At 46.8% G+C, this 70,712-nt stretch overlaps 3 protein-coding genes across 7 annotated transcripts; all 3 read left to right on the forward strand.

Annotated features, from left to right (window-relative positions):
- Nucleotides 1-680: 680 nt before the first annotated feature.
- irf2b (interferon regulatory factor 2b) lies at nucleotides 681-12,486 on the forward strand. Of its 5 annotated transcripts, XM_079744693.1 has the most exons (11): nucleotides 1,155-1,233; nucleotides 1,399-2,142; nucleotides 2,335-2,409; nucleotides 3,656-3,748; nucleotides 4,078-4,177; nucleotides 4,708-4,884; nucleotides 4,993-5,045; nucleotides 5,585-5,678; nucleotides 6,009-6,161; nucleotides 8,482-8,528; nucleotides 10,063-12,486. In XM_079744693.1, exons 3-11 carry the CDS (start codon nucleotides 2,377-2,379, stop codon nucleotides 10,315-10,317), a joined length of 1,005 nt encoding a protein of 334 aa, XP_079600819.1. In that variant the 5' UTR covers nucleotides 1,155-1,233; nucleotides 1,399-2,142; nucleotides 2,335-2,376; the 3' UTR covers nucleotides 10,318-12,486. The 5 variants fall into 5 exon arrangements, with proteins under 5 accessions (XP_079600820.1, XP_079600821.1, XP_079600817.1 ...); XM_079744694.1 differs by lacking the exons at nucleotides 1,155-1,233; nucleotides 1,399-2,142 and adding an exon at nucleotides 681-930; XM_079744691.1 differs by lacking the exon at nucleotides 1,399-2,142 and having other exon boundaries at nucleotides 1,024-1,233.
- A 2,323-nt stretch (nucleotides 12,487-14,809) lies between these two features.
- snx25 (sorting nexin 25) lies at nucleotides 14,810-34,441 on the forward strand. Its single transcript, XM_079745508.1, has 22 exons — nucleotides 14,810-14,949; nucleotides 15,230-15,911; nucleotides 16,446-16,530; nucleotides 18,827-19,043; nucleotides 22,678-22,850; nucleotides 23,804-23,990; nucleotides 24,382-24,452; nucleotides 24,833-25,023; nucleotides 25,901-26,032; nucleotides 26,337-26,486; nucleotides 26,974-27,099; nucleotides 27,261-27,425; nucleotides 27,833-27,964; nucleotides 28,321-28,461; nucleotides 28,863-28,976; nucleotides 29,208-29,285; nucleotides 29,661-29,744; nucleotides 30,296-30,413; nucleotides 30,869-30,935; nucleotides 32,006-32,187; nucleotides 33,133-33,233; nucleotides 33,385-34,441. The coding sequence occupies exons 2-22, from the start codon at nucleotides 15,540-15,542 to the stop codon at nucleotides 33,448-33,450; spliced, it is 2,952 nt and encodes a 983-aa protein (XP_079601634.1). The 5' UTR covers nucleotides 14,810-14,949; nucleotides 15,230-15,539; the 3' UTR covers nucleotides 33,451-34,441.
- A 477-nt stretch (nucleotides 34,442-34,918) lies between these two features.
- On the forward strand, nucleotides 34,919-55,936 carry LOC307081845 (centrosome and spindle pole associated protein 1-like). The gene is made up of 28 exons (XM_079745194.1): nucleotides 34,919-35,003; nucleotides 35,665-35,788; nucleotides 36,019-36,097; nucleotides 36,227-36,330; nucleotides 36,655-36,708; nucleotides 36,930-37,285; nucleotides 38,288-38,385; nucleotides 38,839-38,935; nucleotides 39,539-39,593; nucleotides 40,383-40,594; nucleotides 40,797-40,927; nucleotides 41,404-41,572; nucleotides 42,191-42,314; nucleotides 44,061-44,208; nucleotides 46,615-46,737; nucleotides 47,407-47,519; nucleotides 47,965-48,114; nucleotides 48,742-48,885; nucleotides 49,194-49,310; nucleotides 49,484-49,550; nucleotides 49,712-49,838; nucleotides 50,520-50,659; nucleotides 51,759-51,890; nucleotides 52,613-52,653; nucleotides 53,135-53,195; nucleotides 53,632-53,741; nucleotides 54,653-54,794; nucleotides 55,555-55,936. The coding sequence occupies exons 2-28, from the start codon at nucleotides 35,681-35,683 to the stop codon at nucleotides 55,776-55,778; spliced, it is 3,426 nt and encodes a 1,141-aa protein (XP_079601320.1). The 5' UTR covers nucleotides 34,919-35,003; nucleotides 35,665-35,680; the 3' UTR covers nucleotides 55,779-55,936.
- Nucleotides 55,937-70,712: the final 14,776 nt, after the last annotated feature.

Below are 70,712 nucleotides of genomic sequence, written 5' to 3' on the forward strand. Positions count from 1 at the left end.
CGGCGCATTTGGGGAAAGCTCAATGTGCGACTGGCACCATGGCTGAATTTCGGGAACGTCTTCAAACACTGTGTTTGGGGCCTACTAGTATCTTTATTAAAGCATCCATGAAGTAGCATGCCATGGGACCTTTAATAAGTAGTAAAAGAAATCTTGTTCAGAGGTACGGATAAAAAACATAAGGGTTATGAATGCATACAGTTGCTTGTACTCTGTGTCAAAACGACTCTATCAACCGCAAAGCAGGGCCCCAAAATTATCCTGCTTAGGGCTCCCAGGTGTACAGCCCTGCTTATCATACATGATACTCAAATATGACCCTTTACAGCTTGGTCGTTTCTAAAAGCGGCCACTAGATGGCGCGCTGTGCCCAGTTACCCAGCAGTAGTGAGTCAGCAAAAAAGAGTCTGAACTAACTCTTGAGTCAACATGGCAACATGTCTTCATACCACCTGACCTAATCTAAACATTGCCCTCCGTTAGAAAACCGTTTCTCGGCTTTCTTCTGTATGGTTTGGTGGGTCTCCAGCCCCACAGAAAGGTCGGTGGTTTCGTTTCAGCTGCAGAGGAGACGTGTTTCTATGTGGCAGTATTGAGGAAATGAAAACGAAATCGGGGCGGTTTGTTGTTCTCGTCCCGGGTGCCCAGCGCAGGCGCACCACGGACTTCCGCGAGCAGCAAATGGTCGCGCCGCTCGTGAGTCTCGGGGATTTCCAGCCCGAGCGTTGCAGCCGCCGAGCCTCGCTTTTGGTTTCGTTCTTCTGGAGATAAACATCATGGTTCCTTAAGACAATTCTTCTTAAATCAGAACTAATACAAACACTACAAACATTACGAACACTAGGAACAGCGACTCATCGACACTGTGTGCGACTCTGAGTGTGGAGCGGGACGAGGCGAGTGTGCAGATCTGCGGGGGGAACTTCACAGGTAGTGAACTCTTTATTTCCGCATGTTTGTGCCGAGCGCTGGCACAAGCGAAACTGTGTTTCTTTATCTATTTTCACTTTTGCTTGGCTTGAAGAGGAAGATGCGCCGAGACAGGAAAAGCGGACGGTTAACTCTTTAGTGATAAATGCTGAACCAGTGGTAATGGTTCTCCGCTCCATGTGATCGAAATCTTCTGGTCGTTCTCCGAGGAACTGACCTCAAACCTAGAGAATAAAAATGTCGATAGTTGTTGGTTCGGATACATTGGCTGCAGACTGCGCCGACAGTGAGGCTGTACTGCAGGTACTGTACGGTTTATTCTCGTTGATCCGTTAAAAACCTTCATTTACTTCATGCAACATACTGAACTTTAAGTGGTTGATGTATGGTATGTTTTAACTTGATATATTGGGGTTTTAACCGTGCTCGCTGAACCTCTTGGACTGAAACATAAGCTACGTCTCCCAGTCCCAACAGATCGACCACAAATAACCCGACATGTCAACGGATTTGATACTATGAACCAGAACCACACCGCGCAGTGTGCTGGGATGTTAGTGCACCGTGTAGGGAGTGTCTATAGGTTTCTGCAGACGGACTTCGCTCACACAGGGGCCAACTCCGATTGTGACTTTTATTTGTGAGCAATTACACACACACACACACCCACACACACACGTGTGCACACTGATCTATGATAAAAGCAAATAAACATGAACTTCAGGTGTGTGTGTGTGTGTGTGTGTGTGTGTGTAGGTTTGTTGTTAGATGTATTATAACCCCATAGCCAGTCAGGTTCCTTTTAATGTCCAGAAGAAGATACGGTGCTGGGTTTATATTTAACGATTTTATTTATTTTGGCAAGGTACCAATGACTTAGACCATCAATAAGTCTAATGTGATTAGGATAAGCCACTAATTTCATTGGTGGTCCGCAGTCATAACGCCGTTTGTAGTGCAGTAATAACTGAATGCTATAACCTTTTTGTGTGTCAATGTTCCCACAAGTGCAATCTCATGCTGTAAGGACATTGGGATTCTGGTAATGGTGGTACAAGAGTCTGCAGCTATCAGATGATATGAAGCTGTCATGACGCCGTCATATGATGCAATAATACTATACCAACCTGGTAGTTCCATGCTCGTAGCAATGACATTACGTTTGATAGAGGCTGGAGCAACGCCCAGTGTCTGCAAGGATTCTGGTGACTAGTTAAGTTCTAATATTGTATTGCATACAATATGTGCTGATTTCAATGGTGATCTGCGTTTTTAGAAAGGCAGTTTATTCCCTTTGCTTGTGAGATGGCTCTGCACTTTTAATCACATCATTCTTAAACCATTACCTACCAAAATATAATATTAAAGAAATCACTTTGGTGTGCTGGGTATTTTGATATGCAGGGCTATTGTGATACTGCCACTCAGGATGGGAAGTCACACACCATGAGTTATAATCAGGAAGAGAGTTACGGTGAGGTAAGCATTCTACCAGCCCGTCACTGTTGTTACCATGGTAGAAAGCACTGCCACTTAAAGCCTCAGGAATCAAGTTATTATGTGAAACCAATCTTTAAACGAAAGCTGTAGGAAATGAGCATTAGGTGGTTGAATTAATGGTGTACAGTTTTCACCCCTGTCAAGGTTAATGCATCATGTTCAACCCTCTTCTCTCCAATACAACACAAAAAACATTTCTATGTGTTGGGATATTGAGATAAAAAAATAACCCTAACCCTATAAAAATAGAATATGTATTAAGAGCGCCACCCTGGAATTAGGGGGAGGAGCTGATTTCAAAATATTTTAATGAATTAATTGAAACTCATTAGTATGGAAAGAAAACCAAATCTAATGAGATCCATGCAGATTGATATCTCTGTTACATGTTGAAAGTACTATAGATGAGTAGGAGCCTGGGCCAAGATGGTCCCCCTAGCACCATGTGGTCCTGAGTTTCAATCATCTCTGGCACCACAGTTGTCATGACGTCATTGGCATTTTCTTAGGTATCATTTTCTCTGGAACTTGATATAAATGTCTATGTCCAAGAACGTTCAATCTGTTTAATTCCGTTCAGTTGTATCTGGATAGCCCTTATCACAGGTACAGTCTCAAAGGTCTCTACAGGCCGTATATTATTACCCAACCCCCATTTACCTTAGCAAGAAAAAAACTCCCTTTATCAATATGGAAGGAATCCTAGAACCCAACAGCTGTATGCTGTGATGGTTGATTCCTTGATTTTTGCCCCATACAATTTGATAACCTTTTGTCTTCAAGACCAGTGTTATTGATGGCTCGAAAATGATGGGCATGTAATCAGAATGCACCGCATACATGGTGGATCTCTTCTCCACTGGTGCAATAAGATGATTTGGTAGCCGTTTGATTCATGGTTTCCCTGACCCTGCATATGTATTTGTACTTAAGTTTTAATTTCAAAGACCACGCTAGTTGAATTAGGAAAAACAACAGTTCTAGCCTAATCCTTGGTTAAATATATTAAATACATAGATTAATCAAGCAAAATATCATGAGGTGTTGCTATTAAAATACTATAGTTATTAAAGTATATCAAGAACATAGAGAAAGTTTGATACACTTTGTACACTATCTTCCTAATATTCACAGAATGGGTAAATTATTGGGATGTCATTTCTGTGTGTGTGTGTGTGTGTGTGTGTGTGTGTGTGTGTGTGTGTGTGTGTTTGTGTGTGTGTAGGATACCATGCCGGTAGAGAGGATGCGAATGCGACCGTGGTTGGAAGAGCAGATAAATTCCTGTCTGATTCCAGGACTCAAATGGGTCAACAAGGTGAGCACTCACACTCACTTACTATCATACACTAAGGGGGGTTGCACTGTAGGGCGAGTGGAAAATGTATGGAGAACAATGCTGTCAGCATTACCTGGCTATTTACTACAACCACTGATCGTCTTCTAGTTCTGCTTTATCCTCACCAACTGAAGACACAGGCATTTTCACACAAGTTCTGACAAGTTCTGATCGTCCTCTTGTCCATTAGTTTTCATTGACATTATCTTAATGTGTCTTGTTCAAAGGCCATGTGAGCATTCTGATGCTTATCTCATCACTGGTTGGAGAGTTGGGTCGTCAACGTGTGTGTGATTCATTTATTTCAGGAAAAGAAAATCTTCCAGATCCCATGGATGCACGCGGCGCGCCATGGCTGGGATCTGCAGAAAGACGCTCCGCTCTTCATGAAGTGGGCCATACACACCGGTAAGGGACAGGGCCCACAGTACTTGCCCATGTGCCAATAGTATTAGCCCACAGTACTTGCCCATGTGCCTACAGTACAACCCCATGTGCCAATAGTACTAGCCCACATTACTAGCACATGTGCCCACAGTACTAGCCCATGTGCCCACGGGACTAGCTACAAGCCATTGTCTTCTAGCCCATGTAACCACAGTACTAGATGAGTACTTGACAAGCCCATGTGCCCACAGTACTACTCCAAGTGCCCACAGTCAGTGAATACACAGCTTGCCGGGCACTACCTGTTCACGTAAAGGTTACCACACCATCCAAAAGATCCACAGAATATGACAGAATCAGTGAGAATGTAAATGGAGAAGACCTACCGTTCATGCTATATAAATAAGGGTGATGGCTGAGCTTAGTAGCTAGCCAGGTGTGTAGTTAGTGTGAGTTGATAGCTAGGTGTTTGCCAACCTATGCACTAGCACAGATTAAGAGATGAACTGTGTGTGTGTGCGTGTCTGTGCGTGTGTGCGTGCGCGTGTCAGGTAAGTACCAGCAAGGCGTGGACCGCCCGGACCCCAAGACGTGGAAGGCCAACTTCCGCTGTGCGGTGAACAGCCTGCCGGACATGGAAGAGGTGAAGGACAAGAGCATCAAGAAGGGCACCAACGCCTTCAGGGTCTACAAGATGCTCTCCTCATCGGAGAGGAGCACCAAGAAAGGTGGGCGGGGTCACCAGGCCTCCAAACCTCCACTTCACCAGGAGGTTTGCTGTATTCTGTTGGTTTCTGAACTCCGTGTGTGCTTGTCGTGTGTGTTTGACTAAATAGGAAAGAAGAAGAAGGATGGGAAAACCAAGGCTGCTAAAGAAGGTGACTTCAAGGTAAACATTAACAGGTCTTTTTTGGTTGTAATACAATTCATTCGATCTCTGCGGAGGAAATGTGGTAATGCGTGACCATTGAACACAAATCCTGGTCCAATGAAATTGAAGGTTTAACTTTTCCGGGGGTTGCAGACGTTTTCTCTCCAATACGCGTACAGGGTGCAGTACTCCCGGCTTCGCCCAGTAGCTAGTGCGGGTTGGCTGTTAACCGGAAGGTTGCTAGTTCGATTCCCCGGCTACTCCTTGCTGAGTGCCTAGGTGTCCCTGAGCAAGACACCTCACTCTAACTGCTCCTGACAAGCTAGCTGGCGCCTACATGGTCGATTCTGCCGTCGGTGTGTCAATGTGTGCATTAACCGTTGTCAGTCACTTTGGATAAACGCGTCTGATAAATGGCCAAATGTAAATGTACTCTCTATGTTAGAAAACAGCAGAGGCCGACTGCTCCCCTTTCAAATTAAAAGTGCGCCACTGATCTTTACTATTACCCTAAACCCCTGGTTGACGTCCTGGTGATACTGAGTCCTTCGTCACAGGCCGAGGACGAGGGAGAGGAGGCCATGATGGCCGCGGACATCAAGGAGGAAGTCTGTGAGGAAGAGGATGGCAGAGAGCTGGACGGCAACCTGGGTGAGGAGGAAACTCTGGTTCAGACCCCAGTTATGGTCCAGAGAGGCACGTTTTCACCGGGGAAACGCTCTGGGAGGACTAGGAAGGCCTGTTGCCCTAAGTTATTTTGACCTATTCTCTCACACCACTTTGTTACATGGCTACGGTTCATGTGCACATTAAAATACAACCTAGGTGTAATTGGTCAAAAAGGTTTGGCCAATGGGATGAAGGAAATGGAAGAGATTGCTTTCTATGGTTGAATATGACGATTGTATTGGTTACTGCAACGTATGAATTGAGTGCTTGATCGGTGCACTAACTGGCCTCACGGCCCATGACCGCTCGCAGGTGTCCACTATCCGATAGGCGAGCACCTGATCACCAGCGAGCAGCTGCCATTCGTCTGCCAGACAATCGAGGTGACCACTGAGAACGAAGAGCAGATGGTCAGCTCCTCACACCCCTACCCTCTCCAGATCTCTCCCGTGTCTTCATACTGTGGTGAGACCCCCCATACACACACACACACGCATATATATGTGTATACACATGTTATTATTGATATTTTTATAATGTAGAAAAAGACATAGGCCTAGACTTTTACTCGCTATACTAGGGATTCACTTCTTTGGAGTTTACTTAGTTAGCCTATGATGGATACAGTGGATTGATTTACACTTGTCTACACTCTTGGCCCGAAAGTGAGACTACTTAAAAAACGTTTGTAAGAGTGGAATAAAAATAACTTCTTAAAATGTTCAGTCATCTCCCTGTGTCAACTTGATTTTGAACAATATGAGATGAAAAGAAATAGGTTCCGGGATGAAAGTTTGAAAGTTTTCTCTAAATTAATGTTTTATTTAGCAGCCGTCATAAATGGCTGAAATTTCTCTTTTAATGATCGAATAATGTTACCACAGTTTTAAGAATTTGGGTTCCCTTTTAAGGAAATGAAAGGTTCTTGTTAATGAGGAAGGAAATTGCAGTTAAAGGCGACATATCATACCACCAGGTGTGAGTGTGATTAGCCATTACAAGCTGTTTTCAAAATGTGCAGCATTGTGACATCATAGGTGGGCGTGTACACCATATAGATGTGTGACGGATAGATGAGCAGTGTTTGCTAGTCTACTGGGTAGGCTGGTAGACTGATCTATCCAGCACACATCTAGATAGACACGCCCACCTGGGATGTCACAATGCTGGACATTTTCAAACCTGCTTGTAATGGCTAATCACACTCACACCTGGTGGTATGATATGTCCCCTTTAAGAACATTTTAGGAACTATTTTAAAAGTTATTGTTTAAGAATTATCTTTAAGAGACTATAATAGCTTTAAAAGTATCACAAAGTGGGCATGAGTCGTAACCATGGGGATAACAAGGCCCCCCTCCTTTTCAGAATTTTCAGTCCTTATATATGTAAGGGATAATGTTTAGAACGCCGGTCATTATCGGGAAGATAAGCCCAGACAGCCCTGAAGGGGCTTATTTTCGATAATGACCGGCGACGTTCTATACATTATCCCGCTTATTACACGGCTACTTGCCAAAATGAAAAAATAACTTCACATGGTGTGTCCTTTTAAAATGTATTTGTTACCAGCATTCGTAGTGTTGATCGGCAGAGAAATAATCTGCCAAAGACGTTGACGTCGCTTAGCAACAGAAGACGCTGGGGTTGACAAGTTACCGGACTACTTGCAGAGTGATACCAAAGACATCATTAGAGGCAAAAAAATCCTTTGTTTTCCTTGACAGCGGTCAATTATACTTAGCAACGGTGAATTATCAAACATAGTTCACCGCCGGAAGTTGTGAAGGGCCCATGCAAGTGAACGGAGCATTTCACGGCATTGAGAAGACCCGTGTCATAAGTTTTTATATCATAGGGTTCGACTTTCAGCAGAAATGGCGGGTTCACTTATTTTAACATACCTTTTGTGAGTCTGATAATAACAAACAAGAGTTTTTCATGTTTTTTGGTCTTCAAAGCAATTAGTTTCTTTGGTAAGTGATATTTGATGTGTTGTGGGGTGTTTTTGGTTGTGTAACACTCTTGTAACACTGGTTCATTGCTTTTTTTCCGGGGCCTCGGAACACAAAATAGGTTGCAGAACCAAACGATAGATATGACAAACTTTAAGATGGATAGGGGCCTATAATAATTCTACATTGTCCTTTTATTGTCCCCATCGTCACTGCATGTTATCTTTCAAATGATCATGCATAACTCGGGTAGGTGATTTATGAGCAGAGAGTGATATCATTCTTAAGAGGGGTGATAGCTACAGTTAAATGGATCACTGATACCGAAAATGCATTTCGAACAAAGTGCAACTCCACAAGCCCAAGCATAACCTATAGACGCCATGGGTTATAAAGTCGTATTTATCTTATCTTATTATTCATATCATTCAACCAAAGGTTTGCTAATCCACAAGGATTGTTTGTTGCTTATTTTTTAATACCTTTGAACATTCAGCTCATTTAACTGTTAATAAAAACGTATTTCACTTTGTTGTCTCTGTAATAACAACACACTGTTTACTCTTTGACTGTGCTTCTGTACTTCCACTTATCCTCTCCTGCCCTCCCTCCCTCCCTCCCTCCCTCCCTCCCTCCCTCCCGCCTTCAGTATAAACACTCTGCTGTCCTCAGACTGGTCTTTCCAGCAGATCCGGCTCTGTTGCGTTTTAATGCAAATGTTACACAATCCCACAAACAGTCCTCATGTCCACCTTCCTCTTTTTGAAGCACAACTGTTTTTTGTTTTTTTGGGTTTCTGGTTTTCAAAAACTGTTTCTCTTTGTCTACAGACAGTGACACAGATAGCTTGAACAGTGAGACAGAAGATGCAGGAGAGGTGAGACTCATGCACACACATTCACATGCAGGCAGGCAGGCAGACAAACACGCTGGAGAGAGACAGAGTGAAAGAGAGCTGGATGAATCATTAACTGACGTGATCCACAGATATAAACAGGTCTTGACCTGTTTAAGGCTATGCCCGGTGTGTGTGTGTGTGTGTGTGTGTGTGTGTGTGTGTGTGTGTGTGTGTGTGTGTGTGTGTGTGTGTGTGTGTGTGTGTGTGTGTGTGTATTGGAGTAAATGGACGCGTACACGGCATCCTGTTGTGGAGAAAGATAAAGGAGGAGGGGCTTTCCACAAACTGTAAATCATTAACATTCTGATATCTCTCTCTCTCACTCTCACTCTTACTCTCTCTCAATTTGATTGATGTCCTCGTTCCAGTTTCTGCATTTTGATCTCTCACTGTTTACACCCTTCCCCATAAATTGATTACATTTGAACAGCCAGGCTAAGGAAATTCACCACAGCCATATAAATATTAGTCTTTTTTCGGCTGCACTGCATTCAACTTTGCAAACATGCTTAAAGAAGGGTTTTCAAGCACTGGGTGGGTGGCAACACTGAACAGTTTGAGATGTAGCTGACCCAATGGCTGGGTCTTAATTAAGATGAGCCTCCTAGTTAGGTTGTGAATTAGTAGGAAACATAACTAGGTACTTGGAGTGAGAAAAAATGTAAATGTGGCAACAGATTCTTTCTTGGTAGGTGTAGGATATCCCGTAATTAAATCCAACAATTTAACCGTTTCCATAAAAGCGTTATAAATAAACAGCTAGCATAGTGACTTTGAAGTCAGCTCCAATGTGACCTATTTTCCACGGAGGTAAGGCTTTCCACTTTGAACAAGAGTAGGTCCCTTTCAAGAAGGCTTTCTTAATAGTGATCAAGAGGACAGGAAGCCTCCTCACCATTGAGACACCGCCATTGTTTTGAAATTGGACTTGTTGTTTGCCTCAGGGCGGTATGACAGAGACTAATTATATGTGCTGCAAGTATCAAACAGGCTTGTCCTGTTATTCCCAGGTAGTGAACCTTGGCTTGGGTTAGAGGCTGACCTTACCTTTCACTGCTTTCAGTTAGGGCTGAACGATTTGGGGAAATAATTGAATTGCGATTATTTCGACCAATACCTATTTAGTACACGATTTTTCTGTTTAAAGTTCCTTTCACTAAACAATTAATGAATCATTCTGTGTATGAACACAACATTGGAAGCAGTCAACACATAAGCTGCTCTCTTTCCCTTAGACCAGGCCTATGTGTTAAGATGAATTGATGCATGAATTGATATTATGACCTATTTATTTAACTATTGATTTGTAAAAGAAAGTTAAATAGTAATCTAACTGATCTCAGTAACAATAACAAAATTTAAAAAAACAAAAAATAATACATTATTTTTATTTGTTTATTATCGCAGCCTTTGCGATTTGCAAAACGCGTTCTAGTGCATGGCAACGTCGGTGTGAATTAGATTATGAGTAGACCACCCCGGTCCGGATGTGAACTGTTCTCTCGACCCCCAGGGCGCGAGCGGCGCCTGGATGCGGAATTACAGCACGTCCATCCTCCGGATGCCGTCTGGCCCCCTGCCCGGCATGTCCAGCTTCATGGCCAACAAGCCCAACCTGCGCATCACGACCATCCAGGACCCCAACCCGCTCATCAGTTACCGCGCCGACAAATGGACCACGCGCTACGTCAAGTCGAAGCCCGGGACCACCGGGCACGAGGTGCGCGCCAGCGTCATCATGAAGACCTCCGACGTCAACTCCTCTTGACCTCTGACCTGTGCACAAGGCCGTCTTAGGTTTAAATGCTGCATAGGGAGGATGTCGACACGTCCGTTGTCATGGTTGTTGTTTTTGTTGACACATCATTGGCGGTTGGGACGGAGGTTTATAGAGGCCTCGGGGCCCGATGGGATCTCAGGGCCCTGCTCTGCGACCGCGTCGGGCCGCTTTGACAAAGACAAAGGGGTGGGTTTCTAACATGGGACTGAATGCAATATTCTACGTGAACTCAGATGTCGGCTGGCAAATCAGCTCTGCCGTCGCTGACATGCATCAAAGAATCGCAGGGATCTTTTTTCTTTTTCTTTTTTTTAATGGTAACTAATTTCAGAAAAAGCCAAATATGTACCCATGTAGTAGGAAAGCCTCCTTCTTCCTGTCCGTCGGTTGGGCCTTCCCCAGAGGTGGCAGAGCGTGGAGTGTTCACACTGAGACCTGGATGAACGTAAATAAACAAGCCAACAGGCAGGCGGACCCGCGGACTTATCGGTCGTGACCTTGTGGTCACTTCTTATCTCCCTCTCCTCCTTGCTTGCTATACAGTGTGTAGAAATATATGTGTCTTTTCAGATGCTTTTGCACAGCTCTTTGTGTGTGTGTGTGTGTGTGTGTGTGTGTGTGTGTGTGTGCATATAGGAAATCGACTAGACAAGCCTTATAGATGATTTGTGCCTTCAAAAATGTTGGTGCCTGTTTTCCTGAGGCACATTTATTGTGACTCCTGCACATGCTAGGTCATACAAAAAAAAAAAACGTAGTTGGAGTGGCAGAAATAGCAGAGAGGGTCCTTTGTGGCTAACTGGAAGGATGGAGATGACAATAATTCCATTACTAGTGAGTATCATTGAATGATAATAGGTTTGTTGCTTGAATGCCGGTTGTGATGTGTAAAGGACAGGACAGAGGTATACCTAAACTGCAAGCCTGTTTTTGTAAATAGCGTGGATATGTGTTGGTAGCTGTGTTGTGCAGCTGATACACTAGATTACACTGTATTCTGCTGTACCCACTGGTTAACCACTTTTTATTTTAATCCCAAGCCCAAAAAAGAAACTTTTGAAATGTCTCCCCCCTTAAAAAGCAAGAACGGAGATTCTATATGATGAGATCGTATAAGGTAATGTTTCATAGTGATACAAGAGAAGGAAAATGGAAATTATTGAATTTGCAGTCTTGTGTGCAAAATCGTATATGAAGACACTTTCCAGAGGGTAATATATGGGACAATGTGGTATTGATTACAAATTAAGTGTTTTAATCAGATTAAGACCAGCTTTGAAAAACTTCTCAATGTATTGTTTGCTTTTTATTTTCAACTTTAAAAGCATATTATGTACTTTTGTTACTTGACGTCAGACCGGATAAATGGGAAATTGATAACACTTTTATGAAGTGGTATATTTATATGGACCGTCCCATATGTTTTCAATCAGTGTTTTTCCAAATTGTACTATAGTTTCTAAATATTTCAGATATAATACAATTTAATAATTGATTTATTTACCCCCCCCCCCCCCCCCTTTTATGAATATCTTCCTCCTATTTGCTTGTCGATGTCTGTTCAATTTGTGAATGAATCTAGGTCTGTCAGATAAACGGCCAAAGTGCACTTAAACCCTGAGCCCCTTCTGCATAGATGTGTAATAAAGGGAAGTCCTTGTGAACCTGAAAAATGAACAGAGAGAAACATTGAATGTGACTTGATCAATTGTAATTCTATTTCCTTCAACCTAGATGAAAGTCCATCATCATACCATATGTTTTTAGATCGGCTTATGCTCGCCTGCTGATACTTTGCACCATGAATGTTCAATGTATCTTTGTTCAATCTAAATTATATGTATTGTCCAAAAGGTTTTAAGATTGCACACCACAAAATCTCCCATGTGTTAGAGTAGAGGGCCCCTCTCTCTGGACCCTTCTTCTTTCAATGTTTTTATCAAGAGAAATTATAGAATTTTACCGCAAGTTCCTCGATGACCAGTGTGCGTGAGGCCTCAGTTGCGAATCACTGCCGTTTTGAAACTGTCACTTGTATGGCCAGCAAGAGGCTTTCACACACCACTGGCTCTGACTGGTTAAAATCCGCCCTACAGTGTGGATTCTATCATATCTGTGGATCAACTACTAAATCACAATAAAGGACTTTTATTTATTCTTTTGTTGGTTTTATTGTGAAGTGGGTGAAAATTTTATGGTTTGGGAGTTGGGATTGATACATTCAGACGGCCGAAAAGGGACAGTGATCAATCTATAGATGTTATGTACATTTTGCCCACAAGAAAGAACAGAATAAGTATTTGTTGTTCCTATGATGAAAATGTGCAGAGTAAACTTGTATAAGGCCTTTAGAAACACTTTACTCAATATTGACCTGATGGCAGATGAATGCAAAGGATGATATTTTATTAATTAGAAATACAAATTAGTTAATTACGCTTAAATATTGTTCAGTTTCAACAGTCAAAAACATCTTGACGAAATGAAGATGGGTATGTTTCTCAAACACACAATCCGGGAAATGGCGGCATGCCTTGCACAGTGCTCGGGCTGAGATGCTGCGGTCTGGCTGACACCTTCAAGGTATTTTTTATTCAACAACGGTTGCACCGCAGATGACTGGTCTGCCACTTCACCCCAGCGTTCATAACCTCAAAAAAACCCGTCTTTCAGTTTCAGTTGCTGTTCTCAGTTCTGAGCCTTCCTGTTTGTCTCTGGGCCTTAAGCAAATAGCTGACTGGTTGCCTTGACAACGGTTTACCACAGATGCCATTAGTCAGAAACGAACTATCTGTAGGACTAAAACTAACTTTTTTTGTACTTTTCACTTCTCTCATCTACTTTCGCCTCATCTGGCTATTCTCTTATCTACTTTCGCCTCATCTACTTTTGCTTCCTTTCTTTTCTTAATAGTCTCTCCTCAGATGAATGTTTTAATGCTGCATTTGCACCACCATGCCATGTCCAAATTATGAAAACAACAATTAGCATAATACCAATGGGGTTTTTATACTATTATACGATTTATTAAAGAGAGATACAATGTAATATAAATAAATTAATAAACACAAAATGTAAACAGGGAGAACAAACCAATAACATGAAGCTATATCTACCTTAATTAACTGATTAAAAAAGTTATTTAACAAATTGCTTTAACAAGAAGACCAAATCAAGGAAGGGTTTCAGTTGCCTAAATCGCCTTGGCGTGCGTGCCGTTACACCGCGACCCCTGGCGGGGAAGAAGGGGGGGGGGGGGGCCCATGAGAATAAAAATAAATAAATAATAATAATAAAAAACATTATTTTGAATTTTGTACCACCCTCTAGTGGTAGGAGCCGCACACTGCCACCAGGCCACGTCTCCCCCCCTCAACAATCTCCCCCCACCCAACAATCTCTCCCCCCCCCCAGCCTTTATATGCCCTGGATTACACATATGTTGTTTGTGGATTTAAATGATCATTTTTCATTCAAAGAAAACTAAAAAAAATTGCGAAGAGGCTTGATAATGTTAGGTTTTGTGTGAGGCCGCTTTGTGAACTACAGCTCTTCGCTGCTCTCGAAGCTAATGATATACGTCACCACCCGCACTTGGAACTCCGGTACAGACATGGCGATCTCTCTGCTCCACTTCACCGCTTTTATCCAAAGGGAGGATAAAAGCATCGAAAGTCGGGGCATGTGGAGAGTTTCAGTTATGCTGATGGGGAGATTGTCGGTCTTGTCCATGCCAGTCGCAGGGAGCGTGACGTGTAGTCTTTCTCATTGTGTTTTCGCTACAGCCTTTAACTGAACAATTGCACAATAAACGGTCAAACTCTTATGAAAAATTATCATTTAAATCCACAAACAACATATGTGTAATCCAGGGCATATAAAGACTGGGACCAGAAGATAATTACTTTCTCTCCATTGAAACCCATTCATATCTTTCGATCTCATAGGTCCCATGGGCTTTACCGGAAGGGGCGTGACTTCGCCACTCTATACAGGGCCCAGAATTTGGTGCTACGGCCCTGTGTGTTATATATATAATATAATAATATAATAATAATAATAATGATATATATATTAGTCTATAATATATATTATAATATATATGGGCTATATAAATAAATATATATATACACACATATATATATATATATATATATATATATATATATATATATATATATATATATAGTTCACAATAACTAATACACGAAACCAGTAAACCAGGTGGTTCCATCAACACAACGTTTGTCAGGGAAATAAAATAAAACGTACATTTGTTCGTTGAGGTGCATTGTATTTACAGATGGGCGGGGTGTGCTCCTAATCCCTGGTATGTGTTATTAGATTAAAACAAACGCCGCCCTGTCGGATGGCTGTAGTCCATAAAACAGGCGCAGCACATGCCGCTACCGGTGCCGCTGATTGGCTGTCAGCGTTAGACAGTCGGTAAGATTTATCAGTCAGCTGAAGGCTGACACAACAACAATGTAGAGAGAGACGGCTTTCTGACAGACTGTTGCTGTTTCACTCATTCATAGACTGGCAGAAACAAATAAAGCAGTTGTGTTTAAAACAGGAACGGGAGAACGCTTGTTGTCCCGGGACCTCGTTTAAAGAGTGGTAAGTGTGTGAATATATATGAGCAGCGGCCGATGATGCCTCGGTTGCTTAGCAATAAGCTAGCTCCTTGGTGTGATAGCGTTCCGGCGGTCGCAGCCGATTGGCGACCACGGTCCTCACTCACACGGAGTCTCCTCACCCCTCACTATCTTCTATTTTAACACACATCGATACGATCAGGATCAAGCTAAGGCTAACAACAGATGCTAGCCTTTTCCAAGCCTCTCCTAGATTGTTAGCAACCGTCGCCAAGTAACCCCTCTGTTCGGCTGTCTCCAAGGTGACGGGGGTTGGAGCGGCTCTTGCGTCCCGTGGAGATCCACGGCCCCCCGGTGCTGGCCCTGAGGTCTAGACCTGTGCTTTCTGAAGCATCGCACGGTGCGCACCGGCCGGACCGTGAGAGGAGGCGGGAGAGGAGGCGCTGCGCGGCGGTCAGGAGATGTGTGAGCGGGGATGCCTCTCAACAGGACCAGCTGGGTAGTCGAGGGTCTACTACACGACTATAAACGCAATACCTCCATCCCTGGACTCACCTCCCCACCTTTTAACCGAACTACAAGTGACACATATATGGATGGTGGCTACGCACTATGCCCACCTCCTCGGCAACCCCTGCACCGCTGGCCGGAGGGAGGACCGGTAACGACCCCAGAGTAGCCGGGCAGCCCATGTCTGCTGCTCCGGCGTCTGCCTCGTCCTCTCCTCCGTCCATCAGCTCCTCGTTCCGGTTCGTCCCGGCTTTCGCTCTCGGCTTAGCGGCAGCGGTGGCCTTTCAGCTCGCCTGGGGAGGCCTGTCGCTGACCGCCTTCTTCTTAAAGCTCTTCCTCTACGTGTCTTTCGCCCTGCTGTGCTTCTTGGCGGGCAGCTTCGTCCTCTTGGTGAGGAAGAGTCCCCCGAAGGTCAGCAGCTTTCGGAGCAGGAGGCAGTCAGCCGCGCTGGTGGATTTCTTCAACAAGCTCATGGTAAGAGACTGGATATTGCACCTTTCAGCCTTAGACTATAATAACAAGGGACCACTGTGTGTGTGTGTACCAGACGATTACAGATGGATCACACCTGGTCCCAATTAACTTAATCCATCTAACACCAGGTTGTGGATCTGTGGTTGTTTGGTTGGGCCCACTCCATGACATTAAGTCATCCGCTCAATGTGGTTGAAGGGACAGACATCACCAGACAAGAACTTATTTTGTTGATCCTGCAAATGTCTCTAAAGTGGCTTTGTCTGGCTATCACTTCAGCTAGATTTCCCTCCCTGACGTTTCCTCTGCACCCTCCACCACTAGCCCCAGGGTTTTGTGTATTCTTGTATTATAAATGAGATTTAGTCATGCTGCTGGATTTATAAACACATGCTTGCATACACACACACTCGCACACATACAGAATGAAAATTCAATATTTTACGTTTTCATGGACAGCCACGTTGTACTTCTCTGCTTTGACTGAAGACAGGGTTGACAGTGTTCCATCCTGACAGTTGTTTTGGCTTCCAGGCTCGTTTTTCGGTGCCGGTGCAAGAGTCGATGCAGAACCGGAGGGTGGTGATCTCACACAACGTGGACAAGGCCCTGAAAGAAGGTGAAACCTAAATCCTCTCCTGTTATAAATGCTCACCTGTAGATCTTTGAGTTTCAATATGGGCAGCTCTTTACCTGATATCACTCTTGAACTGTAGGACAGCCATTATTAATATTGGACAATATTTGACATCTGAATAATATTATTTATATTCATATCTAATGTTATTTATTTTGTTTACATGTGAGAACTTTATCATGGCAGAATTTAAGGAGACATTATGGGGTATAACCTTGTAATGCATTGATTCTCTGTTGAATGAAAATGTAAACAAGTTGTTCAAATATGTCATAGAGCTGGCCTGTTGCTTTTCTTTACAATCATTTTAGGAAACCTTATTTCCCATAAAATCCAAGATGCATGAAAGTGAGGCAAAAGGGAGGAAAGCTTCTGCCTATGTTTAGAGCTTTGTTTACTTCCTCTGTCATTCTTCCTAGCTCATCCCCGATGGTAACCACCCATGCTTTGCTGACTGGTGTCTATCCTGCAAAAAAAGCATTTATCCCAGTTCTCTGAAGAAGTAATTGTGAAATATCCGTCGGTTTACCAGTCAGCAAAACATTGCCAAGCCACTGACCCTGCTCCATTGGATAGTTTGTAGCCAGCAATTCACTATTCACTAGGAGGGGTCATGCTGGCATATGGCTTCATGCATTACACTAATGTGTATTCAAAGGGTTTTTCTGAGCTCTTTATGTGATTATACTGTTGTTTTTGGAGAGATGGTGATAGTAATGACATTTGACTGTGTGCATGTTTCATATTTAACTCATTTAGAACCAGGGCTGCATGTAGAAGGCTATACCTAAAACAAGGCAAACCAGGCTACACTATCTTTTTCAATCTTCATTTGTTTAGGCCTTTGAGAAGCTATTTTTCCAATCCTTCAATAGACAAACCCTTAGTTTCATCCATGCCTTTCATGAAACCTTACCTTTTATCCAACCTGAATTCAGAATTATTGATAAATATTGGTATTTATATCAATTTGAGTTGCGACTGCTGCATAGATGCTGAGAATTGAGTAAAGCGGGTAAGGTAATATGTACATAGCGTTATTTTTTAGCCCTGCCGCTAAACCACGCCCACCAGGAAGCTGTGCGTTGCATAGCGTTTACCCATCATGCACTGTACTCTATTTTAAACATTCTAATGTTCTAAATTCGAGCTTTTTGATTTAACTAGTAGTTTGAGCCGTTCCCAGGTGGACATATATGAATTACGTCAGAATAGAGCGACGGCGCTGTGAAAAAAATAAACAAAAGTAAACGTTAACCGTTGGATCAAACGTCAGTCCTGGAGATGACTATCCTCGGCGTCGTAGGCATCATTCAGTACACTCTTGGTTCTCTTCAGATCGCATAAATCTTTCGCCTTTTACTAAAGATTTCCGTGGAGAGGACCATTATGAGTATCAACTAATTTTTTGATGCCCTGCTTTATTGCGGGGCTTTCTCACTTGTAAAAATGATGAAAACACCGACAATGGTCAGTCAACGCTGGCAGCACGCATGCGGGGGACCTGGTGTTCTTTAAATAAGTTCTAATATTTAGATAAACGATACAGCAGGCCTGTACACCGGATATTTTTGGATACAGAATTAACAATTAAAAAAAAGAATCTTCTTCATTATCGGCTATTTGTTCATTTTGAGGGCTCATGCAAAAAGCAGGACAGATAAATATTCTGAATCGTGCTTCAGAATACTACACACTCGGTGGCTCCAATATAAGAGTACTTCACAGGGGCGGTTCAGGGATCTGGGGACCTTCTGGCCTCTCTGTAGGGGGTTCTGTGCGAATGTCCACTAGAATGTGGGGAAGCTCGTATTTTATTGACCACTAGGTGCCCCTAGTAAGCGTCAGAAGCCGCGAGAAAATAACCTATTTTCAACACATTTGGCTGGAAGGCTTCAAGGTGTTTTGAAGCTTCATCTCGCCATCACAACATAAAAAATAAAGAAAAATACAAGTCTACCTTTGGTCTGAACACAAAACGCATGAAGACACTGGATGGTTTCCCATCCAAACACAGACCTCTGCCAGTGCTGCTGTCACTTGTCTGTCCGTAGTGTTTGACTACACGTACCGGGATTACATCCTGTCCCTGTCACTTGTCTGTCCGCAGTGTTTGACTACACGTATCGGGACTACATCCTGTCCCTGTCACTTGTCTGTCCGTAGTGTTTGACTACACGTACCGGGATTACATCCTGTCCCTGTCACTTGTCTGTCCGTAGTGTTTGACTACACGTACCGGGATTACATCCTGTCCCTGTCACTTGTCTGTCCGCAGTGTTTGACTACTCGTACCGGGACTATATCCTGTCCTGGTATGCGCCGCTGAGCCGGGACGAGGGGCAGCTGCACTCCATGCTGTCCGAGGACTGGTGGCAGGTGATTGGCCTGTTGAGGGCCAGGCTCGCCGACATAGACCTCGTCAATGTGGTGTGCTATGACACCATCAGGGTGCTCCACACACACTTCACTGACCTCAAGGCCGCTTCTGCAAGGTAAACACACACACACAGACACACACACACACTATGTTTATTTGCTTTGTGTGTGTAAAATCTGGTTTATGTATTTCTACCACCGATTATCCTGCTGTCCCCTTGAACTTTCTCTCCTTTCGTTTTTTATTGTTGCATAATGCCATCAACAAGCTCTTTTGATCCGCACATTGACCATTTCTTTTTTTTGTGAATTGGACAATATATTTTTAGATACAATAATTGAGGAAGGATATATAGAATGGCGATATGAATGGGTTTCAATGGAGAGCAAGTAATTATTTTGTGGTTCCAGCCTTTATATGCCCTGGATTACACATATGTTGTTTGTGGATTTAAATGATCATTTTTCATGCAAAGAAAACTAAAAATTTTCGCGAAGAAGTTTAATAATGTTAGGTTTTGTGTGAGGCCGCTTTATGGACTACTCTTCGCTGCTCTCGACGCGCATGATAAACGTCACCACCCGCACTTGGAACTCCAGTACAGACATGGCGATCTCTCTGCCTCACTTCACCGCTTTTTTCCAAGGGGAGGATAAAAGCATCAAAAGAGGTGAAAACCATTATAAGTCGGGGCAAGTGGAGGGTTTCAGTTATGCCGATTTGGAGATTATCTGTCTTATCTGTCCACCCCAGTTGCATGGAGCGTGATGTCACATTCAAGACATGTAGTCTATCTCATTGTGTTTTCTCTACAGCTTTTAACTGAACAATTGCTCAATAAACTGTCAAACTCTTGACATGAAAAATTATCATTTAAATCCACAAACAACATATGTGTAATCCAGGGCATATAAAGACTGGGACCAGAAAATAATTACTTTCTCTCTATTGAAACCCATTCATATTTTTCGATCTCATAGGTCCCATGGGCTCTACCGGAAAGGGCGTGACTTTGCCACTCTATTTGCATAGTGTTTACCCATCATGCACTGCGCTCTATTCTGTAACATTCTAATGTTCTCAAATAAAGCCTTTTGATATAACTAGTCATTTGAGCCGTACCCAGGGGGACATCACAATATAGCAAAGGCACTGTGTGAAAAACAAACTAAAATAATCGTTAACCGTTAGTTGAAACGTCATTCATGGAGTACAGTACTCTTGGTGTCCCAGATTTCTACAGTACACTCTTGGTTCTCTTCAGATCGCATAAATCTTTCGCCTTTTACTAAAGATTTCCGTGGAGAGGACCATTATGAGTTTCAACAAATTTTTTGATGCCCTGCTTTAATGCGGGGCTTTCTTACCTGTTTAAGAAAAGAAGGCACAGACAATTAATTGGTTGACTCGGCTGCATGCATGGTGGTTCCCTGTCTGCTGTTAAAACCATGTGTATTAGTTTTTCTTAGTGCTTTGGTACATTTCTCAAATCATCCTCAACATTTGCAAAACAGTAAATGCTTTTCTCAAAACAATTCGTACGAATAGCAAAACACCATGGATTACGCCATCAGAATGACAAGGCCTTGTCATCCTTGTCATTGCGTATGGATAAGACAAAATGCAAATTGCAAGTCAAATTGCTTAGTCATGTTGTCAATATAACAGTGTACTCTGGAGGGATGTTCTGATGTAAACTATGGCTAAAGTTTTGAAAACAATTATTGTAAATTGTAAGTTACACCTTATGGCTGGTTCAGACTACACGATTCTCAGACATTCCTCCACGATTTAACATTTCACACTATACGATCACAGAGCCAGGAAATCGGGCCTTGTCTCGTCGTAAGACTGGCCACACTACAAGATTCGAGGGTGCGATGCTCTCTACTTTGTATCATTCACGTTTGCAAGATATTTAGAAAATCTAAGGTTTAGAACTAACATAAATGCTTTTTACATTTTTGTCATAAAGGTTCCAGTAGTTTTTATATCTGCTCAATGCAGCAATTCCTCACAGTAGTTGCGTTGCGCGTGACATGAACGATACAAAGTAGACGCAACAACGTAGCCTAGCAACAAAGCGTCAACAATGGATCCCGAGTACCTAGCACTAGGCATTATGCTGGCGGTCCTCTGCACAGAAACGGAAAGGAAGAAAAAGAAGAATAGATTGTGGACTCGTTCTTGGGTTGCACGAAGAGGAGAGCTCGGGATGTCGGTGCTACATACCGAACGGGAGGTAATGTTTTATGAACATAATAAGTTGAACGCTGCGCGTGAGCTCCAGCTGTTCGCGGGGTTCCCTCACGTCAACAGTGGATACGTCATGCGATTCCCCAAAAAATTCAGACATGCCAAACTTTTCGTGGGGTATTCGAACGTCGCAGACGAAAACATCGCAGATCGCAAGCATGTCACATTACAAGACCTCGTCTCGTCGCCGACCTTTCAAAATCGTGTAGGATTCGCAAATTTGTCTGCGACGAAAGAATCGGACTGAAATCGTGTAGTCTGAACCAGCCATTAGTGTATGTGGGAGATTGATTGCAAGAGACTGGACAAGATTCATATTTACGCTTTGTATTGTAATTTGTTGACAGACCATGTCATTGCTAGAAATGTGAACATAGGACAATCTCCTTAGGGTAAACTGTACATGCATTGCTGTAGGAATTACAGTGCAGTCTTCCTACACCTCCTGACGTTCCTGTCTGTTGGGCCACAAATTCTCATTCTCACGCAGCCTCCCTCCTCTTCCTCTTCTTCTCTCTGGCTGTTAACCCCGTCCAATTCCTTGTCCTTCCATTGTCAGTCAATGTAGCATTGTGTTGTGCTCCAGCTATATATATACACTTGCCAGTTCATGGTTCATGAGATGCACCTTTGAGCCATTTTAGTAAACTGGTTGATCGTTGGTTGATCTAACTCTTCACACATTTCCCTTCTTTAGAGAAAGTCAAGATTCACCTGGTAGCAATTTACCAATTCACGACAGATTTAGAAAAAAAATCTAATGGAAATGTATAGAACTATGCTTGACATATTATGACAACTTGTTGAACCATTTTGCATGTAAATACTTATGCAATGAACTAATGCCTAAATGTTGTGGGGTTTAGACTATTCAATAGAGACCATTACAATACATTTTGATCAACATGACATAAACAATTGATAATGTAGGAAAGAGCAGAGAATTGTACATAATCATTTGCATGAATGTACCATAGCATTTTCAACTTGTTCAAAGAAATGATAAACTGCTTTTTTGATGTGCACAAGTGACACAATGATGTGAATATTGAACAGGTAGTTTTGAGAATTTCAATTCTGATGAATGTACCAAAGTGACTGAGAAAAACTGTAGTGGATAGAAAAATGATACAAATATTGAGACGATTAAATATAGACTATGAATATGAAATGGTAGTCTCTAACTGATGTGTGATACTGTGTAGTTGTGTCAGCACTGGATCAGTGCAAATCTAGGAAGACGTCACATCTATCTTCATCCAGGTCACTTCAGTTGGAGACGGACGGGCACTCCACAACTCTCCCCTCCCCCTCCTACACAACCACCCCCATGACACCGAGTTCTGACCATCTAGTGTCTCTCTCTCTCTCTCTCTCTCTCTCTCTCTCTCTCTCTCTCTCTCTCTCTCTCTCTCTCTCTCTCTCTCTCTCTTTCTCCATTTTTCTCAATTTTTTTCCATTTCTATACCTCTTCTTCTTCTCCCTCTCTCCAGACCCGAGGAGTGTGCCAAGCCCTTCCCACTGCACCCCTGCCTGGTCAGCCCAGAGTCTGAGCTGGCCTTCCTGCGCTGCGTGGCCCGGATCCTGCTGCTGTGTCTGCTGCCTCACCGAGACGCCAAGTCCAACACGCTGCGCTGCTGCCTCACAGAGGTCATCACTACCAAAGGTACTAGACCTACCAGCAGCTAGCTGCTACCTCACAGAGGTCATCACTACCAAAGGTACTAGACCTACCAGCAGCTAGCTGCTACCTCACAGAGGTCATCACTACCAGAGGTACTGGACCTACCAGCAGCTAGCTGCTACCTCACAGAGGTCATCACTACCACAGGTACTAGACCTACCAGCAGCTAGCTGCTACCTCACAGAGGTCATCACTACCAAAGGTACTGGACCTACCAGCAGCTGATTTTTACTCAACTGCATGTGAGTAAGGTCCAATACCTAGATAACTTGATAAATGTGATGTATGACTGTGCCACTCACATTTTCAGTGAATGGGCCCTTCCTAAAGCTAGTGCACATACCTAAAGCTAGTGAACATACTGAAAGCTAGCGCACATACTTCAAGCTAGTGCACATACCGAACGCTAGCGCACATACCAAAAGCTAGTGCACATACCACAAGCTAGTGCACATACCGAAAGCTAGTTAACATACCGAAAGCTAGTGCACATTTCTAAAGCTAGTGCACATACCGCAAGCTAGTTTACATACCTAAAGCTAATGCATGGGCCTAAAGCTAGTGCACATTTCTAAAGCTATTGCACATATCGCAAGCTAGTACACATTAGGGCTGGGCAATTAATCAAATATTGATCGCGATTTCGATTTTAGCGTCAAACGATCACAAAACTAATATAATGGAACATACCTAAAGCTAGAGCAGTGAAGGCCCTGGCGGCTGTGTTGAGGTGTCAACACAAGAGTAGCATTTCTGGGCATGAATTGAACTAAAGCAGTTGTGATGTATTCACTGATTACACTATTAGGATGTCTCCCATGCACCTTTTGACCTTTCCTTCATGCCTGGATAGTCGATGAAGTAGAAGACTGCAGTGTTTCTTGCTCTTGTTTTGCTCACGCCATGTGTGTGCTCCATGTGTGTGTTTCCTCCAGTGCTGAGGCCTCTGGTGGAGGTGCTCAGCGACCCGGACACTATCAACCGGACGCTGCTGTCCCAGCTGGAGCAGCGGGAGCAGCAGTCGGAGCAGCAGAAGAAGGCGTACACCTACGCAGCCTCCTATGAAGACTTCATCAAGCTCATCTCCACCTCCGCCGACATCAACTTCCTCACACAACTCAGGTGCCCGGATGATGCAGACTATCCCCCGGCTCATTTTGAAACCACCATCGCTATCCACTTTACCCCTCTAGCGAGTGCGCAGCATGGAGACGCACAGTGCAACGCACGCACGCGCACACGCACTCGCCTGCACACGCACAGACACACTCTCTACCGGTTCATTTGCTGATGGGCTTTGTTACCATGGGAACAGACAGCGATAGACGGGAGTTCTATATATGGCGCTGGCGGGAGACTGCCTGGCGCACCCATTAGTTCTACACGGTTGCTGCATTTGTATACAATCCAAATATATCTTACCCTCGAAGTAAGTCCTTGGATAACTTTCTTGTGCAATCGCAATGGCTGAAATGGCTTTACGGGCTGTCTTTCTCCCCCTCCTGGTCTCCAGGACCCAGATCATGATGGAGATCATCCATGCCACCACCATCAGCAGTCTGCCTCAGCTCAAGAAGCAGAAAGGTACAATGTCCTCACCAAGCAAATGTGCATCACCTTGAAGCAAATTATTTAATTAAGAACACTAGTCCGATTGTTGCCAGGCCCTACCCCGTTTAATGGAGAATTAGGAGAGGCTACAGAGAAAATACTAGTTCTAGTACAGTGGCTTCATGCTTGAAAGTTCTGATTCTAATATGGATAAAAAATGCAGGATTGAAAGTTTGTAAGGCAACATTTAGTATCTTTTAAATAATGACAGGCGTAACAAGCAGTGTTCTTTACTGTGTCTCTGGAGTGCAGTCCATCTTTAGTGGTGTGACGCAAGTCAATAGGCTCTTACGGACACTAGGATGTGGTTGTATGGACTGACCAAACGTGTCTACCTCTGTGTGCACGCTCAGACCGGAAAGGCAGAGAGTCTGCGGCCATGAAGGCTGACCTGCTCCGGGCGCGGGACATGAAGCGCTACATCAACCAGCTCACCATCGCCAAGAAGCAGTGTGAGAAGAGGATCCGGCTGCTGGGCGGGCCCAACTACGAGCAGTCTGAGGAAGGGGGTGCGGACGAGCCCGACGGCCCACAGAGCCAGAAGGTGAGCTCTCATACACCCACTGTGCTTAAAACACAACCAAGGTAGTAAAGTGATGGAAGACTGGATACATCCGATGGGCTCCATCATGTATCCCTCCAAACATCCCTCCTGGTATCCCTGAAAACATCACCATGGTGGGGATTTGAGTGGTGGTGGAAGAGTCGTTGCAGGTTCAGCCCAAAGCACAGGGAGTACAAATCGTGGGTACCCAAAGAGGAACCAGGGTCGGGCTGTTTTAGCGAAGCAGAGCTCACGGAGCAATCTGTTTTAGCTGCTCTCTGTTTTACCTGCTCTCTGTTTTACCTGCACTCTGGTTTAGATGGACTCTGCACTGTTTTACATGGCTGCGGGTGACAACATTAGCATATTCCCTATAGTGTTGGGATTGAAAGGCTACCTATCCAGGTTCTGCCAAGCTTGGTAGGCATCTACCACTGGCTAATGTGACCTTCCTATGGTGGACTCCATGGTATATTGAAGGCTAAAGCCATGAACTGCTCTCTCTGAACTTACTGTCTCCTACTGAGGTCGAAAAGATCTAACAAAGTATTGGACGACAGGATAAATCAAATGACCTTTTCTGAGGTAAAGTCGTTACTGATTATACATTTTATAATAAATACTCAACATATGCACCGCGTTTTTTATTGAATGAGGTAAACGTCGAGTTTGTGTCAATTGGATGTGTGCGGATTGATTTGGTTCTGGCTCAGACTACATTTGGTAGTTTGCTAATAGTTAGAATCAACAATTATAAAATGCATGCATCATTTTTCAATGAGTCGATTGCCGGGTTTGGAAGTCAACGTAGGGGTGAGCTCCATCAAGCGACTGCTGAATGCCTGCCCGACCCGTCATATACCTTCTGTCTTTCTAGATCCTCCAGTTCGACGACATCATGGTGAACCCGGGCTTCAGGGAGCACTTTCGGGTCTACATGGAGCATGTGGATAAGAGGGCTCTGATCAGCTTCTGGGAACTGGTGGAGAGCCTGAAGACTGCTAACAAGGTGAGACGTTCATCACTTTGCTCCAATATGACATCTTTGTCTATGTGTGTGTGTATATATATATAAATAAATGTATAAATATATTGGAGAGACCTGCACATCCAAACTGTGGTGCCGGTGCATCTGAATAACATGGTACAAGTTTATTGATTTGAAAAGCTCCCAAAAACAAAAGTTTGTACTCTGTTGTTGATGTATATATCAACAACAGAGGATATACTTTGTCTTATATATAATCATCCTATAATTGTTCCAATTGGGAGCTACTAATAAAGTTGTGCTGTGATGATCGTATGGCTGACAGAACGAGGTGCCCCAGATCGTTGGGGAGATCTACCAGAAGTTCTTTGTGGAGAGCAAGGAGATCCCGGTGGAGAAGATCCTGCTGAAGGAGGTCCAGCAGAGTCTGGTGGGAAACCGAGGAACGCAGGTCTTCATCAGACTGCAGGAACAGGTAGCGAACGGGCACTGTGATGCATCCATAATGTCAATGGCAATATAACCAACTGAATGTAGTGGACCATACTGGTTCTGCATGCGGAGCAGAGCTACAGAGATACAGTTCTGCATGTGGTGCAGAGCTACAGGGATACAGTTCTCCATGTGGTGCAGAGCCACAGGGATACAGTTCTGCATGTGGAGCAGAGCTACAGGGATACAGTTCTGCATGTGGAGCAGAGCTACAGGGATACAGTTCTGCATGTGGAGCAGAGCTATAGCGATACTTTTACTTTGCACAGTTAAGATATGATGACATGATCATTCTGGCTCATAGCAACATGGTTTAGTTGTAGAGTAACATAGCTCATTCTCTCTCATCTCTCTATTTCGCATTTATTTGACATTGGCCGGATACAAGTGCTGTAGATATTGCTTCACAGATGCTAGACCTGCGAGGAGGCACTCTGCTCAAACATCCAGAATGTTCTTGTGTCCTCCAGGTCGCTGAGACAATGAGGGAGCGCTACTATCCATCCTTCCTGGTCTCTGACATCTACGATAGGCTGATCCGGAGGGAGGAGCAACGCAGCCAATCAGAGAGCAGTACCGAGGACAAGGAGGAGGGGGTTAGAACCGTTCACATACACATGCACCCCAACGGATCACACACTAGTTAGCGTTTTTCTCTTAATGTCATCATCCCAGAATGTCTCCTCATTTGTATGTGTGTGTGTGTGTGTGTGTGTCTGTGTGTGTGTGTGTGTGTGCGCCCACGCCCACCGAACAGTGCCCAGGTCTAGATGCAGGGGAGGACGTGTGTGACGAAGGGAGCAAAGGGATCAACGAGCAGGCGAGCTACGCCGCCACCAAGCTGCGGCTGCTCTACGACAAACTGGAGTACAAGCGCCAGGCACTGGGCTCCATCCAGAACGCCCCCAAACCAGACAAAAGGGTACGGGAACATCTGACCACGCCGCCGGCTCAGCAGCACCAAGCATTGGAGTGAATGGGGACTCCTCGAGCGGACATGTGTTGACCATGCAGATATAACTGTACCATGTTCACAAACTAACTATGTTGGCTACAAGTGGGAAAGTAGTTTCACTGCACCTAACTCAACAAAAACACGTTTACATGTTAATTCAGCTCTTTTGTTTGGTGATCTTTAACCCACAGAAACTTTAATAACCCTAACCCGATAATAATATAATATATATTATAATAAAATAAAAGTAAACCGTCTTTCAACTAATTACTGCAGTAAAATATAGTGACGCTGAAGTACCCAGTGCTACGGGATCACACAGGAGAGAGGGGTGACTGTAACGGGCACATCTGACGGGACTGTTGCGTTTTTAGATCGTGAGCAAGCTGAAGGAGGAGATCGCAGCCATGGAGAAGGAGCACAGCGAGCTTCAGCAACACATCGGCCGGACAGACTGGTGGTGTGAGAACCTGGGTCACTGGAGGGCGACCATCACCGCTGCAGAGGTAACCGCCACGGCCGTTAGCCCGGAGCAAACGAGCTGCGAACCAGCTCGAAAAACCACGGACTGGGGAGAGACCGTCTCCAGCCCAATACCTTGGTTAGAGTCAACCACGCAGCTGGTCAGGGGCAGAGAGAGTGAGGCATCTTGCTCAGGGACACCTCGACACTCAGCTAGGAGGAGCCGGGTATAGAACTAGCAACCTTCCGGTTACCAGCCAACCAGCTCTACCTCCTGAGCTACTGCCGCCCCTGTAGACAACAGCTGTGTCTGTTTGGCCCTGTCCCCTTCAGGCTGCATGGCAGAAACGGCGCTCTGGGACGCTGTAACTGCTCAAGGTGAATAGTGTGTGTGTTCCAGGCCACAGAGGAGAGCGGCGAGATGACGGCCTCCTACAGCATATGTGTGAGCCTGGCAGAGGGCGAGGAGTCGGCCAACAGCCGCTGGTGCGTCCAGAGGAAACTCATCGAGTTCCAGATTCTGCACCGCAAGCTCACAGAGGTAATGCGATGCAGAGACACGCCTTAGAAAACCAAAGTGTTTGAATGATTGCATTGGGCGCTGTGTAGAATAGAGTACATCTTCTCTTATTACATGGGGATGTGAAACGTCTTGTTCTGAGTCTCTTTGTGTTTGTCGTACACCAGTGTTTTCTACATGGGGATGTGAAGCGTCTTGTTCTGAGTCACTTTTTGTTTGTCGTACACCAGTGTTTTCTACGTGGGGATGTGAGCCGTCTTGTTCTGAGTCACTTTGTGTTTGTCGTACACCAGTGTTTTCTACATGGGGATGTGAAGCGTCTTGTTCTGAGTCACTTTGTGTTTGTCGTACACCAGTGTTTTCTACATGGGGATGTGAAGTGTCTTGTTCTGAGTCTATTTTTTGTGTTTGTCGTACACCAGTGTTTTCCATCACTGAAGAAACAGCAGCTGCCGTCGTTGAGTAAACTGCCCTTCAAATCCATCGACCAGAAGTTCCTAGAAAAGAGCAAAGCGCAGCTCAACGCCTTTCTACAGGTAGAATGACACTCTTAGTACTGCAATATCTGTATGTAGTATCTGTACTCTGGAGATCTGCTCTGTGTTGGACGATGGGACTGTATCAATTAAGTCGTTTAATTAGGCACTCAATGCCAGAACTGTACCAATACTGCCCACCAGAATCAGTTTTGGAAATGGTGATGCTGACTTTCTCTCTCCCTGTGTGTATGTGGGTGTGTGTGTGTGTGTGTGTGTGTGCGTGTGCAGCGTCTACTGACAGATGAGCGGTTGTGTCAGTCAGAGGCTCTTTATGCATTCCTAAGCCCCTCCCCAGAGCACCTCAAGGTAGGGCAGCTTGTGAAACTCCTGCATGCGGCTCACACATGGACCTGTCCATCTCTGTAAATCACTTGAGGTCCACAAGCAAGGCTTACAATTGAATCACATTCACAAATACGTTGGAAATAAATGCAAACAAAATGCATGATTCATTCATAACAACAAGTCATGTTTTTGTCATTTGCAGCATTTGGATGGATTTAGAAACGTTATCCTCTACCATGTTTAGTCCATACTTCACCCTGACTTGTTTATTGAAAATGGGACCAAAACATTCCCTTGTGTGCATTAACCTTGGTACAAGAGTGGAGACCTATGCAATACTGCGCAGACCTTCCAGAAGACTGTGTGTGTACGTGACTGTAAGCTGTTTGTCTACAGGTGATGTCAATCACCAAGAAGTCGTCTTTCTCTCTCGCATCTTTCCTGGAGAAACTGCCTGGAGACTTCTTCTCACATACAGAGGTAGCACGCACACCATCACCCACATCAACACTCACATGCACAAACACACACGCACACACACTCTAATCATGTGTGGGCCATTCATTATCGGGGTCAGATGATGAACACACAGCGTTCCTGTTGAACCAGGCGGGCTCAATTACACTTTTCATTCAGAGCTTCAATCACAGTTATTTGCCTCGAGGGCAGCAAACTCTTTTGCAACTCATTACACATTTTAATGATGACACTAATGACATGAAAGAGTGTGGGTGTGTCTGTGTGTCTGTGTGTGTGTCTGTGTTTGTGTTTGTGTCTGTCTGTGTGTTTTGCTATGTGTGTGTTTGCTTGTATCTGGTATGTTTGTGTGTGCTAACTTGTTGTTTGCGTGTGTGTGTGTGTGTGTCTGTGTGTGTGTGCTACCATTATGTGTGTGCTTGTGTGTGTGTGTGTCTGGTGTGAGCTAACTTGGTGAATGTGTGTGTTGATGTGTGTCTGGTGTGTGCTGTCCTAATGTGTGTGTGTGTCTGGTGTGGGCTAACTTGTTGCGTGTGTGTGTGTCCTCTCCCTAGGAGGAGGCGGATGACGACAGCGACCACTCAGACTACGGCGACGAGCCGGACGGGCGGAAGGACGCCCTGGCCGAGCCCTGCTTCATGCTCATAGGGGAGATCTTCGAGCTGCGAGGCAGTGAGTCCCAATGCTCCCTCCGTGCTCTCTGTGTGCTTTACAACGCCTCCATACCACTCCGTACAGTGGCTCCGTGAAAGCTGGACAAATGTGTCTCCCATGCCATCTGCTGGTGTTAACGCAGATGGCAAGGTGACGTCTTCACCAAGTCCGTTACCTTGTGGTGGTATCAGCTCCCTGTGTTATCTTCATTCATAAAAATGTTTCCTGCTTCCAGCTAATTGATTACAATTTGATAGAGGCACGACATTAGCCCTATATAGTTTAGCTTCCACTCTATAAAGGGATCCAGATCTTTAACACGTGTGTGTGTGTGTGTGTGTGTGAGTTTGCGTGTGTGTGTGTGTGTGTGTGCGCATGCGTGTGTGTTTCCGTGAATTTTGGGCTGAGTTTTTCTTAACTATTAATACTGTTATGATTATTTCCCCCTCCTTTCTCTTCCTGTGACTCCCTAGTGTTTAAGTGGGTGAGGAAGACTCTTATTGCACTAGTCCAGGTGACGTTTGGCCGCACCATCAACAAGTAAGTCCCAATTCTGAGCCCTCCTGTAATGCTGATTGTCAGTTCAGAAAACGAAGGCCTGAGTGTCTGTGGCCCCGGGTGTCTGGCCCCGAGTGTCTGTGGCCCCGGGTGTTTGGCCCCGAGGGTCTGTGGCCCCGGGTGTCTGTGGCTCAGAGTGTATAAATGCATGGGGGGTCAGCCCACTCATACTTGGTAAACTACGTGTCAGCAAAACCTATTAGCCAAACCCGATTCTAACCATTTTCTGTGTTCTGCGAAAAAAGGTCATAATTCAGTCAACATTTTATGCATGGGCAGACACACAACCTCAAGAAACGCCAATAGCACTGCCGAAAAAGGTGGTGCCATGTCTGATGGCAACTGCAATTCGCCGCCCGATTGATCTTATAGGCTGACTCTTAACCATGTATATAGTTTTTTAAAAATACTTCCAAAGCTTTGCAAATCTTATCTGGTGCTTTGATGGTCCTTAATGTGCGAAGGAAACAAGGTGCAAAGTAAATAAGAGGCAAAGTGATTCCGGAAATGATTTTGTTAGAGGACCAATGACAGCACTTGCGGTCTCCGTTCGTCTCCGTTGCGTTGGCGGATAGTTAGAGGTCCCATGACATGCCACCAGGTGCGGTGTGATTAGCCGTGACAAGCCGTTTTGGAAATATGCCCCTTATGACATCACAGGTGGGCGTGTCCACCTAGTTGTGTGCTGGATAGACCAGTCTACCCAGTGGACCGTAGCAAACGTTTCTCATCTATCCGTCACACATCTAGGTGGACACGTCCACCTGTGATGTCATAAGAGGCAGATATCCAAAACGGCTTGTAACTGCTAATCACACCACACCTGGTGGCATGTCATGGGACCTTTAAAAAATATTGGATGCGCACGTAGAGGGCTCTCTGTGTCTATGTACAGCACTTTACGGAGTAGTATAAACCAGCCTTAAGATGGAGGCAGCCACTAGGTTAACAAGGCCCATGGCAGTGAATGATGTGTGCTTCTCCACCGCTAACAAAGGAGTGAATGGAGATCTAAAAACCTAGTCCCTTGTGATCTATTTGTGTTCCTTTAGACAGATCCGGGACACTGTGAACTGGATCTTCAGTGAGCAGATGCTGGTCTGTTACATTAGCATCTTCCGGGATGCGTTCTGGCCCAATGGGAAGCTGGCGCCGCACATTAAGGCCCGCACCGCCTCAGAACGCCGGGACACCAAGGACAGAGCCCAGCAGAAGCTCCTGGACAACATCCCTGGTAAGGCTTTAGTTCTGGACCCAGTCATGTTGTTTACTGCTGCTTCTGTCTAGATGTGACGCAGGGTTCATTTTTGTGATGTGGTTATTAATTGTTATTGAGGAATGGTCACATTGATCATGAGGTATTAAGGTTTAGTATGTATGAAAAGTAGAGAATGCATTGAGGCAGTCTCCTTTATTTTACGCTCTGTAGAGCCCAAACACACACAGCCAATTCCAGTAATATGTTTGGCGTGATACAAAAATGAATTAGGATCATATCGGTTTAAAGGCCTAATGTGTAACATTACCTCATAAAAATGCATGCAAACAACTAAACAGGTTATATATTTGAGTTCTGTACCTTCTTTATCCTAATTGTTCCACATCCCAAGTTTTAAGGCCGTTAACCGTTACATTTGATTGCATGTCAATGGCGCCATATGCCCACTATCTCTGGTTAAACAGTGAAAGTAGTCGCCTCAACTCATGGTAAGTTAGCAAGTTAATGTTACTTGCTGACTTACCTGATCGATTTTCACCGGCCTTGGTGGTGAAGACAACAACTCCTGTGATCCCACGTTATGCGTCTCCATCATCAAACTACTTACTTATTTATTGTTTTTATTGAGCAACCCCTAGAAGGTGAAATTACTCATGAAACCTTGAATGGGGCAAAACAAGACTGAGCGCAAAAGTAGTGGAGTTGTATTGTTTTGCTCACTTGGTATAGGGCTTGAGTCTATGTTGGAAATTAAAAATCCAAACGATTATTTTGCGTTAGTCCCCACACTGCCATGTGCTATATGCTCAAGGGTATGGATTTAATCTTGAATGGCAATGATTAGTAACCAAATTCAGCTACAATGAACTGTATATTGTTCACCATAGGTTGGAGAGCTCTTTCCATCAGTCCTTGATGTTGATCCTGTTTTGTTTTCTCCTTCCTCTTGCTTGACAACAGAAGCCCTGGCGATTCTGGTGGGCCAGCAGAACGCTCGCTTTGGGATCATCAAGATCTTCAACGCACTTCAGGAGACGAACGCCAACAAACACCTGCTCTATGTAGGAAGAGGACACACACACACACACACACGCACGCACGCGCGCACGCGCGCACACACACACACACACACACGCAAAAGACCAACGCACCAGCACAGGGGCCAGCCATGTGACTTGGGTGTGTTTGCTTCTGTGTCTCCGTCTCTTCCAGGTGCTGATGGAGATGTTACTGAAGGAACTGTGTCCCGAGCTCAACACGGCGATGGAACAGATCTGAACTCAGACACCACAGAGACACCACACACACACACACAGGCACACACATACGGCCAATGTTAACAGGCCAGACGTTGACTTCTGCTGGCTCGTCTTTAAGACCCCCTGCTGGTCGAACCAATCATAAACTGCCAAGCCGAAGCGGCGGATAAACCATTGGTAGAGGCTGACGTCCTGTCGTTGTTAAAGAGAGCTGTTCTGTTTTTGTATGTTTTTTGTTTTGCAGTGAGGCATTTCAAAAGCCTAGATCCACACTAGAATACAACATCATACGACATCAAACTCACTGTAGCACAAATCTGATCCGATGGCTGTCCATGAAATAGACGTCACTCCTTCCTTGGTTAGCAAGTCATCTGCTCAGATGTAGATCAAATCTAGAGGTGAAAAGCTCTACGCTTTTGCACAATATCAGATCTATTGTTTTGTATGATCGTTGGACTCACACCAGGACTCATGCCTGCCGCTTCTTCCACATTCAAACTGCGGCGATCGTCTTCTTCCCATGCATAGAAGGAGTTTAAATCCATCCCCCCCACCCGTACAGGCAGGGTCTGTCCATCAAACGTCTGGATTCAACTCTGAGCCAACAGTGGGTTGGTTTGCTCCTAAAGGAACTCTAGGCTGTAGTTTTCACTCACACAAGCGCGACCACATTCGTAGTCAGGGAAACTTGTTTTGTGCGGGTTGTAATCCGGCCAAGATCCTTTATAGACTGTGTAATGTTATGAGATGTAGCCAAAAGACGGAGCAGAAGAAGCTCAGGTTTATTTTCCCAAAATGCAGTGCGTGTGGGCTGTCTTTGCACAGAACATCCCCACATGACCAGAGCAGCGACACTTATGTTATGTTATCATTGTTAAAAAAAAGGCTTATCATTGTGCAATATGTCATGTTAAAGTCATTGTGATGATTTTATTTGTGATTTGTTATTGTTGATAGATTTTATTTTTACCAAAAACTGTTTAGAGCCTTTATATAAGCAATAAATTGCAAAATGGAAAAAAAAGACATTGGGGGTGTGATTTCTGATACATTATATTTTGTACGTAGAACTAGAATCGAGAGTATCTAAGATATCTGCACCGTTGCAACACAACAAAGCAGTTAATTGATTATATTGAACATATATTAAGTAAAATTGCCAAAACAAGATCCTTGTAACCATTGTAATTCTGACCAATATGTGAACTCTGGTCCCTTCTACTTGACATGTATGACTACTGCGGGTTTCTGTAGGTAATGACCTCCAGTAACACGCTGGTAGTTTACTAAATTGTAAATAATAAGCATGCATGACCTGGTATTAATAATCGGTTAATCCGCTGTGGAGAGGTGACCGCGGGAACATAATCTGTGGGCGGGGCCTCGGCAGAGGACGAGACGTCGCTGGAGCGCGCGCATGAGCGACAGTATGAGTTTGATTTAGCTAGCCTAGCATGCTAGCTAACAGCTGAGCTCAAGCCGACCGCAGCGGACAGCAACAGTTGGGAGACAACGCCAGCCAACACACAGAGTCACATCCTTTAAGTTACACCGAGGCTCAAACCCACGGTAGGGTTACGGTTGCTTTGTCCGTTGTTTATGACGTGAACACAGACTATACCTGTGCGCATTGATACCAGTCTGTAGCTTCTCTCGTCTTATGTTTACAACATCTTATCATCGCCGTCGGTCAAGTGTAAGGTGCATATGAAACACTCGAACCACATTTCACACACTTTGTTCTGAATTGCTATACATGATGATGACGACATGTTATTGTCCTCTGTCTGGACCAGATCGCTAATGAGTGCTAACTAAACGCCATCAGTCGATTCCATGACAACCGATAATTAAAGACGCAGTGCCGCGTTTATTCACCTGTGCTGGTCCCATACTGTCGCTTTATGATGAAGTCTTGGTGTCTGTGAAGAATGACTATGAATTATTAGATGGTCAAGGATCCAAAGGAGTTAGTACGTGTTGATATCTCTTTAGTGTGATATAGACGTGAATGTACAATGTTGTGGACCAACAATACAGCGCTGTCAATGACACGCACTTCCCTTTCATACACATTGCATGCAAAATATTGATCTCTCTATAGCCATGGGAAACGAAAGCCGTAATACCTAAAGCCTCATGTCATCATTACCAGAGCCACAGCAGGGCTTCAAACGGCTTAGCTGAGTCGTATTAACATGACTGCATACATACTGCATGTTGTCCTCAGTGGATCTGTGGTCCTCATGGAAAAAATGGACGAGGAGCTGCGGACCTTCATCAGAGAGTACAAGGCCAGAGTGGCAGAGGACAAGGCCAGTTTGGACCAAGACCCTCCTTACATGGAAATGAAGGTAGGTTATTCGTTTGGGTCTTGTATGTACTCTGGATGTCATATTTTCATATAACTCTTTGCCCTGTCATGTGCTAAACAACCTTCTAATGGTACGATCCTTGATGTTGAGGGTGGTACAGGATGCATTGTGTGTACGAGCCGGTGCATAGGGTTCCGTGTTGGTGGGTTTGTACGACACAGCAGGATGATGGTGTTTTTCTGAACTGTCTCTCTCTGTTGGGTTTACAGAGCAATGCCCGCAGAGCCCAGGGTTCAGCTGTTAAGGAGAACATCCCACCCTCATGTAGAACTACAGTTCAGGTCAAAGGTACCTTTTTTAAAAGCGGCCAGAAACGAATCATTGCTAACTTTTAGTTTTTTTTGTTTTCCTCATAATTGCTCCTTGACTGGAACCATATGTAATGTTTGTGGATATCTGGCTCTTGTGTTTGATCAGAGGAAGGCTTCTGCGTTGGTCTGCCTCTCGGAGTGGAATATGCCAAGAAGAAACAGGGGCTCCAACAGGAGCTGCGCATGGACTTCAGGCGCTACATGGCCGAGGTGTCGTAATAATTACACTCTGACGGTGTCGTCCTGTCCTGCTCCAATCTCACATTTCCCAAGTCTCACTCGTCCATGTCTGTTGTATTCTCCAACAAACAACATTTTAAAGCGAATCCTGCATGAATCCCAAGTCCCCAACTTGTCCCAGTCAAGAGTAATATGAATCCTGACCAGAGTCCTACAATACATGCAGGGGTTTATACACAGCACTTTCAGGACTCCTCCTGACCTTCATATTAGCAGGAGAGACACTCTCTTTTGCGTTTGAGCACAAAAATGATATTTGATGTACTTAACAATAAGCCTGTGTTTTTATGGCAGAAAAACCGCCTTGACACCGGACAGAACAGAGACTGTGAAGGCAGGTCTGCCACGGTAAATGTCTTTCTTTCATCTATTTATTTTATTTGCTTCATGTATTCATCTAATGGGTATACCTGTTAATAACCACCTCATATCAAATACGAAAGATGCCTTTAATTGTGTGTGTGATTGTGTGTGTGTGTGTTTGTGTGTGTTCGTGTTCCATCTAGACTCGATATATGATCCCTGACGCTGAAACCGCCGTACGCCCTTTTGTCCATTTCCCGCTGCAGGAACATCTGGTGCCCCACCCCCCTTCCCTCTCCCAGGGCCCCCGCCTCCCTGCCCACACCAAGCGCGGCCCCGCCGGTGTGGCCCCCGGCGGGGCCGCCGCCGCCGCCGCCGCCATGTACTCAGAGGGCAGGAGGCCCACGCTGAGGGCCAACCCACCACGCCGCCGCCGGACCTCCCACCGAGAGGGCAGTGACGAGGGCCCGCTGGAGCGAGAGTCTGGGAACGAGGAGGAGGAGGAGGAGGAGGACGGTGGAGGCGGGGAGGAGCGGCTGGAGCCCGTGGAGGGCAGGCAGCAGCAGAGCCTCATGGGGGTCCCGGCCGCCGCGGGGAGCAGCAGTTGGTACAGGGCTGTGGGGTAGGTCTTCTGGGAGGGAGCCTGAAGGGTTGTCTGGAGGGTTCTGGGTGCCAGACACCGTTGTATCGTCTTCCTGACCGCCAACAGGTTGCTGGCGCTGAGCGCTGAGGTTCGACGTTTACCTTTTGGCCGTGTGTGTTTTTCTTAAGAGTTGTAATGGCAGTGAATAAATGAAATGTTGGAGGAGTTCTGTATTATATACAGGGTTTCCCGAATATAAATGTGTTTGTATTATGGTGTTTCAATTTATTAAGCACAAAATATGAATTAAAAATTATATCTAATTAATAAATAAGCAGCTTTTCAAGATAAAACCTGGAACACAAACAGTGACTTAATTTGTGAAATTTTAACTAACTTTTTTTGACCACGTAGTTAAGGCGGTATGCATGTGTTGCTCAGGCGGCCTAAGCTGTAAAGTGCTGTGGAAACCCTGATATATCCTATCTATTGTCACTCATCCCACCCACCCTCCTTGGGGCACAATAACCCCTCTAATGATCCTACCTGCCAAGGGTTCTACCAATATTGGGAAGGGAAAGTGATGAAAGAGTAGAGTATATGGTTGAATACAATCCATGTTTCATTCATTTGAATTAAATAAATAATCGTATCCCAGTCCCTGCTGTTGTTGATCCAACAAATGAGTAACATTTGAAAAGAAAGATAAACACAATGCTTTCTTTTTTGTGCAGCATTATGATCTGGTGTAGAAGAAAATCTAAGCCCCAACAACATTCAACTGAGCCCTTGTGTTTGTCACCACTTACTCTTAAAGGCCGGTCACAACACCTCTTCCATACCACCAATTAAATGAACTAAATCTACAAATGTGCATCTTCCATCAGAGTTGGGTATAAAGCCCTTCTGTCCTCCTTTTCAATGTACCCATGGATGCATAGGTTTGCTGTGGAAGCAAATGCCTCATTCGCAGATGTGAAAATGTCTTGTAACTTCACCTTGTACTCTTTCATATCTGTATTATTGATTTGTGTCCATCAGGGAGAAAAGGGAACCTGTCACAGGGGGCGCCAGAGTAGAACGGAGATCCAGGCTAACCAACAGAGACCAGACTGAGTTTGCAACTGGACTTTTAATTGGTAAGGAGACATTCTTCCACCATTAGCAAATACTGCAGTGATACGTACTGTTTCTTGCATTAACTAAAGCACCATGATTTTTTTGTAATCATGAGAGAAAATGCATATCAAGATTACGTGTAGGATTATGCTTTACTTGGTCTTTTCATCTTAAACAAGATGAGACCAGTATAGCTATCTCAATCATAGCATACACCTCTGCGATGATTTTGGTATTTCTTTCGCAATGAATGGTCTGTTATTCTCTCAAAGGTGCAGACATATCTATGGAAATGAACAAACGACCCAGCCCTTGAAAAAATGTGTTAAAATAACACTCAGTCGTAAGTCGATATGAGAAAGATAATGAACAAAGAGGGGGAAAACTGATGTTCAGGGATTTGAGGAAAAACTGATTGCAACCATTAATAGATTCACACCAAAGCGTCTCTCTCTCCTCCTGCTCCTCTTCAGGGGCAGCGGACGCAGAGGAGGCACTGAGGAAGAGGCAGGAGCGCTACAGACAGGAGCTGGAGGAGCAGATAGCCGACCAGCAGAGGAGGAAGAGGAGGTGGGGAAGGAGCTGCAGAGTCGTTGTGACTGTGTAGTGCACTATGCCTGGATGTACACATGACCTTGGGCGCTGTGTTTGGTTTATCTCAAGTTGAGATGCAAGTTTAAACTCTGATGCCATGCAGTTGATTCTGTAGTTCAGCTCTTTGTAACTGGCCTTGATGGTTTGATGAAGTTTAAATGGATAGTTTTATTTTTAATTGAACATTGCTTAACATTGCAGATGGGTATTATCTAAGAGATGTTGGCTTACATTAGAGAGGCTAATGCTTCGGTATGTTAAGTTAAAAATGTTTGAAAGCTAGCCTTTAGTGGGCCTCTTCTATGTGGGGTAGAAGTAAATGCAAATAATTTAGCCAGACATTATGGCAGATGACCTGCTCCTAAGTCTAAGAACATTTTGTATAAAAATGTACTTTTATTTTGCACTAAAGACAAACATAAATATATGGGTTGATTTAAAAACTACTCAACAGCTTGTGAATGTCCAGAAAGTATTTCATTTTCCTTTATTTAACCCCGAAAGATCAATTGAGGGGGGACCCTGTTTTACAATGACGTTGAGTATCTTCTTCAACCTTGTGCTTGGTCCTGGCTGCAGGGAGAAGGAGCTGGAGCTGGGAGTGGCTGCAGCAGCACCGGACCCAGACACGCAGGTCAGTCAGACGCCAGCTTATAGCAATCTAATCAAAACGAACGGGCTGCAAGATGTGGAGATGGCAGGACTAATTGCACGCAAAGCGGATTATCCCTTCATAATGCCTTTACGGTGTGGTGTTATGTTGTGTGTACTCACTCGACAAACTAGAAACAACAGATTTTATTTGAGCATCAGTGGGCAATTATTTAGTAGAATTTGTGCATTATATGATGATGGAAAATTAGCCATCATCATATATGGATGTACTTTGTATTTCTGCTAGCCTTAGTTTATGGCGTAGTTTATTAGACGATTTTTGGTATTATAATTTAATTGCAAAATCGAATGTGTGCAACATTGACGGCGCAAAGATAACAGAAGCGAAACTCTGGTTTGAATGACTCCCTCTCTTGGTGAATACATGTTATTGCACGCATCACCCTTTATTGGCTGAAGGGTCATCTGGTCCGTGTTGGGACACAGGATTCTTCTTGCGAACGAAGCGGCGTGAACGGTCCAAATCCGTCATCCGCTCAGGTTGAAATATTCCCACTAATATGTTCCCACTCGCTTGATGCTGAATCGATCCCACAAGCAAAGTTGGCTGTTTGTGCGATTAACCTCGCCAAAGTACCCTCGTAAAGCCGCTAGGAGCCAGCGAGACGCAACTGCATTGTTCATAGTTATTTCATGTAAAGAAAGAGGCTTTTACAGGGGAGGCCTGCCCCAGAATGACACAGGCGGAGTCAGAGGGCCTGGTTTTTTCCCAGAGCTGTGTTCATCCCATGTTGTGTCTGACGCCCAGCTGGACCACATCAAATACATGGGCCTGACCCGGAAGAGGGAGGGGGCGGCGAGAGAGACCCACACCGGCCGGCCAGCCAGGGACAACCCTCCCCCGGAGCCCGGCCGCACGGCCTTCCAGTCCCCCCTGCTAGAGTACAGCGCTGCCCTGGGGGAAGGCCTGCTGTCGCCCTACTGCCAGCCCGGCCCGACCCCACTGCACCGCGCCCTCAGGTGCACGCACGCACGCACGCACGCACGCACGCACGCACACACGCACGCAAGCGGGGGGGCCAGTATGTGGATATTTATCTAGCGTCATATCTTAAAGACTCTTTGAAATCTGTCAAACTATCGTTTCCAAAAATGTATTAAAAAAGCTTATTCGTGCGTCTGTCTTAGTATTGAAAGTAAATCTGAAACCAAATCTGTCCAGGCTGCCATCCTACCTGCCACACCCTCCGGCAGCGCTCCCTGAAGCTGCGTACCGGGGCCTGTGTCAGGATGCGTGTCACTACCATGGCAACAGCACTGCTGTGGAGCCACACTCCCACCACCTGCCTTACTGTAAGCACCGTCTGTCTGTCCCTACACACCTCCGTCTGTCTGTCCCTACATACCCTCCTGTTTAAGGTACTGGCTCAAAGGCAGTATGTAAAATTCATTTTATTAATTTAATTGGTATCTCTACATGACAATGATTTATGGGAGGGAGTTGTTTGGACCCTCAGGATTCAATCTGGTCTGATGCCTGCAAAGGCCAGTGAAATACAGGGAAATAGTGAGCATATTTATAAATAGCCGTGACAATTATCTAAAGATAATTTTTTCTCTCATTTCACAGTGTCTCAAACTGAATTCCCGTTCCACTATTAAGTCTGTTCAGCCGAAATGTATTTTTTTTTAATGAATTTGTATCTCTACATAACAACATCTCTACATAACAACATGACAACAACACAACATGACAACAACGCATGGTCAGGGAACGTCTTCTCATCACGTATAAAGTGTCACCCCGTCCACTGCCCCCCTCCCCTCAGGTGGTCCGCAGCTGCCCGGGACCAGCGGGGGCTTCCCCGCGTCCTACTGGGCCGTGCCACCAGGGGGCAGCACGACCCAGCTCGGACACCACAGCCAGCACGGCCACTACGCCGAGAGCCACGTCTCAGACCTCCCCCACCCTCCTCCTGCTGCTGTTGCTGCTACACGGTATGTCCCCCCCCACCTCTCCTGGGGTGTAAACACTGAGGAGACCCGCCTTCGGTCGCCTCGGGGCTAGAGCGGAGCCATGGTGGTGGATGCAGTGTGTTTACGTTGTAAGTTGGCAGTGAGCCTCTCTGTGGGAGGTAGAGGAGCAGGAGGAAGAGACACAAAGAGACTGCTGATTCATAATATTAAGATGTACACTTCCGCTCAGATGTTTGGGGTCACCCAGACAATTTCGTGTTTTCCATGAAAATGGACATTTATTCAACAGTTTTCAGCTGTACAAACAGAATTGCACACGGGGTGTTGAATCATCAGTCAGCCTTTTAACACGATTAGCTCAACAATGTACCATCGGAGTGATGGTGGCCGGAAATGGGCCTCTGTACATCTATGTAGATATTCCATAAAAAAATCTGCAGTTTCCAGCTAGAATAGCCATTTACAACATTAAAAATCTATACTGTATTTCTGATTAATTGAATGTTACCGTCATTGAAAAACAACAGTGCTTCTCTTTAAAAAAGAAGGACATTTCTACGTGACGCCCAACCTTTGAGCGGTAGTGTATATTCTGTGTCCAGCTGTCATTTCCTGATTTCTGTTCTTGTGGTTTGACAGGAGCCCCCGGAGGGCGGCTGGCCCAGCGGCGTCTGTTGACTCTCTGGCGGGGGCGTTCCCCGGGGACAGGGCCCGCAGCACAAAGGACAAGATGAACAGCTACAAGGAGGCCCTGAAGCAGCAGGTAGGCCTCCCATTAGCCCAGCGTGCATTCCTATCAGACAGGAGAACTCCTGACAGGCCTTCCTACTCAGCCTCCGATACAACAGAAAGATCTCGTGGCCAGAGCTCACAGCGGTGTTTGCACACAGGTGATAAAGTAATGTGGAAATAATGTATGATTGGTTTTTGAATGTTCATGTCCGAAATAGACTTGAGTCCTATATAATAAGCTAGAGAAAACAATAAAACATGATTCCATTTAGTTTTTGGGTTGCGTTACAAATATTTACAAAGAATTGCGATCTTTGGGCGTTAAACGTTTGTTTGAATCGGCACCTTTTTATGCTTGCCAGAATCAAATCGGAGCATAAAATATGTAGATATCTTTTTTTTTTTACACCCGGAGCACTTTAAGAACCAGCCCTTAGAAAGGACACCAGGGGACGTTTGTGACAGCTCTTAACAGTTCCTCTCAGAAACATTGTCACGTCCCACCTGACCTTCTGACCTCTGAGGGGTCAAAGCTGGGTCTCTGCCCGCGTGCAGAAAGCCTGACTGTGAAGTGCTGTCCTTAGCGGGTGCTAATGGCCAGGGCAGTGCGGCACATCTTATGTTCGCTTCTCGAGGCATTGAGTTGAAGGAGATGGAGGGAGACTGCACGCCAAGCCTGTGGTTATCTATTTGACAGGTAGACCCAGGGAGACCACAAAGTGAACTTTACGAGCAGGTAAAATGAATTAGTTATACAATCATCCCTCCCATAAACTCAACACCCCCTGATAGTTTTATATAACAAGCCCCCCCATAGACTCAACCTCCCCCTGACAATGTTGTATATCATCCCCTCCCACACACTGAACCTCCCCCTGATAGTGTTGTATATCAAGCCCCTCACAAAGACTCCTCCCCCCCCCCCCCCCCCGATGGTGTTGTATATCAAGCCCCTCCCATACATTCAACCTCCCCCTGATTGTGTATCAAGGGCCCCCAGATCCTCTTAGCTGCCTTGTCAGTTGCTGCCCCTGCCTTAGTTTCCTGTAGTTCTGTTGCTTTGCTGTTTACCTTGTGCACTAATTGCTGGAGGCTCTTACACATAGGGCTGTTCATTGCCATCTACTCTGCACTTTGTGTAAATCGGAAAAAGCAGTTTTGCACCGATTGATCACATCAATAAAGAGTGTTTATATTACTACTTTTGCGGAGGGCCCATATAATGTAATGTAAGGTGCCGGTGTAAATGCAACAGCAGGGCTTTGATATTTTGTGTAGTGTCTTGGAAGTCATTACAAACAATTCAGTTGAGCCAAGAAGTCAGGCTCCTGAGCTTGTATAAGTCAGGTCATGAGCGTCGTACAGTCGTGTGTGTGGGGAAGAGGGTAGAGGCATAGTGAATGCAGGGTGCAGGCCGTGAGCGCCAATGCTTCAGTTTGCCTCTCCTTGGGATGGTTGCTAAAACAGTAGGGTGATGCTGCGCCCCTCTACCCAGGATCCTCTGCCATATGCGTTTCATTCCTGTTCACTGGCGGGAACTGTTCTGTGGAGCGGATCGTTTACCGTTCACTGTTCGTTCGCCTTTTTAGTTGTGCCACTGTCGAGAAAGCATAACAATATTATATGCAAAATCAATACCCTGCAAAAAGCAGTCATTTCTTAGTTTCCTTGGAGAGCTTCACATGATGTCATGCACATTTCACGCTGACATCTTGGTACTCCTTCATCTTAATGGAATAATAACAATCAGTTGCTTGGGGATTCTTGCATTTCCCAGATCCTGGAGCGCCAGGAGCGCCGCCGCGTGGAGCAGGAGGAGCGGGAGAGGTACGAGGCCCGTCTGGAGGCCGACATGAGGAGCCACCAGCCCTGGGGCCGCGGTGGTGGTGGAGCCCCGCTCAGAGACAGCACCGGCAACCTCCTCAGTAGGTCACCCTCCCTCCCTCCTCACCCCCTCAGTAGGCCTCCCTCCCTCCCTCCCTCCTCATCCTCCTCAGTAGGCCTCCTCCCACCCTCCTCACCCCCCTCAGTAGGCCTCCTCCCTCCCTCCACACCCCCCTCAGTAGGCCTACCTCCCTCCCTCCACACCCCCCTCAGTAGGCCTACCTCCCTCCTCACCCTTTCAGTAGGCCTCCTCCCTCCCTCCTCACCCTCTCAGTAGGCCTCCCTCCCTCCCTCCCTCCTCACCCTCCTCAGTAGGCCTCCTCCCTCCCTCCTCACCCCCCTCAGTAGGCCTCCTCCCTCCCTCCTCACCCCCCTCAGTAGGCCTCCTCCCTCCCTCCACACCCCCCTCAGTAGGCCTCCTCCCTCCCTCCCTCCTCACCCTCTCAGTAGGCCTCCTCCCTCCCTCCACACCCCCCTCAGTAGGCCTACCTCCCTCCTCACCCTTACAGTAGGCCTCCTCCCTCCCTCCTCACCCTCTCAGTAGGCCTCCCTCCCTCCCTCCCTCCTCACCCTCCTCAGTAGGCCTCCTCCCTCCCTCCTCACCCCCCTCAGTAGGCCTCCTCCCTCCCTCCTCACCCCCCTCAGTAGGCCTCCTCCCTCCCTCCACACCCCCCTCAGTAGGCCTCCTCCCTCCCTCCCTCCTCACCCTCTCAGTAGGCCTCCTCCCTCCCTCCTCACCCTCTCAGTAGGCCTCCTCCCTCCCTCCACACCCCCCTCAGTAGGCCTCCTCCCTCCCTCCCTCCACACCCTCCTCAGTAGGCCTCCTCCCTCCCTCCTCACCCCCCTCAGTAGGCCTCCTCCCTCCATACCCCCCTCAGTAGGCCTCCTCCCTCCCTCCTCACCCCCCTCAGTAGGCCTCCTCCCTCCCTCCACACCCCTCTCAGTAGGCCTCCTCCCTCCCTCCTCTCCCTCCTCAGTAGGCCTCCTCCCTCCCTCCTCTCCCTCCTCAGTAGGCCTCCTCCCTCCCTCCTCACCCCCCTCAGTAGGCCTCCTCCCTCCCTCCTCACCCTCTCAGTAGGCCTCCTCCCTCCCTCCACACCCTCCTCAGTAGGCCTCCTCCCTCCCTCCCTCCTCACCCTCCTCAGTAGGCCTCCTCCCTCCCTCCTCTCCCTCCTCAGTAGGCCTCCTCCCTCCCTCCTCACCCTCTCAGTAGGCCTCCTCCCTCCCTCCACACCCTCCTCAGTAGACCTCCTCCATCCCTCCTCTCCCTCCTCAGTAGGCCTCCTCCCCACCCATCAGGCACCCACACAACTGACCCCTTAAAGGGGCACTGCGGCCCCCAGCTAGTTCCTAGAGGTGACCTTGACTTTGTTTATCTAAATGTTCGATAAAGTTCCTGAAAGTCAAAGCGCCATGTCGGGAAAATTGTGCGTGTCTCAGCAGCGGGTCATTCCATGGGGAGGACTGGGGGCACAAAAAGATGGATTCCACAACATTGCAACAAGAAGGAAAGGCCTAAGTTAGACACATGCTTTGTGGGGGATTCACTGTCATCTGTGTGTAATTTGCTGTGCTATGTTTGGCTTTCAATAAATGCCCTTCATTGAGTGATGTCCATTGTTTGACTGAGCCCTTTGAGAAATGGCAGTGGTACTATCCAATCACTCTCATTCCTAAGTAGAGCGCATTCTAGAGCAGTTAGTCCAGGAGGATGCACAATATCGCATAAAGAACGTCTGTAGTCTGGCAGCTTTTTGAATCCATTACAGATGATGAAGCAAGTGTCAGCAGCAGCTGTCACATCTTACCACTCGCTGTGCTGAAGGATTCTCTCGGCCGTTACTCCCTAGTCTCACAGTTCTGCTAAACCGAATGGTACTGCAGTTGTTCTAATCTATATGCTGACACGCATTGCTCCAATGTATTCAGAATGCTAACCTGCCAAACGCTCTCCTCTGCCACTTCACAGATGCAGGATTTGTAATGAGCTGATTTTAACACTAAGCATAATCAGACAGAATGGGGCTCTCCATCTCTTCAGAGACCGGCCTCTCTTTGAGCTCCTAATGCATTATATTAATTACAGTAGATCGTATTGGTCTGGTGGAAGGTTAATTTGATGGTGGTCTGTACCTAACAGAGGCGGTACGCGCTCTTCAGAGACAGCTGGGGGAAACCTTGATAAGCTACCTCAAGTGTTTAAACCACGCAAAAGTCCCAACAGATTAGGGCGCATTGAGTAGAATATGTAGCGATATATATATATATATATATCGTATTTGTACCGACAACAATATATTGTTTCACTTTCTTTGGACAAATGTACTTAATGTAAGTTGCTTTGGATAAAAGTGTCTGCTAAATTTGAATATGAATGGATTTGGTTCGACGATGGGTCCGGCCTGACGGATCAGATTAGTCGATGACTTCCTGTTTCCTGTATCCAGCCGACCTGCACCAGATGCACAAGCTGAACGAGGAGGCCTACACCCACCCTGAGCAGAGGGCCAGGAGAGCGCACGCCGCGCCCACTCAAGCCAACCAGCCCGCCGCCAGCGACCGAGTCTCCGGTACCGTGGCAACGCACTCTCTCCATCTTTAGTATGAGCCGAGTCAGGGTGTCTAGTGTCCTAGCAACACACACCGGATCTTCACAAGACCGAGCATAGCAACACCGCAATAAACCTCCCAGTGCGGTCTACATGATGATACGGCATGGCGACCAAGGGCCAATAAGGCAGTAAACGCTGCATGACAGTAATGTGTGTTTATGTCTTAAGGTATTTTATTTTTATTTTCATGATTTTTTTTGGTGGGATTTTGAGCGTAAAAGATATACAGTACACCTCATACATAAAGTGAAATTAATACATATAATCATCTGTGAAACAAGGTACTAACAAAGAGACGGTTTACCACCAACTCTCACCCCCCCCACCCCCTTCCCTCCATTGCAGAGAAGTGCCAATGAAATAGGGTATAATGGGTTTTGATACACGTAGTAATGGTAGTGATAGTCTAGCATTGGCCTTGCATGCCTTAACATCTACGGAGACATACGTATACAAGTCATACATGCTCAATGTTTTACGTTTTTTTAATGTGTTTTTATGTTTATCAAAGGTAATGTTTATTGAGCCTGTGATTCCTGGATTGATTCCGATGCACTGAAGCAGCCAAGGCGAGCCGAGGTTCTGTCAGTCTTTGCAACTACTCCTTTTGCTCTTCCTCTTCACTAGGTTTTGCCCATGTGCAGACGCCCACGTTTGCCAGAGGCAGTGTGTTCGCCAACGAGCCCTCGGCGCAGCAGGTCCATGAGCAGGACAAGTACAAAGTCTACCTCAAAGAACAGGTAAACGAGCAGGCTATCCCTGGGGCAGTCTCTGCATAACAGACCAGGGTTGGTTGTCTCCTTTTGGCCTCCGCCTCATTGGTCACCAGATGCCCCATGGCAAGGAAGAACTGGCTACCTCTTGTATATCTGTTTGGCTTTTGTTTTGGTTGCTTTTATTGCAGGAGTAAAACATTCCGTGTCATCTCCCGCGCGGTGGTAATATATGCTGTCAGTGTGCTTCCCTGAAGACAAAATGCTTTTTCTATATCCATGTTTCATTTTGCCTCGGGTTGCTCGGGGTAGATTCTTGCCCTACAAGTAAAACGCTAATCTGATCAGCATTCAAGGTTAGAACTGCTGGGGACGAATGGAACTCTTCAACACCCTTATAGCACCGTGAATTAAATGTCAGGTTTCACCCCCGGAGACAAAACTGATGGTGTGTGTGTGTGTGTGGGGTTAGATCGAGGAGAAGCGTCGGCAGAAGGCCGAGGAGCAGGAGCAGAGCCGTCTGGAGGAGGAGCGGGAGGAGCGTAAGCTGGCAGAGCAGAGAGCTCGCATCCAGCGGGAGTTTGAGGAGGAGCAGGACAGGAGGAAACGGAAGGAGGCGGAGGTGAGTCTGGACCAGTGGCGGCTGGTGGTGTTTAAAGTGAGGGAGGAAGGACTGCACGCTTGGTTGCCGTTGGCCTGCTTGCACTGTTGGTGGCGTGTGGCGGCATAAGAATGTGAGACTCAAGTTGTTTCCGGGTGTTTTGGTGAACTACAAAATAGTAGGGAGGGGGGCCATAGCGGTACCTTGGTTCCTCGGTGGGGTGTGCCGTCGGTCCACGGGACCAGCCCGCGCTTTGATCCGGTCGTTCATTCATCCAGAGGGTTTAGCTTCTTGGAAACGTGAAGGATGACGCCCCAGTGTGTGGCGCGTTCCACATAGATCATTATAACCCTCATACACAACGACGGTACAATGGAAACGGACAGTTGTCAAGTCGTCGGTCCACCCGCTGCTTCCAAAGACTCTCAGCAAAAAAAAGTGTTTATTTTCACCGTATTGAAATTCGAGCACTTACACTTGAAGAAGATGACATTGTAATTACCTCTAGCCATGTCCGATCAAGGTTTTATGTAACCTCAAGGAATGATAAACAATAGTGGAATGCTCTTTTACATCTGTAGTACATCTCCCTCGTTTGTCTCCTCATCCACCTCCTCCTTCCCTCTTCCCCTGCTCCTCCTCCCGCAGCAAAAGAGGAAGAACGAGGAGCTGGTGCGGCTGGCGGAGGAGCGCAAGAGGGAGGCGCAGCGAGCCCAGCAGGCGGCGGAGGAGAAGGAGACCGCCGAGCTGAGGCAGCAGTACGAGAGGGAGCGGCAGGCGCGCCTGGAGGAGGTAACGCCGGCGCGCTGGTCACCACGACCCCACGCTGCTGGCGTTCTGCTACCTCCGGCTCGTTGTCAAACGTAGCGGGGGGGGCTTCTAAATACATCTGCTGGCTTCTCGTTTTCTGTTGGGATCAAATGCTCATGGCAAGGATGGATTTAACATCCGAAAATTACACCAGGATAGAGAGAGTTGTATTCCGTCGAACCCTTCAAACCTATTACCCCGGGTGTCTTGCAGGCAAAGAGGGGGTTGTGTTTGTGGTATCTCACTCTGTATGTGTGTGTGTGTGCGTGCGTGTGTCTGTGTGTCAGCAGGTCCACAGGGAGCCGTCCCCCCCGATCCCAACGCTGCAGCGGAGACAGGGGACACCCCCGCGCTACACTCCCAGACCCCCAACCTACGACAGCCAGCGGTCTACTGCCCCCATGTCGGTGTGTAGATGCACGCCTGCACTCCATGTCCAACTCGCCCTGACACCCTCCATAGACATCGTTCCATCATATAATCAGATGACCCGTCACAGTGGGAGTCGTTCTGAGATGTACTCAGCCTATAAGAGACTGAGTTTGACGGACTCTTCCTCATGCTCTCTCCCATGGTGAAGGAGCGCTCCCTGTCCGGCCTACAGTCTCCCCCCGTTCCCGCCTGCAAGAACCACCTCCGTGCCACAGGTACACACATCAACACACACCCAACCACTTCCACACACTTCACACACAATCCTTTCAACGAGCTCAATTCATTCCCAACAGAAAAGGTAATGCGTGTGTGTGTGTGTGTGTGTGTGTGTGTGTGTGTGTGTGTGTGTGTGTGTGTGTGTGGCCCCCACCAGAGGACAAGCGTGACGTATTCAGCGAGCTGTCTGCGCTGCGGCGGCAGCTGCGCAGCGAGCAGCGGCGCCTGGAGGACGGTCTGCTGCAGGGCGACTGGGAGCAGCGGGAGTCTCCGCTGAGAGACCGGTGAGCCGGCCCCAAAGGGCTCCCCAACCGCCACTTGGGCACCACAGAGGGCCATCAAGGGCTGTACATAATGGACTGTGAATGGAACAATGGGGGGATTCCAGTGGGATCAGAACACACTTACAGTCCCAGAAGTTCTTTAAACATTAACGTGTTAATGTTTAAAGTTATATTTAAGAGCTAATTTCTGACTAATCAGGGCATGTCTTCTCTGATTGGTTGAGGAATCCGTCTTGCCTGTCAATCACAGGTGCATGAAATGTAACCCTTCTCAATGACGGAGGGAGAAGGGAGGGGCAATATTTTGGGGTTGTTGAGTCCAAACTCCTGTTTTTTTTGCTCTTTTTGCTGCTGTCTCTCATTAAAACTCTAATCTTGCCTACAGCACCTTTTAAGGGGTAGTTTGATGACACAATCTAGATCTTGGTAAGATCTATAAAGATGGCTATATACCAGGCATTATTCATTTTTACCCATCATCCATTCATCTTAATTATTCATCATTATTCATGTTATTGCTAACAATGTGATTAGTATGTTGCACAAAGTTATCAGCATAGACATACAGTATATATATAGACGCCCCAGTGACTGCTTTGAACAGCGAAAACACTACACTACGAGGGCTGATCTGAACCTGTGTGTGTGTGTGTGTGTGTGTGTGTGTGTGTGTGTGTGTAGGCTGCGGGAGCGCCCCCCGGTGGACGTGTTCGACATGGCACGCCTGCGCCTGCAGGCGGCGGTCCGCCGGCCGCTGTCCAGGAACCCCGAGCCCGGGACCCTGCAGCGCATCCACGACTCCCTGCAGCTCCGACCCAGCGGTGAGGGGGGGGGGGGGGGGGGGGGAGCTAGAGGGGAGAAGCCTTCAACGGAGGCCTGATGCTGATGTCGTCACATGGTGTGGCTGACCAATCGCAGTGTGTAGGAGGGGTATGTGGGAGGAGTTTGACTGTTTCCACCCAATACAACGCAGTGATCGAAGCCTGATGCGGTACTTGGTCACCTGGCCACAAACCGGCCATTTTCTCTGTGCGACCGTTTTTCGATTTAGGTAAGGTTCCTGAGATGCACTGAGAGGGATGCAGAGGTGATTTGATTGGTCGGGTTGCAACTTCCTAAGGTGACCCTCTCTACTGCAGGGCTGAGTACAGACTGAGTGTTTCCGCTGAGCAGTGTTCAGGTCAGGCTCTCAGCAGTGTTGCCAGATTGGGCCGGACTTCACGCCCAACCTGGCAACCCTGGCTGCAGCGCGCTGCCAGATTGGGTGGGAAATCTGGCGCCAATCTGGCAGGTCCAGTCTGGCTACAGCCAGGGTTGCCAGATTGGGCAAGAATCTGGCCCAATCTGGCATCAGTGACTCTCAGGTCTCAGGTCAGACACGTTGAGGGGTTTCCGGTGGGCCAGCTCACGTGTGCACTTTACAGGGATGGAGATTCATCTCGAGTTACAATCTAAAAATACCTTTTTGAGACGCTGAAGGGGAGGTAGCCGTGGCCCACCTTGTTTCGAGGGAGACACTCTTTCATATGTAAATGTGTGCTTCTCGGGTATATCACGCAGCTATGAGCTCTGGCGGACCATTAGATTATATCAGCGGCCCGTTCGGAACATGGGTACGAATACATTTACATAGAAATGGTAATAACCGCCCAGAATTTGGTTACCGCACCAGAATTTCTAGAAGGAGGACGTGCGAAGCAGAGCAAAGCCTGACTCAAGGACGAGATAAAGACCTCATGGATATTTTTGAATTCATTCGACATTTGTCTTCTTGTAGGAATGGATTTGCAGTTAGACTGTGGAGACTGCTTTCCATTACACACGTATGTGTGTGTGTGTGTCTCTGCGTATGTGTGTGTGTTTGTGTGTCTGCTTATGTTTTTTGTGTGTGTGTGTGTGTCTGCATTTGTGTGCGTGCAGAGAGTGAGTTCAGGGCGCTCTCCAGTGGGTTTCCCAGGGTCCGTGAGGGAGACAGGGGCGTGGCCAGCCAGAGGAGGCGGAGTTACAGGGACCATCCTCCCATGTCGGGCAGCCAGAGAACTGCCCAGGACGGTCAGTCCGCGTTCTGCTGCGCTGCTCCTTGTCTGAGCCATCAATCAAACATCATCCAACCAATCACGATCAACCAGTCAACCAATCACAACCAGCCAGTCGCCAGCACGCCAGCAAATCAACCTAATATTTCATGGAATGAAAACTTGATTCAGAACACGCACAAAACTATAGGAATGAGGGTGAATAATATTCTGGCAGTAAAGGAGGGACATGTTAAATCATGCAGTAAAACGCAACGTCTGCTTCCCTTGTCGCCCTATAAAAATGTGTGTGAAAGTCCACCGTATATTTCTGGGGACAAGAGGCTCGTTAACAGAGCGCCGGATATACGCTGTGAATAGTGCAGCAGAGTGTGTGTGTGTGTGTGTGTGTTTTGGAAGGTTCCTGTTGACACAAAGAACCGTGAAGGATGTGTTCATTGGCTGAACGGGGTCGGCTTAGCTCAGGAGGTAGAGCAGGTTGCTAGTTCGATCCCCGGCTCCTCCTAGCTGAGCGTCGATGTGTCCCTGAGCGAGACACCTCACCCTGACTGCTCCGGACGAGCCGGCTGTCGTCCTGTATGGTTGACTACGCCGTCGGTGTGTCAATGTGTGTATTAACCGTTGTAAGTCCCTTTGGATAAAAGCGTCTGCTAAACGTCCTAAATGTAAAATGTAATATGAATGAATCCCCCTGAAATATGCATTATGTTCTGAGAGCTCTCCTCCTCGTTCTTCCAGGTTACCTGGACGGGAACCCCCCCCACCACAGACTCTACCAGGTGAGTACCGCTGGACAAAACAACACCTCCATCCAGTCCCTTCTGTCTTGTGGGTTTTAACTTCTTTATTTATGGGAACGACTAGAAAACAGTCGTTATTCATGCATCATGTGCATAAGATGACCGGGGCGCATAGAAGAGAACCATCAATCCTCCAGCGCTGTGTTAATATCCGAAAACCAGGTCACCTCACAGTTCTAGCCAGGAAGAGCAGGGGAAGAAACGGTCTTAAAGCTTTATTATAACATTAAAATAACCATAATCCCAGGCCCACTTAATCCCCACTACATCAGCCGGCTATAGGCAGCACATTTATTTGTCTGGATTCTCCTTCCCCTGCATAACTAAGCGCTGCTTAGGGGATGAGGAGATCTATTTTATTAACTTCGCCGCACCTTTGCAGAGTACATTCAAATGATTCAATGTAAGGTCCCTCTTGATGTATGCTCCCTTCAGTGTGTGTGTGTGTGTGTGCCCACAGAGGGGGACCACTGCGGGCTCTGCCAGAGGGTCTCTGTTGGATTCCGACAGTGCTTTCATAGGTAAGGTGGTGACACTGACATTTATACAGTTGCTGCACCTAATTGGTTTCTACCCGTGCCGCTGGTAAACGAGATTGTGTGTTGCTGTTCTTGGACTAGGATGTGTTGCTAGAATATCATAAAAAAAAAAATATATAAAGAGTATTGAGTTTCCCACCCAATAGATTCCATTATTTATATTATTAAAGTTTTTTTTTAGACTTTTATAATAAGACTTGGCCTAGAGTTAACTATGCAATTTGTGTAGCTGTTCTCTGCACAAGATTAGGAATTTAAGATAAGAGAGGATAAGAAAGTAGTTTAATTGTCCCAGACAGGAAACGTGGGCTCACAGCCAAAACACACAAAAACAAGAAGAAAATGTTAATAAAGCTGTAACTTTATATATGTGTGTGTGTGTGTGTGTGTGTGTGTGTGTGTGTGTGTGTGTTGTCAGATCCCCTGGGGGAGGCCTACCCCGTCCCCCCCACCCCGGAGCAGAGGGGGACCCCGCAGCTGTCAGCGAGGGAGAGGCGGCGACTGACCAGGAAACCGCAATCCCCCCAGGTACACACACACACACACACACACACACACACACACACACACACACACACACACACACACACACACTTGGTTTGATGGAGTGGTCTGATGGTGGAGACATCAGCAACAGCCCATATCACCCCAGGGTGTTCCTTCCCCCTTCCTTCCCCCCCTCCCTTCATTTATCCTCTCCTCGCTCGTCAGCAAAACTGAAACTCACACACTGGCCCGCTGAAGAGGTGTTTTGAGTAAAGGCCACCTCCACTGTTTCTTGGTTAAACTGTGCTTAATGAAAGCTGCCGCTGTTCTAAACAAATCACTGTTTATTTATTTATTTACTTTGTTCAAGAACTCCACCTCTGGGTGAAACGGTACAAGGCAACAGTGCAGTAAGAATATTCAAATGGTAAACTATTCAAGTGAAGTTTACTGTGCTGCTCATTTCGCTTTTGTCAGAGCAGCAAATTAAAGTGTGTCCTTTAATCTGTTATTATCTCTAATCCCAAAGCAGACAGATCGAGAATTCAGGTTGGTATTTGTTGCATGACCAAAAACAATACGATGATATTGTTTTAACCGAGCAAAGCGCTCGGTCCGCTGATGTCGTGGAGCTGAAGCGTTCGCTTCGTATCGGACTAAAGTATGTTCTGGGAGTGAAAGCAAAAAACCGTCTGTCCCCATCAGCCGTCTGTCCCCATCAGGGCCGTGTGCTGAGTTGGGTCGGCCATCATTTGGGTTTTACCTGATACCGGATACCGGTGCCTACTCTGAACTTTTTAAACGGTTCCGGTGCTAAAACAGATCTGGAACCGGTACCGTCCGCTGAATGAAGCCTCACCACGGGGACCAGCCTGAGCTCCAGAGCCTGCCTGCTCTTTAAACATCATCAACACAGCGCTGATATGTTGACTGTCTGGTTGCCCTGGTTACAGCCCGCCTTCAGGGATCCGGTTGGCCGGCCGATCAGCTATTCCCGCCAATCACAGAGCAGTGTTCATGGGATGGACCCGGGTGGGAGGAGGGTCCAGAACCAGACGGGGAGACCCACGCACAGTCGCCATGACAACCAGACTGGTAGGTTTTATTCCAGAACTATGAATACAAGAAATGCCCTTTTTTGTTCATGTGAAAATAACAATTCTACACTTATTTTCTTGGATCAAATCTGACCGATGTACTGCACAATAGTACATTCTTTACATAGCAGTCAGAAGTTTATAGTGGCACTAATAACAGTTTATCTAAATATTAGTCTTGTGCCTTTTCAAAAACACACAAAGCACTTTTAAAGGTGACATATTACACCACCAAGTGTGAGAATGATAAGCCGTTGCAAACCGTTTTGAAAGTCTGTAACACCTAATCACACTCACACCTGGTGGTATAATATGTCACCTTTTAAAATGTGTCTGACGCTAAATGCTAACATTAGCATAGCTGTGTGCCCTTTGCTATAAGGGCCTTCTACCAAACCACAGGCATTACGTTTCGGGGAATCATTGCTGGCCACGTGATTCCTGACCAGCCTCGAAGGTGTTGATTCTCTTTCATCAGAGGTGGAGCGCGTCACACTGAGCTACTGAGACGAATGCAAACATGTTGTGCATTTCGTTGGTTCGGGTTGGTTTCATTTGCAAGCAATCCAGAAGCTCTTCAACATATTGTATATGTATGGCTACAGTGTTATCCCCTCTCAGTGTAGTTGTGAGGTTGAACATATTCTAGTTCCAGCCTCTAAACTCAGTGTGTTGACGTCCGGGTTTTAAACCAGCTCGTCTGAATCCCTGACTCCCTCATTCAAACCGCTGACATTTTGTCTATCTCCTCCCCTCAGGCCGAGGCGACCGCCCCTCCCCCTCCCCTTCCTTCTCCTCTGAGGATGAGGAGGCTGACTACGGGGAGGAGGAAGAGGGCTCCCCCCGCCACCCCACCTCCTCCTGGGACTCTGTGGCCACAGACCTGTGGGCCCAGCCCCAGGTGAAGGACGCGCTGCGGCGAATCACCAACCACCGCCTGCTCAGGAGGGAGCTGGCTGCTGCCCACGGCTCCGCCCACTAGGAGGAAGCCCGCCCCTAGGATGGAACCCCGCCCATTAAGAGCAAGCCCCGCCCACTAAGAGCAAGCCCCGCCCCTACCTCCACAGCCCACAGTACCCCCTCCTTTCTGGTTTTAGAATTGCTATTTCGAATGAATTTATAAAGTGATCATTTGTTAAGATAAGCAGACCCATCACCAGACGATAAGGGTTGTGTACTGAATATTTGTGTAGATTAGATCTTTCTTTTGATGTTCATATTTAATAAATTATATTTTAATGAGAAATATGTTCTCTGAGTTTGTGAAACCTTTGATAACCTAAAGTCTAGCCGGCTCCCATTTTGTGCTTGTTTCGCTCGGTGAGATCGATCCAACTCTTTAAAGTTCCTACCGGTGAGCAGAAACCTCGTGGAAGCAGGACTGGGCTGCATCCTCTGGGTGCCTGACAGGAGGAGCGTGGCTCCGTCCCAGCAGATGTCTGGCTGCTTCCTGCACCTCTCCTTCCTCTTCCTCTCTCCCAAACCATAACTAACCCCTGCACATATTTGCAAATATTTTTAAACAGACTGTCGCGGTGAAGTCTCGTCTCTCTGGACGGTGGCGTTGGTGTTACTGGTCTCTCTGGACGGTGGCGGTGGTGTCTCTGGTCTCTCACTGGACAGTGGCGGTGGTGTCGCTGGTCTCTCTCTGGACGGTGGTGTCTCTGGTCTCTCTGGATGGTGGCAGTGGTGTATCTGGTCTCTGGACGGTGGAGTTGGTTTCTCTGGACGGTCGCGTTGGTGTCTCTGGTCTCTCTGGACAGTCGCGTTGGTGTCTCTGGTCTCTCTGGAAGGTTGCGGTGATCTCTCTGGTCTCTAGACGGTAGCGGACGTTGGCGGTGGTCTCTGGTCTCTCTGGATGGTGGCGGCGGTGTCTTTGGTCTCTCTGGACGGTCGTAGTAGTGTCTCTGGTCTCTCTCTGGACGGTGGCGGGGTCTTAGGTCCCAAACCTTAGCTTCTCCCTTCAGATATTTGCAAATATTTGGGTTATTTGGGTTGTGTGGACAACACACTCTAAACCTTGTTCATACATTCGTGCTGTCAGGATAACTTCTGTCCCACTCTACAGTCGTGACGATGGATCCTCTTGTCTCTCTGTTCCCGTCTCTCTTTCGGGATGAGTGATGACCTTCTGCTGCGAGGATGGGTGACCTAGGAGCCGCCCAGTCCCAGTCCTCCCATTACTCACCCACACACCGCCGGGTCAATACCCTCCTCCCATGTCTTCCTCGAAACAGGCTGTGACATCATGTGACTTGTTCAGTAGAAATTCATGCATCCAGTATTCACGTTGGGCCCAATGCCGCCCACAGTTATGACGAGCTTGACGCTGAGTGATCGCTTGGGTGAGGAGAGCCTGTGAGCTTCTGGTTCATTTGAGGGCATTGCTTCACTGAAGATGGTAACAATGAGGATTCTATGGATCTGATGTGTCAAAGGGGGGATATAATGCCACCAGCTGTGAGTGGGATTAGCCATTGCAAGCAGTTTTTCCTGTGGAATCTGCATTTTGCTGTATTTTAGTGACATCACCTGTGGGAGTGTCCATCTAGAGGTACGCTGGATAGATCAGCCTACCCAGTGGAGTGTAGCACATGTTGCTTATCTACCCATCATAAATCTATGGGGAAACGCCAACTTCTTATAGCACTAATCATCAATCAGGGGGAAAAGGCAGATTTTCAAACGGTTTGAAATGGCTAATCACACTCACCCCTGGGGTCATAGCATCACCCTTTAAAGCTCAATTCCAGTCTTGACTTTACACACTCTGCTTTTACACCACTTAAATGTTCCTAAATTAGCTTGTTACCTTAAACTTTATTTGTCTTTTTTGTCTTGTATTGCTCATGTTCAAGTAAAAAGGAACCAAAAAAGATTGTCGCACTAAAAATGTGATTTACTTTATTTGTCAATAGTAATATGTTGCTATGCACTACTGTTGGCAACAGGCTATGTGGTATTCAGGCTACTTATCTCAAATCTAAGTTACTCACCTTTGTGTGTGTGCCTGTGTGTGTTCGTCAATGAATACATGGCATCCCTAGGACCGTAATGGATGGAAGAAAAGCAACTATCACCACTGGGGGGCAGTAGTGGGTCAGTGAAAACTGTTAGTATTGCAGCATAAAAAACACCCAAGGGAAAGATGTGGCGATACGAAAACAGTCACAAGTGAAAGTGTATATTAGGTGCAACCGTACGAAGGGTGGCCCTATGCACTCCATTAATAGTATAACGCTAGATCATATTCAAATGTATTCAGAATAAACAACATGCCAATCTTCTGCTCTCCTCATCCCCCTCCAATATGGTTTGGTTTTTCTTGGTTTTCCTTATTTTTTGTTGTGTTGCATCCAGAGACACCATCCCCATCCTCCAGAGAAAGACAAGAGACACCACCGCAACCTTCCAGAGAGCGACCAGAGACACCAACGCCACCATCGAGAGAGAGACCAGAGAAACCACCGCCCGTCCAAAGAGAGACCAGAGACACCACCGTCCAGAGAGAGACCAGAAACCACCGCCACTGTCCAGAGAGGGACCAGAGACCACCGCGACCGTCCAGAGAGAAACCAGTGAGAGACCAGAGATCACTGGCACTGTTCAGAGAGACCAGAAACACCACCGGCACCGTTCAGAGAGACCAGAAACACCACCAGCACCGTCCAGAAAGAGACCAGAAACACCACTGCCACCGTCCAGAGAGACCAGAGGCAACACCGCCACCATCGAGAGAGAGACCAGAGAAACCACCGCCCGTCCAAAGAGAGACCAGAGACACCACCGTCCAGAGAGAGACCAGAAACCACCGCCACTGTCCAGAGAGGGACCAGAGACCACCGCGACCGTCCAGAGAGAAACCAGTGAGAGACCAGAGATCACTGGCACTGTTCAGAGAGACCAGAAACACCACCGGCACCGTTCAGAGAGACCAGAAACACCACCAGCACCGTCCAGAAAGAGACCAGAAACACCACTGCCACCGTCCAGAGAGACCAGAGGCAACACCGCCACCATCGAGAGAGAGACCAGAGAAACCAATGCCCTGTCCAAAGAGAGACCAGAGACACCACCGTCCAGAGAGAGACCAGAAACCACCGCCACTGTACAGAGAGAAACCAGTGAGAGACCAGACATCACTGGCACTGTTCAGACAGACCAGGAACACCACCGGCACTGGCCAGAGAAAGACCAGAGACACCACCGCCAGCGTCACACAGTGTCGGGGACGGCTGTCTGAGTGTGTTGTTCTGTCCTCTGTCTCCCTGCTCCGCCTCTCCAGGCTCCTTCCCTCAGACCACTTTCACACACACATCCAAAAGGACGTCTTTTTGGGATCAATTGCTTGGTCACTCTGCAAAAGATCATGCTACCCAATTCCACGAACGAAAAACACACTCACACACACACACACACACACACACACACACACACGCACACGCGCCCGCGCGCACACTGTCTCCATCCCGCTAGGATACACCCGATGAATGACTGCTCGTCCGCCGATGTTTTCCCCTCCACTTGCGGAGATCTTTCAGATATGACTTTACAAAGCAAAGAGAATATACGGCTGTAATAATATAAAGAAAACGGATGAAAGACAATAAACGCACAAGCTTAGGAACTGACAAAAAGCAGTTGAGGCGTTCTGCTTTTAGACATAAACAAAGGACTCCTTTTAATCACTTTAAATTGTACACCTCGTAACACCTTGATGGCTGGTGAGGGCCGAAGGGACATGGGGTCAGGGTGGGTCCTCCCGGGGGTCAGGGGGTCAGGGTGGGAGCTCCAGGGGTCCCATCCTGACCTCCAGGGGTTCAGGAGGTCAGGATGGGACGTCCAGGGGGTCAGGGTGGGAGCTCCAGGGGGTCAGGGTGGGACGTCCAGGGGTCCCATCCTGACCTCCAGGGGTTCAGGAGGTCAGGATCGGACGTCCAGGGGGTCAGGGTGGGAGGGCCCCAGGGGGTCAGGGTGGGACGTCCAGGGGGACAGGGTGGGACGTCCAGGGAGACAGGGTGGGAGGGCCCCAGGGGGTCAGGGTGGGACGTCCAGGGGGACAGGGTGGGAGGGCCCCAGGGGGTCAGGGTGGGACGTCCAGGGGGTCAGGGTGGGACGTCCAGGGGGTCAGGGTGGGACGTCCAGGGGGACAGGGTGGGAGGGCCCCAGGGGGTCAGGGTGGGAGGGCCCCGGGGGTTCAGGGGGTCAGGGTGGGAGGGCCCACCTCACAGCACCAACAGCCCCCCTCTCTCCTTACACACACCGTAACCTGAAACTACGACGCCCAACTCCTGTGTTTAGTTTGCTGAGGTCGGCCGCGGTTGTCTCGCTGGTCTCTCTTTGTTGTGGCGCTGGTGTCTCTGGTCTCTCCCTGGACATGCATGGTGGTTCTGTTCTCTCTCTGGTCTTTCTCTGGACGGTGGCGCTGGTGTCTCTGGACTCTGGTCTCTCTCTGGACGGTCGCGGCGGTCTCTGCTCTCTCTTAACAGTGGCGGTGGTCTCAGCTCTCTCTGGTCTTTCTCTGGACGGTGGCGCTGGTGTCTCTGGTCTCTCTCTGGATGGCGGCCATGGTGTCTGGTCTCACATTCATCACTAGACCTAGACTGGTACATGGCTGTTTCTCATTTTGTTATTTGATATGAATTATATTCTGATCATTGAGCGTTCATTGGGGCCACAAGACCTTCTTAAATTGCACCACTGAATTACTTAAAGCCAAAGTATTTTGTCATTTCCAGGCTCTTATTTTAACTGAATTATAGTGAAGATATTTCTAGATTAATGGTTTATCAATCGCAGCGTTTAAGCGAGGGCTCTTCAGTTTGAGTAGCTACATCTTTATTGACTCATTCCTAGCCGAGTAAAAATATGCCATGAATAAATCATCTGCTCAATCTGCCACCAGACTGATATTTTTTGCTCCATAAGATAGGAACCAGCAAAAAAGGTAAGGTATTGATTAGTTTATATTTGCATAATACGTTCACAACACAGACAACACCCAAAACAAGCTGAAGCATTATATAACCAGGCACTGATACATTGGTGCCCAACAGGCCTGTTGTCTGACAGAGACAGCCATTTCCCACCAATTCAATTCATTATTTCCTATTGCAGACATTCACAATGGGTTTCTCATGCGTGCAAGCATCATTTGACTTGCAATCAGCCGAAACACTTAACCTTTGATGGAGTACACTTCAACGGTGGCCCGGAATAAATTTAAAACAAATTACAGAGCAGCCCTGATGTATGTGTTGGTCTCATTATTTGTCTGGATGGATTATGCTTTCACAACGGTCCATAAACATCTGTTCACAGAGCAGCATGTCTGCTGTCTGAAGAAGCTGCTCCTTACATGTGTGCGTGAGTAGCAGGTTGTTTTCTACTTCCTGTTTGTGTCTCCTGAGGTTGAAGATAATGAGAGGTAAAGCTTGTCCCTCATGAAGCGTCCATTCATCAAACAAAACGGCACACACACACAAACAGAACACACACAGACACACACACCCCACTTGGCCTGGGGTGCGATCCATCAACAAGTGTCATTAGCTGTGTGTGGGTGAGTGTACACACACACACACACACACACACACACACACACACACACACACACACACACACACACACACACACACACACACACACACACGTTCCACCCCAGTGTGTGTGCAACTGAAATAACAAACTAATTAAGACGTTTGCACACGACAGCCTTATGTTTCACACTTATTCTGGTAAATATATTCTTAGTTATAATATACTCTTCGATCATCTACCTTTTATTATGTTAAACCATCAGTAGACAATCCCAGTCCCTAAACAAACACTCACAAACCCCTCCAATTATCCAATTGTAAACTGACGCAAAACACCCGCAAGCTCTTTTCAACACCATCAACCCGGCACACCAGAGAAACGTTTCAGAGAGGTTTCGTCAGAAGAGAGGCACAGGTGCTGCTCAGAACCATAATTATGGATCAGCTCCTTCTGTGTACCAGGACACAGTGGTAGACTGTCCCCTGGAACAGAGAGGCAGACCCATAATCAGTGCAATGAGTGACAGCTGTGTGGTCTGATGATGACTGCTGAATAGGATCCGTTCAGAGAGGATTACACTCACGGTGCAATCGAATTCAGAGATGATTTATTCAGAAACAATTCAAACACACAATTAAACCACTTTGTTAAAAGTACCGAACAAAGTGTTGAAGGTTCATTTACAACTGTTCCATAATACATTAAACTTGTTGACTATGAGAAGAAATTACATCAGACTTTATTGCAAAACTTCCTATTGATCATGTGAACCCTCACATGCTCTGGTCACTGCATTCACTACATTAAACTACCTGGATGTTCATGTTCATTTCATTTCAACTCTTGAATGTCCATCTTTACTCCTCTTTACAGTTGTTTTTCAATTGCTTGAACACATTTTGCAAAACATGGCTCACTGTGTCAAAACTCAACACACAAGCAAATAAGACACAACACTGAGAAATATTCCATTCACATCTATGTCAAATTGAAACTCTTCTATCGAAACCTAACAATCCTTTGTCAAAATGTCATTCTGATGACAAAATGATAGACACTTGTATCATATGAATACACTTTCAGATCAGCAGCAACACACTAGTCTACTTTATATAAAACACTGCAGTCTCCAATATTCACTGTTTTTATTCAGTTCCAAAGAAGGCACGTTTTCACAACAACCAAAAAATCAAATACTGAATACTGTACATTGCAATACAGTACTTTACAGTTCAATAAATTCAGTTTAAGCTAAAATATAACAAACATTTACCAAAAATACACAACTGTACTGTACATAAACACAGAAAAACACGGCAATTGTGCGTGGGTGGGCTTATGAATCCTCGAATTGTGTGCCGAATCCATCCATGGATTGACCTTACCTCAATGTCTCCGCAGGCCTGTTCCATTACCTGCAGAAGAGGCATGCGGGCATGTGGTTGGCGGTCATATACACTACATCCTCAAGCTGAAAAAAACCCTTCTATAGGGTGTAGAAATGGCGAGTATACGACTTCAAATTGTTTATAGTTAGTGTACCAGTTCCGGACCAAAACAGCTAGATCGAAACAAACATTATCCCAGACAACAACAAACCTGGGCTGCTCTGATCTGTCCTGTTCAGCAGCATCATGAAGTGCATCTAGAAGTGTGATGATATGTTGGGTATTGTAGGGACCTATTTTTGCATAATGGTGCAGTTACCCTCAAAGGCTTATGGCGGCACACAATGATATATTTCCCCTGTGCTGCCCGGGACGTGCACAATTGCCCTTTGGCCTTTTTGTAGCTGGCTGAAAGGTGTTCAGTTTTGTAAGTAAGTGTTTTGAGGTGTGTATTTAAGTATTTTCAATTACCCAATGTGTTTAGTATTTTGAATAGATGTGTTTTCCCAATGATATACTGAGATGTCATTTTTGAACTAAGTGTCTTGTGTTTGAAATAGTGTGTAGTGTGCAGGAGCAAGTGTGTTGCAGAAAGGAGCAAGTGTGTTGCAGAATACTAACTAAAGTGCAAAGCAGCGCTTTTGTTTAAGGAATTGTTACATGTGTTCAAGGTATAGTAACAAAAACTTAAAGTTGTGTTACTTTAGTCCAAGCATGTGTCTATAGTGTTCAAGCAATTGAAAAAAACTGTAACCACCACGTATGTTCTATTGTCATGTTTTATTTGTATATTCTTCATGTATATTGTTTACTTATGCAAGGAAGTTCACAGTTCAGAATGACCCTATGATATACTGTGCATATGATAAATAATACACTTTGACCTGTGGAATCCCTAAACTTCCCCATAATGTCGAAGAATTCTTGAGGTATTTTATTCATTTGATGATGTCTTCAAGTACATTCAAACCTGTTGCATTAATATTCCATTCATATTAATAGTCACACTGTAGTACTTAATTGAGGTGTTATCACTTTGATTATGTCCTGTTTTAAGTGTTACAACATTGAGTCTGCTTCTGCGTGAGTACCATGTCTTCAACACTTAAGGTGAATCTGTACTTGTGTGTGTGTGTGTGTGTGTGTGTAAGTGTGAGTGTGTGTGTGTGCGTGCCTGTGTGTGTGTGCATGCGTACGTGCCTGTGTGTGTCTGTGCGCCTGTGTGTGCATGCATGCATGCCTGTGTGTGTGTGTGCTTGTGTCTCAGTTTAATGGGTGTTGTAACAGACAATCATTGGTGTGTCATCTTACTCGCACGCGTGCGTGCGTGCGTGCAAACCCTAATCACACCAGAATCCATATCAGGGCTGAAGCGATTATTTCCATTGTCAATCAATCATTTAGCAGTCAGAAATAAGAGTGTCAGAAATAATGACACACACACGTCACGTGTTCCTGGACTGACAGTGACTGACTGCAGGAGCTTCCTACAGCAAACATTAGTTTTCTTTCTTACCTATTGAGTAACTGAATTGTTTCAGCCCTAATCAATTGGGGCCTTCCCTGAAATCAAACTTATATCTTTCTCTCTCTCTGCATTCCCTGCCCTGTTCAGATGGTAATAATACATTTCCGGTATTGATTGACAAAGTGTGGTCTGCTGCCCACATGAACACTATCGAGAACAAAGGACTAACATAAATCAAATCAAATAAATTAAAGTGCAAACCTTGAAGATTTTCATAATATAAATGAATGTTAGTATCTATCGCTGAATGAGGAAACAAAGTGGTGATTGAACCTATGGCCTACTGATGGAATGCCCTGCACTAGGAATAATCTTTGAGATTTCCTCTTTAAGTATTAAAAGTTTATTACTATTTTTTTTATCAATAATAAAACAAAGAAATAAATCCTGGAGTCAAACTTAATGTTCCCTGCGGACCACTTTTCATTGCACACGTACGTACGCACACAGACAGACAGACAGACCGACCGACCAACAGACGGACAGCATCTCTGTTCCCGCTGCAGTGTACAGAGCTATAGGCGGTACGTCTGACAGATGATCCCAGATATCACCCCTGTCCTACAGCACATCAGCGGGCCACAAACACCTCCTCCCCCACGCCGGCCAATTGTTCGGCCTCGCCATCTCTCTCCTGACATCTAAAAGGCTGAGGTGAGTCTCCCCGCTCTGCAGAATCCAGTGTGCTACTGTGAATGTGGGAGACGCTTGGTGTGTGTGTGTGTCTGTGTGTGTGTGTGGGGGGGTGTGTCTGTGTGTGTGTGGGGGAGGGAAGGATGTGCCTGTGATGCATGGAGGAAAGATGGGAGAAATGCATAATTCCCTGTGTGAAGTGGCTGTTCCATATGTATCGCTGGGGATGAAAACGCTGCCACCTCTCAGCTGAACTCGGCGGGGGGAGGGGGGGGGAAGTGTGGATTCTGAGCATTCCCACTAAAACAACCAAGAGAGATGAGAGGCTTCCATATCCAGCGTCTCCAGGGAGGGGAAGGGCTCGCGGAGTCTCCCAGTCGATCTAAGGTTTTACTGCTCCCAGTCCTCTACTGCAGCCGGGAACTGGGATTATTCCTTTCTCCCTTCCGGGAACGTCACCCCCCTTGCCCCTGTCCCCTTTGCTTGACAATAGGAACCAGCTGCGTGTCTGTCACTCAAACAGTCCCTTCCCGGGGGGTGGGAGGGAGGGGCATGCCCCAGGCCCCAGGTCCCAGGCTGCATGGGTGCGTCAGCCGAGACGGCCAGATCATCTCTGGAACCGTCAACATCTCTGGCCGCCTCTCCTACTCACCGGCAGCGTCCTCGCTAGCTCGTTGTCCTCTGACAGAAGGGTAGGGCTCAACCCCCCATCCCCTTCCCCTGGTTTCCAAGAGTTCTCTCTCCTCCCCCTTCAACGGTATACCCAGTCTGTTACATTTACATTTAGGGCATTTAGCAGACACTTTTATCCCCAGCGACTTATAATAAGTACATTTGTCAGAAGATGAAACAATGTATCGCTGTCGGTACAGTAAGGATGTTCATAGAACCATGTGCCAGGCACTAACAATCGCTAGGTTAACCCGTTCCCTGTATACAGCAAAGAGAGCTAGGATAAGATGCTACACAACTCAGTACTATAACTAACTACAACATAAAGTAAGTGCGTACATTAAGTGCCAGGACGTACAACATACAATAAGAAGGAGGGGAGCTTTGGCCGATCCCCAGGCGTGGCGGACCGCTCAGACCCCCCAACTCCACGGCCACACTCACACAGGGTTCAAGCAGCTTTAAGCGTCCAGTGGACGCTGACCAGTCGAAGCTTATCCAATCAGATTACAGCTTTGTTTGACATTCTAAAACCAACAGGCTCTCACCGCCAAACGGCTATCTCTGTTTCTAAACTCAAATCAAACACGTTTCATGTGTTGACGGAAGGCTCTCGTCTGCTGGTTGGCTACGTATTCCAAACGCCCATCCGAGTATCCATCATGTTTTGACCACTTAGGAACAGTTTTAGGATGTGTGGTTTACCTTAACCTCCTCGAAGCCACCCTTAAATTAAAATCAATTCACTTCTAGACCTTCTTTTAATTATCCCCAGAGTAAACACAAAACATGGGAAAGCAGGATTTAGTTACTATGCAACAAATAGCTGGAATAAACTCCATGAGGGTTTAAGACTTTCCCCAACTCTGAGCACTTTTACAAGACTGACTTTTATGTTTGCTTTAGCTTTCTGCTAAGGTCTTAAATACATTACACTTTCTACGATGCTATTTCTTTTGGGGATAACCACCCACAGATGTGTGCTCATGGTAAGTAGTAAAAAGAAATTAAAAAAAAAGGATTGATATTTCTTTTTCTTTTCACTATCATTACCACGAACACATGCAAACCAACCCGCTTGAAGTTTGCTTAAAAAGAAGGCGATTTAGAATCATTTTGACTGGGAAAGGACCTCTGCCCCCGTCGGATGTTCAGGTTGGTGGTTACCCTGCGGCAAGATGGCGGCATTGTTGAAGCATGCGATATTTAGTCAGTAGACATATCTTTGATGTTGGCAGACCTAGCGTTAGCGGCCTGTGACTCCTGCTGCTATCTCTGTGCTGCTGCCCTGGTTTAAGCTGTGGAGCCGCCGCCGCCGCTGGCTGGCTAGCCCTCTCCCTGGTATTGTCTGCTGAGTGGCTCCTTCAGGTTCAGCAGTGTTGTTCTGCTCTCCATTGTTGTATTGCATCATTAACTTAACTTTTTGTTGAAATGGATTATGTTCTTTCCTGCTGGCCTGTTGTTTGTTCGCTGATGTGTGCGTGGGCGTCCCCACCTCACCGTTTACTGGGACAATTCAGAAGTATTTCTGCCTATTTGACGTTGCCAGCTCTGTGTCTGCCGGAAAGAGGAGCCGGAGGCTGGCCCGAAACCAGAGCCAGTGAGATCCCGCCATCTCTCCTTCCCCCAGTCTCATTGGCTGGATTCCTCTGTCATTGAATGACTTTAGATTCAATGATGCAGAGCATAGTGGGTTTTTACCCCTTTTAGATGGCAGGAAACAAACAGTTTTGACGTGTACAGAGTATAGTTATAGTTAGTGTACAGTTACAGTTTATAGCCTTATTATAAAGTATCTCAAACAATCAAGGTCTAAAGAATGGCTAATCCCCTTACGCCTGTGGCGGTGCTCTTCATGTCCTTTTCTCTTCCTCTCCTCGCCGTCCTCTCTCTCTTATCTCGCTGATGTAATGTTGTTTGCCTCCACAGTGGCTCAGCCCCCCTGCTAGGAGGGAGACGGGACCAGCAGGGCGATATATAAAACACAAATAAGAGAGGACGCGGCGTAATGGAGAGAGAGAGAGAGGGGGGGGGGGGGGGAGAAAGACGGAGAGAGAGAGAGAGAGAAAGAGAGAGGGGGGGGGAGAGACGGAGAGAGAGAGAGAGAGAGACCAGATAGCCAGAGAGAGCGAGAGAGAGCGCGAGAGAGCAAATGAGACAGAGAGAGAGAGAGCGAGAGAGAGGGCTAGAGCGAGAGCTAGAGAGTGATCGAGAGAGAGAGAGCGGAACGTAGGGCAGGGAAGGTAGAGCGTGTGGTAATGGTTGAATGAGGACGAGAAGTGAGGGGGGAAAATGAGACAGGGGATCAGGGAATCAGCATGGTGCCCCACCAGAGCCCACCTCCTCTACACTCCCTCCTCCTTCCCTCTCAGCAGTAATTACATGTCGACTCCCTCTCTCCCGCCGTCCCTCACCCCGAACCCCTCATCTTCTCTTTGACGCCGACTCGGGTTCCTCTCGTTGATAATTGTTTCCCTGCCTTTCCTCACCTGTCAGTCGGGTGCTATGGCTTCGGACCGCTGACTTCGTGTTACCTTCACCGTTCATTAAACCTATTCCTCTTCCCCCCTCCCTTCTAAGTAGGACCGAAGGCTGGTGTAGTAATAGGTAATAATTCTTTATTCACACAGTCTCTAATGTCGGCAGAGGAAGGCCACAGGGATGTTGTATAAATCACAGAAAGGATTAAGTAGGGCTTAAGAAACTAGGAAACTAGGAAACTTGGCCCGGAAAGGGCCGATGGAAGGGGAGACTGGATCCAGGACACACTACGAGGACTGCTGGGTCATGAACACAACAAACAAATCAAGAAGAAGTTATCAACTTCCATCAATCAAAGCCCAGCCCCCATTAGACCAGCAGCCCCACACTGTGGGCCCTTTAGACCAGCAGGAGGCCCCACACTGTGGGCCCTTTAGACCAGCAGGAGGCCCCACACTGTGGCCCCTTTAGACCAGCAGGAGGCCCCACACTGTGGCCCCTTTAGACCAGCAGGAGGCCCCACACTGTGGCCCCTTTAGACCAGCAGGAGGCCCCACACTGTGGCCCCTTTAGACCAGCAGGAGGCCCCACACTGTGGCCCCTTTAGACCAGCAGGAGGCCCCACACTGTGGCCCCTTTAGACCAGCAGGAGGCCCCACACTGTGGCCCCTTTAGACCAGCAGGAGGCCCCACACTGTGGCCCCTTTAGACCAGCAGGAGGCCCCACACTGTGGCCCCATTAGACCAGCAGGAGGCCCCACACTGTGGCCCCTTTAGACCAGCAGGAGGCCCCACACTGTGGGCCCTTTAGACCAGCAGGAGGCCCCAGACTGTGGCCCCTTTAGACCAGCAGGAGGCCCCACACTGTGGCCCCTTTAGACCAGCAGGAGGCCCCACACTGTGGCCCCATTACACCAGCAGGAGGGCCCACACTGTGGGCCCTTTAGACCAGCAGGAGGCCCCACACTGTGGCCCCATTAGACCAGCAGGAGGCCCCACACTGTGGCCCCATTAGACCAGCAGGAGGCCCCACACTGTGGCCCCTTTAGACCAGCAGGAGGCCCCACACTGTGGCCCCTTTAGACCAGCAGGAGGCCCCACACTGTGGCCCCTTTAGACCAGCAGGAGGCCCCACACTGTGGCCCCTTTAGACCAGCAGGAGGCCCCACACTGTGGCCCCATTAGACCAGCAGGAGGCCCCACACTGTGGCCCCATTAGACCAGCAGGAGGCCCCACACTGTGGCCCCTTTAGACCAGCAGGAGGCCCCACACTGTGGCCCCTTTAGACCAGCAGGAGGCCCCACACTGTGGCCCCTTTAGACCAGCAGGAGGCCCCACACTGTGGCCCCTTTAGACCAGCAGGAGGCCCCACACTGTGGCCCCTTTAGACCAGCAGGAGGCCCCACACTGTGGCCCCTTTAGACCAGCAGGAGGCCCCACACTGTGGCCCCTTTAGACCAGCAGGAGGCCCCACACTGTGGCCCCTTTAGACCAGCAGGAGGCCCCACACTGTGACCCCTTTAGACCAGCAGGAGGCCCCACACTGTGGCCCCTTTAGACCAGCAGGAGGCCCCACACTGTGGCCCCTTTAGACCAGCAGGAGGCCCCACACTGTGGGCCCATTAGACCAGCAGGAGGCCCCACACTGTGGCCCCTTTAGACCAGCAGGAGGCCCCACACTGTGGCCCCATTAGACCAGCAGGAGGCCCCACACTGTGGCCCCTTTAGACCAGCAGGAGGCCCCACACTGTGGCCCCAAGGACCAAGCCTCCCTTAAGGATAACAACCTAGCTAAAGATAATCATAATAAACAATAATGCAACACAAATAAAAACATGGGAAAAACAGTGGAATTTGTTTAGTTCCTCCTTTTGTCAAATACACAAATATAGTTTGGTCTAAATATAATCCGATTTGGTGTAATTTATAATTAATTAAGTTTAACTCAACTGAAACGGTCACATTAAATGCAATCATAGTGTGTGTTACAGTGGCAGATAATACCCTTTAGTACCCGTTGTACAGCTGGATCTCTGTCCTACAGACAGGACTCAAACAAATGAAAAAACCAAGCTTCCTGTAGTGGAGTAAACAAATATTCAAAGGAAGGCCGAAGTCTTACCCCTAGTTACCTGGTCCTCAGGCAGTGTTGCCAGATTGGGCCAGATTTCCCTCCCAATCTGGCGTTACTGTCCTGAGGGTCCCACTTGGATTCACAACAGACCCAGCAGATTTTTCGCCCACTCTGGGCACACCGCAGCCAGGGTGGCCAGATTTGGTGGGAAATCTGGTCCAATTGGGCAAACTTGTCATCAGGATCCCAATTGGATTCACAATGGACTCGGCAGATTTCCTGCCCAATCTGGCTATACTGTCCTCAGGGTCCCACTTGGATTCACAAGACGGATCAGAAGGAGAGAGTGAAGCCAACTCGAGATCCCCATAGATTTTAATTTAAATAAATATCCGCTAATGTCATCTATCACCCAACGCGGCAGAGCGATGCTGACCGAGCCTATGGCCCAGGGATGAATGCGTTTCTGTAATATGAATGTCACCAACGTGTTGCCGTGGGCAATATCCCCACCATGCTCTCAAGCCCCAAGCGTTGCTCAGCTAGTGACGCAGTTCCGTCCCCCAGCAAGTGCCATGTTCTTTTCAAGGATAATGCTT

Source organism: Pollachius pollachius (assembly GCF_949987615.1).
Source record: "Pollachius pollachius genome assembly, chromosome: 10".
Classification (NCBI taxonomy): domain Eukaryota; kingdom Metazoa; phylum Chordata; class Actinopteri; order Gadiformes; family Gadidae; genus Pollachius; species Pollachius pollachius.

Bases quoted from the DNA above. Each gene is read 5' to 3' on its own strand.
- LOC307081845 (XM_079745194.1), top strand. From the start codon at position 35,681: ATGGAAAAAATGGACGAGGAGCTGCGGACCTTCATCAGAGAGTACAAG. The intron at 44,209-46,614 runs GTAGGTCACCCT...TCCTGTATCCAG, and splicing joins CAGCACCGGCAACCTCCTCA to CCGACCTGCACCAGATGCAC. The intron at 51,891-52,612 runs GTCAGTCCGCGT...TCGTTCTTCCAG, and splicing joins CCAGAGAACTGCCCAGGACG to GTTACCTGGACGGGAACCCC.
- irf2b (XM_079744691.1), top strand. From the start codon at position 1,168: ATGTCGATAGTTGTTGGTTCGGATACATTGGCTGCAGACTGCGCCGAC. The intron at 1,234-2,334 runs GTACTGTACGGT...TTTGATATGCAG, and splicing joins ACAGTGAGGCTGTACTGCAG to GGCTATTGTGATACTGCCAC. The intron at 5,046-5,584 runs GTAAACATTAAC...CCTTCGTCACAG, and splicing joins CTAAAGAAGGTGACTTCAAG to GCCGAGGACGAGGGAGAGGA.
- snx25 (XM_079745508.1), top strand. From the start codon at position 15,540: ATGCCCACCTCCTCGGCAACCCCTGCACCGCTGGCCGGAGGGAGGACC. The intron at 16,531-18,826 runs GTGAAACCTAAA...GTCTGTCCGCAG, and splicing joins GGACAAGGCCCTGAAAGAAG to TGTTTGACTACTCGTACCGG. The intron at 30,936-32,005 runs GTAAGTCCCAAT...GTGTTCCTTTAG, and splicing joins TTTGGCCGCACCATCAACAA to ACAGATCCGGGACACTGTGA.